Consider the following 72,089-nt stretch of genomic DNA (forward strand, 5'->3'; position numbering starts at 1 on the left):
CTCTTGCGGAGGAATCCATCAATGCACTCTTCCAGGATCTGTGATACCAAGCGCAGCTGGGCATCACATTCCTCCTCCTCACTTCGTGGCAATTGTGTCTCGTCATCATCCACCTCTTGTGACAAATTGCCATCGTCGCCTTCCTGTGGCCGTGGCTGTTCAAATATTTGTGCATCGCTACATGGGATCTCCTCTTCCACCACTTCAAGCGAAGCAGGCGAGGGGCCCAAATATGGAAATGGACCAGTGAACAGCTCTTCAGAGTGTCCAACTGTGGGATCAGTTGCTGTCTGACGACACTCGGCATGGTGGGAGGAAGGAGCAACAGGGTGAGGAGGAGTATGCGGTCGAGACTCACAGCTACTAAGACTTGACCATGTGGAAGATAGACCAGAGGTGGTGGTGCCAGGTAACTGTAAGTATTATCTGCTATCCAATTAATAACCTGTTCACACTGATCAGTTGGCAATAGTGGTGTTGTGTGGTTCCCTAGTAATTCGGTCAAGAACTGGGATCGAGAAGATGTGGCTTTTGGTTGTGGCACATTTTCACCTTGGCCACGGCCCCATCCTCTGCACGCACCATCACCAGAACGTCCAGTTCCACGTCCCTTGCCACGCGCCTTGCCCATTGTAAATGAAGTAAAATAGCTTACACTCGCACTATCAATGGCAAAAGGGTAATACAAAGGAGATTAGAACTGTGGAAGAGGAAAACCACAGTTCTAGTTCTCTGGCCTACACCAGAATCTTTTAAACAGATATATTTGTGTCTGAACAGTCAGCGAGACACTCAAACTGTTTTTTTTCATGTAAAAAGGCAAAAAGGTGGATTACACCTAGATTTGAACCGTGGAAGAGGAAAACTACAGTTCTAGTTCTCTGGCCTACACCAGAATCTTTTAAATAGATATATTTGTGTCTGAACAGTCAGCGAGACACTCAAACAGTTCTTTTTTATGGAAAAAAGGCAAACAGGTGGATAACACCCAGATTTGAACCGTGGAAGAGGAAAACCACAGTTCTAATTATCTGGCGTATACCAGACTTTTTAAAGTAGATATATTTGTGTCTGAACAGTCAGCGAGACACTCAAACTGCTTTTTTTCATGTAAAAAGGCAAAAAGGTGGATTACACCTAGATTTGAACCGTGGAAGAGGAAAACCACAGTTCTAATCTCCTGGTGTATACCAGACTTTTTAAAATAGATATATTTGTGTCTGAACAGTCAGCGAGACACTCAAACTGTTTTTTTTTTATGGAAAAAAGGCAAAAAAGTGGATAATACAGAGATTTGAAACGTGGAACCTCAAAACCACAGTTCTAGTTATCTGGCCGAAACCAGACTCTTTTAAACAGATATATTTGTGTCTGAACACTCACAGACACACTCAATTTTTTTTTGGGGGGGGGGAATACCAAAAAGAGGATTTAGATGAAAAAAAAAAGGATTTTTCCTGGCCCCTGAGAACTGGGGCTCAGTCTAACAAATTGAGCAGCAGCAGCACACAGGACTATAAGGCTGTGTGCCCACGATGCGTTTTTTAAGCGTTGGTAGAAGTCCTGCCATGTTCCCCAATGATAATCCGCATGTGCTGTGCACATGCTGCGGAAATTTCCGCTGCGGATTACCATTGCGAAAAAAAACGCAGCACTACCAATTATTTTGCGGAAGTGCTGCGTTTTCGCCGCCATTGACTTGCATTGAAACGCATGGATTCTGCATCACTGTTTATGTAGATGAGCATTCCATGCATTCCAATGTGCGGATGGTACCCAGGTCTAGAAGAGAGGAGACTCTCCTCCGGACCCGGGTACCATAGAAACTGTGAAAAAAAGAATAAAATAAAAAATAAATGTTATATTTACCTTCTGATGGCCCCCTGTGTCCTTCTCTTCACTTTCCAGCAGCTCGCGATGGACTGGAGGACTTGCACTGACGTCATAGTCATGTGACGGGTCATCGATGCTGACGTCAGCAGTAGTGTTGAGCCACCCCCGTAGTGTTCGAGTTCGGTTCGGTTCGTCGAACACCCGTGTGTTCGCCGAACTGTTCGTCGAACTGTTCGTCGAACACCTTCGAACACCGTTAAAAACAATGGCAGGCAAACAAAAACACATAGAAACACATAGAAAACACCTTCAAAGGTGTCCAAAAGCTGACAAACTGCTCAGAAGACATAACTAACACATGGAAAAGTGACAAGTACATATAGTCATGCGAAAATAAAAGAGGTGGAGGAGTAAAAGGAGGGGGAGACACAGATATAGGCATGTCATGCCCTTCTAAAATCCAAAAAGTGAGAAGCCGACACGGCCAGTCCGCTCCTGCCCGTGCCACCTCCGAGTCGCCGGGTTTGTGCCAGAGCCGTGGTGAACCCTGACGGCCAGCCCCCCTCTCCCAATACTGGTGCCTGTCCGCTGGTGGGTCGAGCGAGCCCCCCTGTGGTGGAGGCAGCTCTAAGCTTTTTAATTTAAATTGTCTCTCTAATTTGAATGAATACACTTTAAATCCATTTACAAGGATCTATTGGAGGGCAAGTCTCATGCCAGCAGCCGCGTAATTACATCTCCAGTAGCGTCCACTAAAGCTGCTGCAGTTAAAAAGCTTTTATAAGGATCGAGCTCGGCTGTCCACCGCAAGGCATCCTACTGCCAGTCCCAGCCCCTATGCCTTGGGGTGCCTCCTGATGCTCTTCACTAAGTATCCCATGGTCCCGAATCATTTCCTTTGAAAAAATTAAGTGTCTAAACTACAGGTGGTGTAGCTTGCTTAACAGCCGGGATAATCCGCTGACTAGCAGACACTGCTACTAGGCACAAAGTATTTCCTGGGCTAGATGCAGTTAAAAATTTGTAATTAGATACTCTCGTTGGATGCTGAGAAAGCATTCCATAGAGTCTCCTGGCACGCCATATATGATTCTCTTAAAAAGCTTGGGGTAGGGGTCTAGGGGACCCTTTTATAGCCAAAATCACGGCCCTGTATCACAATACGTCACCTAGGCTGAAGATAAATGGAACTGTAGCACACTGAGGGCTCGGTTGCTACAGACTTATTGCACCTCACCCAGAGGTGTGATATCTCACTCTCAGGTAGGGATAGAGTGTGGATCAGGACCCGACACCTGCATGCATTACACCACATTGCCGTGGGGCAGGGCGACCAATATGCCCCTGAGATGGGCACGACAGTCCCTGTCCCTGGCTGGAGTGGGGGGAGGGAACACTGAGGAAGGGGAACCCTGTAGTGCAGGAGCAGGGAGGAAGCAGTTCCTGGGTGCATTGAGAAGGGAGTATAAAAGGTGGGCACCATCTTAGTTCAGTGCAGAGAAGTCTGAGCAGAAGTGGCAGGGAGCAGGGGCTCTGCATGAGCTCTGCTCCGGAGGCGGGCCTAGTAACAGAGGCCCAGGCCTGGAAGAGGGAGAAGGAAGGAAGAGGAGCGGAGAAGGCTCCAGGAACGAGGAATGAAGGGATCCCAGGGGTGCGGACAGGCGAGTCGCCACCGCACGCCCGAATCCACCTGCGTGGAGGGGTCAGGCCAAAGGGGGAGACCGGTCCCCGAACTAGTGGAGGCAGGAAACGACCCTCAGCTAGAAACCGGAGGCTGTGACATTTTATGTGGCGCAGCCCCTCGCTACACCCGCTAGGAAGGCACCACATAGGGTCAGGGAAACTGGCGCCAAGTTTACCAAGAGGAGGCCCGAGGCAGCCGGACAGAAGTGTTGGTAAGAAAGGCCAGACAAAGGACACACAAAGGGGGTCCTGTGAAGTGCTCCAAAGTTATCTGGGAGTTGTCTGAGCCACTCACCTGGTGAGCACAGTACGACGTGGGCAGCCGTTACCTGCAGACGTCGTCTGGATAATAAGAACTGTGAGTAAAGGCCCTGGACTGCATCACTGACTCCGTGTCGTTACTGCTGCTGCCCTGCACCATCGCCCCCATCCTCCGCATACACTGCCCTGAGGCTATACTCCTCCCGTGGGGAGTTATGCTACGCTCTGCTGCACCCACAACACCAGCCTCAGTGGTCTGCCCTGTAGCAGCGGTTCACTCTGACCGCAATCCACGGGTGGCGTAGTCGGACATTTAAACATCAAAACCACATAAATAGTTCCGCCACTGGTTTGACCGCCCTGAGCCATGGAACCGGGTCGCCGCCACGAAGACTACAACCACCAGCATCCACCAAAAAGGGTCCGGCTCCGGGTGTCCCAAGGCCCAGGGGGTGCGTCAGAACATTTTCATCACCTTTCACAATCACCAATGGGACAAGGCAGGGATGTCCTCTGTCCCCTCTCTTATACATCCTAGTGATGGAGCACCTGCTCTCATCAATTCGCCATAACCCCAATATTAGGTGGATTGAGGTGGGAGGCACCGAGTACAAGTGCTCTCTATTTGCTGATGATGTCCTAGTATATATCACTCAATCACATATATCCATCCCTGCTGTTATGGCTGAAATAGATCACTTTGTTACATGGTCAAATTTTAAAATCAATGCAGCGAAGTCTGAGGCCCTCGATGTCTCCCTCCCCAAATCCATATAGGATTCCATCCAGTCCAACTTTCCCTTTGCCTGTCCCTCACATGGTATCAAATACTTAGGAATTCCTATTCATAGAGACCTCTCCCATCTATGTTATCTTAATTTTGGGCCCTTTATTGAACAACTCCATACAGACCACGGTTGGCAAGTTAGAACTGTAAGATTCACTACGTGAACCGCTGGTGTTTTGTGGAAAAGCACATGTACACTGCATTCCAAATTATTATGCAAAAAGTGTTTAGGAGTGATAAGGGAAGAATTTGTTTGTTTGTCAGTTAAACTCATTGATGGTGATGTGTGTCAGGGCTCTTTATATCACTGTAAGCAATTGCAGACACCTGTGCTAATTAGTTTGGCAGGTGTGTCCAATGAAAGGCAAGACTACTTAAGAAGGCTCTCTCACATTATTAAGCAGCCTACATTTTCTGCCAAAATGGGAAAGAAAAAGGATGTGTCGGCTGCTGAGAAGCAACAAATTGTGGAGTGTTTAGGTCAAGGCATGACTACAATCAACATTGTGCGATGATCAGGATGAAGTGTCTTGGCAATCAAGAAGTATGTAGCTGATTCACAGTACACACGTGTGCGTGCTGATAAGGGCAAATTGAGGACTCTTTCCTACAGGCAATTACGTCAGGTTGAAAGAGCAGCGGCCAAAAAGCCTTGTCATAGCAGCAGACAAGTTTTTGAAGCTGCTTGTGCCTCCAACGTCCCCCGAACAACAAGATGCAGGGTCCTTCAGAGGTTTGCAGCTGTGCATACGCCATCCTGTCGACCTCCTCTATCCACTTCACACAAGCAGAAACGGCTCCAGTGGGCCAAACATTACATGAAGACTGATTTCAAAACAGTTTTGTTCACGGATGAGTGCCGTGCAGCGCTCGATGGTCCAGATGGATGGAGTGGAGGATGGCTGGTTGATGGACACCCCACGCAAACACGGCTACAACGCCAACAAGGAGGAGGTGGAGTAATGTTTTGGGCTGGAATCATGGGGAGAGAGATTGTCGGCCCCTTTAGGATCCCTGAAGGCGCTAAAGATGAACTCCATAATGTATGTGGATTTTCTCAAACAGCACTTCCTGCCATGGTTCAAGAAGAAGAACCGTGTATTTCACAGCAAGATCATTTTTCTGCATGATAATGCACCATCTCATGCTGCACATAAAACATCTGCATCTCTGGCTGATATGGGCATAAAAGGGGACAAACTTATGGTGTGACCCCCATGCTCCCCTTACTTCTACCCCATTCAGAACCTTTGGAGCATCATTAAAAGGAGTGTCTATGATGGCGGGAGGCAGTTCACATCTAAGCAACAGCTCTGGGAGGGTATTCTGTCCTCATGCAAAACAATTGAAGCAGAAACCATCCAAAACCTGACAAATTCAATGGACGAGAGAGTTCAGAAGCTCCTTTCGAACAAGGGGTCCTATGTGAAAATGTAACATCACCTAGAATAAAGTTTTGAGTTGAAAACTGTTTGATTTCAGTTTCTAACAACCTACTAATGCTTATAATTTCAAAAATGACCATTTTTTTGGTCTTTATTAAAATGAAAAGGTTGATCGAAAAGTTTGGGGGATCTAAGAGTGTGGCAACCCAGTAGTCATGATTACTTCGAATTCTGACAATATGAGGGTCATGCTGCAGGTAGTGCAGCAAGAAGGCACTTATGTGTCTTGCGCATCTCGGAGCCCCAAAATTATTTTCCGGGCTAGATGCAGCTAAAAATTATTTTTAAATTTTAAATCTGGTGAAGCTTTAGTATAGATGGCCTAATAGGATCAGTGCTGCACACTGCTACAAAGCCCAAATTATTTTCCAGTCAAGATACAGATAAACATGATTAGTAATTTGAAAGCTTAAAACGGTTGGTAGGGTGATTTTAACCAATCATCAAGCTTTTACTCTCCCCAGGATGACACAGGGGTAGAAAAGTCGTTTCGGATCCATGATTTGTTCATCTTTATGAACGTGAGTCTGTCTACATTATCAGTGGAGAGCCGCGTGCGCTTATCTGTCAGCACACCACCAGCAGCGCTGAACACACGTTCAGACAGAACGCTGGCTGCGGGGCATGACAAGATCTCCAAGGCGTAAGTGGCTAGCTCCGGCCATTTATCCAGATTGGAAGCCCAAAAAGAGCAAGGGTCCAGTGACACAGTCGTGGCTTCAATGTTTACTTGGAGATACTCCTGTACCATCGTCTCTAGGCGTTGACTATGTGTCAGACTTCTTGTCTCCTGTGGCCTTGCAAAGGATGGGCTAAAAAAGTGGTGAAATGATTCCGCAAAATTGATGTTACCAGCAGATACTGTGGTTCTGTTACGGTTTGAGTGCTGAACACTTGACGGTCCCACGGTTGGCAAGTTGGAACTGTGAGATTCACTACGTGCACCACTGGTATTTTGTGGAAAAGCACATGTAAGATTCTGCAACAGTCTCTGCTGATACTCCTGCATGCGTGCATCCCTTTCTATGGCAGGAATAATTTCTGCAAATTTACTTTTGTACCGGGGATCTAACAGTGTGGCAACCCAGTAGTCAGGATTATTTCTAATTCTCACAATTCGAGGGTTATGTTGCAGGTAGTGCAGCAAGAAGGCACTCATGTGTGTTGCGCATCCAGGAGCACCAAGTCCCTGTTGTGTTGGTGGCGAGGTAACAATCATGCTTCCTTCCTCTGTCCTCTCCCCCCAACCTCGCACAACAGAAATGTGATCAAGGTCTCCCTCATCTGATGAGTCTTTCATCAGTTCGTCCTCCACTTCTTCCTGGGCTCCTGCACCTTCCTCACTAGTTTGGCTGCTACCATGCGCCCTGGTAAAACCATCTCCCCCACCCTCACATGCCTGCCGCCTTGGTGCTGCCGACCGTCTGGACCTTGCAGATGTTAGCCCTTCCGCATACAACTCCTCCTCCTCTACTTCCTCCACCTCCTCTTGTGCCACCACCTGACTCCGAATTCTGTTTAACATGTGCTCAGCATGTAAATCACCGGAATAGTCATGCTGATAATGGCATCGTCAGCACTAAACATCTTCGTCGCCATTTCAAAACTGTGCAGAAGGGTGCATAGGTCCCTGATCTGAGACCACTCCTCCAGCGTGATTTGCCCCACCTCTGAATCTCGTTGGCCCAGGCTATACGTCAGAACGTATTGCACCAGGGCTTGTCGGTGCTGCCACAGTCGCTGCAACATGTGCAGAGTTGAATTCCACCGGGTAGGCACATCGCATTTTAGCCGGTGAAGTGGCAGGCCCAACGACTTCTGTAGAGATGTAAGTCGCTGAGCTGCGGGATGCGAACGGCGGAAGTGAGCACACAGCGACCGTGCCCTCTGCAGAAGGCCATCTAGTCTGGGATAGTGGGCTAAAAATTGCTGGACAACCAGGTTCAACACGTGAGCCATACAAGGCACGTGTGTGACATTGCCCCGGCGAAGGGCCGCACCCAGGTTTGCAGCATTGTCGCACACGGCCTTCCCTGGTTTCAGGTCCAGTGGAGACAACCATTCATGAAATTGGTTCTCCAGAGCTGACCACAACTCCTCAGCTGTGTGACTCACATTTCCCAGACATTTCAATGTAAAAACCGCCTGATGACGTTGAGCCCTACTGCCAGCAAGGAGGTGTGCAGGATCCCTTCTGCGCAGTTAGAAAGCTTGTGGCATGACCAGACAGGCTTTGGGTGCAGGTGGAAGACCGAGAGGAGGTTGAGGAGGCAGAAGCAGTGGAGGAACTTTGACATAAAGAGGATTGACGCACAACTCGTGGGGACGGCAAGACTTGGACAGCAGCCCCTTGTCCTGCTGTCACCATAGTTACCCAGTGCCCAGTCAGCGACATGTAACGCCCCTGTCCATGCCTACTCGTCCAAGTGTCTGTGGTGAAATGCACCCTGTCACACACAGAGTTTCTCAAAGAAGCGGTGATGTTGTGTGCGACATGCTGGTGGAGCGCAGGCACACCTTTCTTTGAGAAGTAGTGCCGACTGGGCATCTGGTACTGGGGCACTGCGACGGACATAAGGTCTCGAAAATCCTCTGTGTCCACCAGGCGGAAAGGCAGCATTTCTGTAGCCAAGAGCTTGCAGATGGTGAAATTCAACCTCTTAGCTTTCTCATGGCTAGGAGGAAATGGTCTTTTACTTGTCCACATCTGAGGGACCGAGGGCTGGCTATTGTGCTTAGACGGGGTTGATAAGGGTGTCCCCGGCAAACTGCCGGTCTGTGAGGAAGATGCAGGCGGACATGTTAGGTTGCCTTGATCCAAAGGTGGTGCTATCGATGTCGGACAGCGCTCAACACCAGCTGGTGTTCCCACCTCCAAAGAAAATGATGACCTGCCAATCACGCTGGCTGTTGCGGGTAAAGAGGTGGCAGGTCTGCGCCCCAAAACAGGTGTGACTGCTGTCCCCCCAGTCACAGAGGATGAAGAGGCCGCGGATGCACAAGATATGGCAGACGGTGGTTGGCCCGGCCGGCTAGGCCGCATTGTAGCACACTGAGCTTCCCACTGCAACTTATGCTTCATGTCCATGTGCCGGTTCATGCATGAAGTACTCAAACTATGTATTTTTTGGCCTCTACTTAGCTTTTGCTGACAAATGTTACAGATAACACGAGTTGGGTCATCTTTATCAATCTGAAAAAATGCCCAGGCTATGCAAGGCTTAGCACCCATGCGACCTGAAGAGCCACCACGACTTGTGGTGAGAGGCAGAGTTGTGTTTGTGGATGCAGTTGTTGACGTGCTTCCAGTACTAAGTCTCTGTCCAGGAAGGCGCAACCTGACCTCGTCGTCACTAGCATCTTCCTCCACCTCCTCTGCTGACCTCATCTCTTGGCTGACTGTGGGTTGACAGTAAGTGGGATCTCCAACCTCATCATCATCACCCTGTGCGTTATCACACCCGTCGTCCTCAGAGCCAACCTGTTCCTGCCCTGACAAAAAACTAAAGTTGTCGCTCCAATCAGGTATTTGAGTCTTATCATCGTCTTCCTCATTGTCTCCACCAACAGGAGTTACAGTTTGGGAATGAGGGTCTACATTATGGTCAGAACCTTCTGCGTCTGGTCCTGGATCCGACTCATAAAGATTCTGGGCATCAGTGCAGATCATTTCCTCGTCTGGATTCACAGAAGCTCTGGAGTCGACCTCTGATTCCCAGGCTATAGTATGAGTAAACAGCTCTGCAGACTCAACCATCTGTTCTACCTCATACTCAGACGGGCAGCTGGAGATTTGGGAGCTGTGAGGAAGCAAGTGCGATTTGGGTGACACCTTTGAGGACTGGAGTATTTGTGATGTTGAAGTTGATGTGGAGGAGAGCCCACTTAAAGGAGCACTTGATATCCGTTGAAGCACCTGCTGTTTTTGTGCCTCATCTGGAATTTGTAGCGATTGGCGTGGCCGTAAGAAAGGGATCTTATCACATTGTCCGCTAAAAGAAGTAGACATTTTAGTTTGGCTGGAAGATGGTCTTTCTTCTGCAGATGTTACTGTTGCTTTAACACCTACCCCACGGACACAACCTTTTTTCCCCTTCCCAACACGCCTATTCCCCTTTCCACCAGCAGCAGGCCTTTTTCCACTCATTTTGGTGGTTAACTAATTCACAACTCTGGAGTTGTTTGCACAAAAAAACAATGGATGGTAACCGAGCAGAGCTGAGTGGCCAAACTGTGGTATTAGGCCAAAACTATTGGCTGGGTTAGATGCAGAAAAAAATTATATTCAATTTGCAACCTGATGGAGGTCAGTATAGATGGACTAATACAACAAGTCCCACACACAGCTAGAAGCCCAATATTTTTTCAGAGGTAGATGCAGAAAAAAATATATTCAGTTTGCAACCTGATGGAGGTCAGTATAGATGGACTAAAACAACAAGTCCCACACACAGCTAGAAGCCCAATATTTTTTCAGAGGTAGATGCAGAAAAAAATATATTCAGTTTGCAACCTGATGGAGGTCAGTATAGGTGGACTAATAGAACAAGTCCCACACACTGCTAGAAGGCCAAATATTTTTTCAGAGCTAGATGCAGAAAAAAATTATATTCAGTTTGCAACCTGATGGAGGTCAGTATAGATGGATTAATAGAACAAGACCCACACACAGCTAGAAGCCCAATATTTTTTCAGAGCTAGATGCAGAAAAAAATTATATTCAGTTTGCAACCTGATGGAGGTCAGTATAGATGGATTAATAGAACAAGACCCACACACAGCTAGAAGCCCAATATTTTTTCAGAGCTAGATGCAGAAAAAAATTATATTCAGTTTGCAACCTGATGGAGGTCAGTATAGATGGATTAATAGAACAAGACCCACACACAGCTAGAAGCCCAATATTTTTTCAGAGCTAGATGCAGAAAAAAATTAGATTCAGTTTGCAACCTGATGGAGGTCAGTATAAATGGACTAATAGAATGATGCTATGCCCAAAAGATTTTACTTCACTAGGTGCAGAAAAAAAATGGTATTCTATACACAGGTGGTATATCTTGCAACACAGATAGGCTACTCCACTGACTAACACACTCTGCAATAGGCCAAAAAGGATTAGCTTTGCTAGATTCAGCCAAATGCTGTGAAAAAAACTTGCACAGCACTGGCACAGACCTGCCTGGCAAAAACTGATAGGAACTGATGTAACCTAGTCCTGAAAAGGACTCCAATTACAATTAGTCTTTACTCCCACAACCTATCTATTTAAGAGCACAGACCTGCCTGATAAAAGTCGTAGGAAATGCTGTAACCTAGTCCTTAAAAGGACTGCAATCACAACTATTCCCTACTCCCAAGCTATCTGTATATTTGTGCGAAAATTGGCTTGAAATTAACAAGGTATAGCGCACACAGCAACAGCGGTGCCGTCTAACACGCAGCTGCAGCAGTGAGAAAATGGTGGCGACGGGGAAAATGGCTTGGTCTTATAGGGCAAGGACATGTGACATACACTGCCAATGACACATGCCCTTGCTTGTGTGAAAAAAAGCACTTCGCTCCGTGTGTGCGCTGCTGATAGGCTGACAGATTGCACCTCCCCACTGTAAATGCGGGAAAGAGAAAAAAAAATGGAGATCTTCATTGTTCCTGCAGAGATCCATCCCCTGACCCTCACCCCACCCCGCTGTACACTCAAACTGCGTATTAACATTAATTTTCATCATTACTGAGAAAAAATCCAGTTATGATTTTGGTGCACGAACAGTTATCGAACATAACCTCGAACAGCCGAATTTTTCTCAAATTGTTCATGTTCGCCGAACGGCTCGAACACCGCCCAAAACAGCTCGAATTTGAGATTGGCGAACAGTTCGAGTAGAACAACGCTCATCTCTAGTCAGCAGGTCCTTCAGTGTACCACGATCTGCCGGCAAGGGAGAACGGAGGGAAGCAAGACTCCGGGGGCCATCAGAAGGTAAGTATAGATTTATTTTTTATTTTTAACCATTCTTTAAGGTGACACTATATAAATCCATGCCGTTTGCATGGATTTATATAGAGTGACCAAGTTGACAAGCACCTTCCAAGTGATGCTAAAATCGCTTGGAAAGTGCTTGTCAACCCACATGTGTAAATATATGTGAAGAATGCTTCACATCCGCATGTCCCTGGCAGGAAAAACGAATGTATAATCCGCATGTGTTTTTTCTGCCAGGGGAGATGCAGAAACGCTCAGGAAAAATCCGGAGCATTTCTGCATCGTGGGCACATAACCTAATGCAGTGTTTGTTGGTATAACCACTGCGTCTCCTATACAGCCTGCCTGATATCTGGGATGGATATTAGTCCTCAGAAGGACTGTTTGTTTGATTTTGCAGGCTTTAGAGACCCTATGCTACCTATTTTGCAGTATAAATCTCTCCCTAGCTCAGCAGCACTCTCCCTACACTGTCTGATCCACAGTGACTGTGTACAAGATGGCGGCGCCCGGTTTTAAATACTCGAGGTGACGCTGTGTGGCCAGCCTATCACTGTAATGCCCACAACCAACATGGCTGCGGCATTACAGTGATTGGATGGCAATCCCTGCATGCTCATTGGCTCTGTAAAGAGCACCAAACATGAAGGGCGGAGACCCGAGCTCCCACTCAAGTAACCTGAAAATGCTTGCCGATCATTTCGAGTAGTGAGATGCTCGGGCGAGTACCGAGCAGTGTCGAGCATGCTCGCTCAACTCTAGTGATAACAAAAAACGTTTTCTCCACTCATGGTTATTGGTTGGATGAAGCCATTTATTGTCAAACTACTGTGTTTTCTCTTTTTAAATTTTAATGACAACCAAAAACATCCAAATAACCCTAATCAAAAGTTCACATACCCTGGTGATTTTGGCCTGATAACATGCACAGAATTTGACACAAATGGGTTTGAATGGCTACTAAAGGTAACATCTTCACCTGTGACCTGTTTGCTTGTAATCAGTGTGTGTGCATAAAAGCTGAGTGAGATTCTGGGATCCAAACAGACTCTTGCATCTATCATCCAGCCACTGACGTTTCTGGGCACAGGAAACTTGGTTAAAGTTGAAGGAAAGATGAATGCAGCACATTATCAGCAAATACTGGAGGCAAATTTGCACTCATCAGCCCGAAAACTGCACATGGGACGTACTTGGACGTTCCAACATGACAATGATCCAAAACACAAGGCCAAGTCGACCTGTCATTGGCTTCAGCAGAACAAAGTGAAGGTTCTGGAGCGGCCATCTCAGTCTCCAGACCACAATATCATTGAGCCACTCTGGGGAGATCTCAAGCGCGCAGTTCATGCTAGATAGCCCAGGAATTTACCAGAACTGGAGGCTTTTTGCCAAGAAGAATGAGCAGCTTTACCATCTGAGAAATTAAAGAACCTCATCCACAACAACCACAAAAGACTTCAAGCTCTAATTGATGTCAGAGGGAGCAATACACAGTATTAAGAACTGGGGTATGTGAACTTTGATCAGGGTCATTTGGATGTTTTTGTTTGTCATTAAGATTTAAAAAGAGAAAACACAGTAGTTTGAGAATAAATGGCTTCACCCAACCAATAACCATGAGTAGAGAAAAAGTTTTTTTGATATCATTCATACTCTCTGAAACAAGGTTAAAAAAGGAAAAATTCTGCCGGGGTATATAAACTTTTGACCACAACTATATATATATGTTGTGGAATACCTATACTAATAGGACGCTCAATTGACCCTCTTGCACTATATGCACTACGATCTGCCACATACACTGCCTGCCTGCCTAACTCCTGCTAACACCACTGAATATATGCAGCTGGGTTAGTACTCAGAAGGACTGTTAGTTCAGATGGATATGTATATATATGTTATGGAATACCTATACTAACTATAAACAAGCAAATCTCTAACCGACTCAGCAACACCTCTCCCTACTCTGCTTGTTTCCGGGGTAGACTGTGACGTGCATAGCGGCGCCAGGTCTTATATATACCTGATGACGCTGCGCGACCAGCCAATCATTGTAATGCCACAACCATCATGGCTACGGCATTACAGTGCGTGGCAGGCAATCCCTGCATTTTTATTGGCTCTCTAAAGGCCGCCAAACATGCAGGGTGGGGACTCGAGTTCCTCCCCGAGCAACCTGGAAATACTTGCCGAGCTTGTCGAGCACCGTGATGCTTGGGCGAGTACCGAGCAGTGGCAAGCACGTTCGCACATCACTAATAGCTATCTATTGATCTATCTATCTAACACAACTAATATTATACATAGCGTAGCAGCCAAGATATGTAGAAAATTAATTGGATTTTTAATTCTGGAGATCAGCAGTGCTTCCAGTATTATTCCAATTATTCAGAGAATTTTTAAAGATTGAAATGCCATTTTAAATCCAAACTCTGTGTTTTAGTTTTCTCTTCCATTGCTATATCATATATTTGTGGTTCATAGATTATAAATCAATGCAATTAATGTGTTTTCTTTTTAAGGAGATTATTCAGAAGATTTTTGAGAATTTCAAAAGCAGAAATTCAATAATGTTTTACTATTACTATAATCACTGTCAATACAAGTCAAGAACAAGTGTTCCTCTTGTTGAATAAGGAAATGCATTACACCAGTTTTGCAGAAATTTTCGCACAGAGGAAAAGCATTGTTAAGTACACATTAAATTATTTTTAACAAAAACTTCTTTTGGCCTCAACATTTTTAAAAAAAATAAAAGAAAAAAGTGCATAAGGCACCAATAGGAAATGAATTTTAAACTACAATTCAGTGTCTATTCATGATTAAATGGATTCATGGATTGTGTGGTTGTCTCAAACAAAAGAAGACAAAACAGATGAACTGTCAGTACAGCAAAGTGTCTGCAGAAGATATTGTAAAATGCTGGCAACAATGAGGTTGCATAATATTGCCATTGTAAAGGTAAAAAAGAAAAAGTACCAATACCCAGGAAAGAGAGATTACTTGTAAATGGAATACACAAGTCTTTTTTACCTAGAACATTTCTTTTGAAAATTCCCTAATATATTTCCACTATGATTACTAAGTGCATTACTCTACATTTATCAACATTAAACTTCATCTGCCATGTGTTTGCCCATGCTGCCATCTTTTCTAGGTCTTCCCGCAATATTATATGGTCTAGCTCAGTTTTTATCATCCTATAAAGCTTTGTGTCATCTGCAAAGACTGACACTTTACTTTCAATTCCTTCCACAAGGTCAGTAATAAAGAGAATAAAAAGAATTGAGCCTAACACAGATTAACACGTACCTATACGTCCAAGGTCATGAAGGATAGTGACTTATAGGTGACTTTTTTTTTTGAGTCGTTCACTTTTCCTGTCTTCTTCATTTGGCCCAAACCGCCATGACAACTTCATCCAGACATGACTGTTCTGTAAAGTTTGCAGCAAAGATACATTTGACTTCTCACATTTCCAACGCTGTCCCCATCCCCAAAATGCTCTTCATCTTACTGTCACCCCAATGCTGAGCCTCCTGCTGATGTATGTGTCTTTGTTACTGAACCTGCTGTGCAGCACAAAACCAATGCTCCTTTTAGTGCCTCACTTAATAATGCCACATATCTGCCCCTTACAAAGTATAAAGTCTCCTTTGTGTCCTCTAGGTGGTAAAATTGCTTCCCATAAAAAATTAATGCCGTATGCAAGTGCACTAAAAAAGTGCCCACATTTTGCCCGTTAAAAAATAATAATGCCCCCTGTACTCTTCTTTGACGGTCATAGTACCCTGAATGCTCATCTGACAAAAATGCTTCCTAAGTGCCACTTAACATTTAATAATGTCTTCTAAGCCTCTCCAAGTACAGTAATATCGTCACCTACATCCACCCAGGTACAGAAATAATGTCCCCTGAGTCCACTCTCTACAGAGCATGATACCCAGATCTCTCCTATACAAAGTGTGATTCTCTCACAGCTCTCTTATGATTGACCCACAGCCCCCTTGTACACAGTATGATGAAACAGTGTAAAGGTGGGGGCAGGCCATTGTGGTATTGTCATCGCTCTGGGGCAAACACATGACATCAAACCTGTGGCTTATTAAACAGAGAGTGGTAGTGCAGGGAGACTATGCCTCCCTGCTCTACTCTACAGTTTAATATATCTGCATAATGTACACGTGACACAGTTAAGAGTGGTGGTCACAACCAGTTTACTCCTCTCGAACCCACATAAGATCAAAACATAACAACCGCTCTATACAATTTAGACCCACAGAGGTTCAAAACATAAGAATTACAGTGGGTTCATAACACATGGGACTGAAAGACAAAATAATATGTAGATCTTTTTCCTTTTTTATCTTTTTTTCCTTTTTCTCTTTTTTCTCGCCTCCTTCTCTCCTTTCTTCCTTCCCCTTTATTCTTTTTTTCTTTTTCGATATCTGTCTTGAGTGTTAGTGCAATACATGTAAACCTAATGTGAGCGCAATAAAAAATAGTTAAAATCATATATACACATGATTTGTATCAGGATGTTACTTAGATACACAGCAAGCTGAGAATCACAAGAAAGGTACAAAACTGATTTTGATTTAATCCAGATGGATACAAGGTTTTAAGTGTCCAGATCCATCTGGATTCCATTTGTGCCAGGTGTTGTGAGACAGGACCTCCAAGTATATTTCCCTCAACATTATCGATGCTTCTAACTCTCAACAAACTCGCATCACAAGAATGGTGAAGCTTAAAATGACGCGGGATGGTCTTGAGCCTGGATGCGTCCGTGTGGTCAACCACAGCCGCAATACCCAACACATGCTCACAGAAACGTACTTGAAATTGTCGTGTAGTGAGACCAATATATATCAAGCCACACTGACATGTGGCATAATAGATCATGTTACGTGTCTGGCATGATACAAATCTCTTGATGGGAAATGTACAAGAACCGTCCGAATTTGAAAAACTGTTACAACGATCTACAGTATACTGTATATTGGGACATGCAATGCAGCGACCACACGGACTACATCCACGCCGACCCGGGATCTCGTCCAAGAAAGACGGCATTGATGTGCCCTCATAATGACTACGCACGAGGTGGTCCCTAAGATTTTTTACACGCCAAAATGTTTTTGCTGGCTTGTCAGGAATGTATCTTGCGAAGATAGGGTTCGCCTTAAGGACAGGCCATGCTTTAAAAAGGACTAGAGTATGAAATTTTGTAATAAATCTGACGACATCATTATTTTTATCTTTGTTTCTATTGTATAATAAATTGTGGCAGGATGAGTGTTTTGCCCTCTGAAAGGCTCTTTTTACCATCCTACGGCTATATCCACGTTCGTAAAAATGTTCCTTTAGATCATCGGCTTGAATATCAAGTTCCTTATCAGTGGAACAGAGGCATCGGAGTCATAAGTAGTGTTGAGCCACCCCCGTAGTGTTCGAGTTCGGTTCGGTTCGTCGAACACCCGTGTGTTCGCCGAACTGTTCGTCGAACTGTTCGAACACCTTCGAACACCGTTAAAACCAATGGCAGGCAAACAAAAACACATAGAAACACATAGAAAACACCTTCAAAGGTGTCCAAAAGCTGACAAACTGCTCAGAAGACATAACTAACACATGGAAAAGTGACAAGTACATATAGTCATGCGAAAATAAAAGAGGTGGAGGAGTAAAAGGAGGGGGAGACACAGATATAGGCATGTCATGCCCTTCTAAAATCCAAAAAGTGAGAAGCCGACACGGCCAGTCCGCTCCTGCCCGTGCCACCTCCGTGTCGCCGGGTTTGTGCCAGAGCCGCGGTGAACCCTGACGGCCAGCCCCCCTCTCCCAATACTGGTGCCTGTCCGCTGGTGGGTCGAGCGAGCCCCCCTGTGGTGGAGGCAGCTCTAAGCTTTTTAATTTAAATTGTCTCTCTAATTTGAATGAATACACTTTAAATCCATTTACAAGGATCTATTGGAGGGCAAGTCTCATGCCAGCAGCCGCAGTAATTCCAGCTCCAGTAGCGTCCACTAAAGCTGCTGCAGTTAAAAAGCTTTTATAAGGATCGAGCTCGGCTGTCCACCGCAAGGCATCCTACTGCCAGTCCCAGCCCCTATGCCTTGGGGTGCCTCCTGATGCTCTTCACTAAGTATCCCATGGTCCCGAAGCATTTCCTTTGAAAAAATTAAGTGTCCAAACTACAGGTGGTGTAGCTTGCTTAACGGCCGGGATAATCAGCTCACTAGCAGACACTGCTACTAGGCACAAAGTATTTCCTGGGCTAGATGCAGTTAAAAATTTGTAAGTAGATACTCTCGTTGGATGCTGAGAAAGCATTCCATAGAGTCTCCTGGCACGCCATATATGATTCTCTTAAAAAGCTTGGGGTAGGGGTCTAGGGGACCCTTTTATAGCCAAAATCACGGCCCTGTATCGCAATACGTCACCTAGGCTGAAGATAAATGGAACTGTAGCACCCTGAGGGCTCGGTTGCTACAGACGTATTGCACCTCACCCAGAGGTGTGATATCTCACTCTCAGGTAAGGATGGAGTGTGGATCAGGACCCGACACCTGCATGCATTACACCACATTGCCGTGGGGCAGGGCGACCAATATGCCCCTGAGATGGGCACGACAGTCCCTGTCCCTGGCTGGAGTGGGGGGAGGGAACACTGAGGAAGGGGAACCCTGTAGTGCAGGAGCAGGGAGGAAGCAGTTCCTGGGTGCATTGAGAAGGGAGTATAAAAGGTGGGCACCATCTTAGTTCAGTGCAGAGAAGTCTGAGCAGAAGTGGCAGGGAGCAGGGGCTCTGCATGAGCTCTGCTCCGGAGGCGGGCCTAGTAACAGAGGCCCAGGCCTGGAAGAGGGAGAAGGAAGGAAGAGGAGCGGAGAAGGCTCCAGGAACGAGGAATGAAGGGATCCCAGGGGTGCGGACGGGCGAGTCGCCACCGCACGCCCGAATCCACCTGCGTGGAGGGGTCAGGCCAAAGGGGGAGACCGGTCCCCGAACTAGTGGAGGCAGGAAACGACCCTCAGCTAGAAACCGGAGGCTCTGACATTTTATGTGGCGCAGCCCCTCGCTACACCCGCTAGGAAGGCACCACATAGGGTCAGGGAAACTGGCGCCAAGTTTACCAAGAGGAGGCCCGAGGCAGCCGGACAGAAGTGTTGGTAAGAAAGGCCAGACAAAGGACACACAAAGGGGGTCCTGTGAAGTGCTCCAAAGTTATCTGGGAGTTGTCTGAGCCCCTCACCTGGTGAGCACAGTACGACGTGGGCAGCCGTTACCTGCAGACGTGGTCTGGATAATAAGAACTGTGAGTAAAGGCCCTGAACTGCATCACTGACTCCGTGTCGTTACTGCTGCTGCCCTGCACCATCACCCCCATCCTCCGCATACACTGCCCTGAGGCTATACTCCTCCCGTGGGGAGTTATGCTACGCTCTGCTGCACCCACAACACCAGCCTCAGTGGTCTGCCCTGTAGCGGCGGTTCACTCTGACCGCAATCCACGGGTGGCGTAGTCGGACATTTAAACATGAAAACCACATAAATAGTTCCGCCACTGGTTTGACCGCCCTGAGCCACGGAACTGGGTCGCCGCCACAAAGACTACAACCACCAGCATCCACCAAAAAGGGTCCGGCTCCGGGTGTCCCAAGGCCCAGGGGGTGCGTCAGAACATTTTCATCACCTTTCACAATCACCAATGGGACAAGGCAGTGATGTCCTCTGTCCCCTCTCATATACATCCTAGTGACGGAGCACCTGCTCTCATCAATTCGCCATAACACCAATATTAGGTGGATTGAGGTGGGAGGCACCGAGTACAAGTGCTCTCTATTTGCTGATGATGTCCTAGTATATATCACTCAATCACATATATCCATCCATGCTGTTATGGCTGAAATAGATCACTTTGTTACATGGTAAAATTTTAAAATCAATGCAGCGAAGTCTGAGGCCCTCGATGTCTCCCTCCCCAAATCCATATAGGATTCCATCCAGTCCAACTTTCCCTTTGCCTGGCCCTCACAGGGTATCAAATACTTAGGAATTCCTATTCATAGAGACCTCTCCCATCTATGTTATCTTAATTTTGGGCCCTTTATTGAACAACTCTATACAGACCACGGTTGGCAAGTTAGAACTGTAAGATTCACTACGTGAACCACTGGTGTTTTGTGGAAAAGCACATGTACACTGCGTTCCAAATTATTATACAAAAAGTGTTTAGGAGTGATAAGGGAAGAATTTGTTTGTTTGTCAGTTAAACTCATTGATGGTGATGTGTGTCAGGGCTCTTAATATCATTGTAAGCAATTGCAGACACCTGTGCTAATTAGTTTGGCAGGTGTGTCCAATGAAAGGCAAGACTACTTAAGAAGGCTCTCTCACATTATTAAGCAGCCTACATTTTCTGCCAAAATGGGAAAGAAAAAGGATGTGTCGGCTGCTGAGAAGCAACAAATTGTGGAGTGTTTAGGTCAAGGCATGACTACAATCAACATTGTGCGATGATCAGGATGAAGTGTCTTGGCAATCAAGAAGTATGTAGCTGATTCACAGTACACACGTGTGCGTGCTGATAAGGGCAAATTGAGGACTCTTTCCTACAGGCAATTACGTCAGGTTGAAAGAGCAGCGGCAAAAAAGCCTTGTCATAGCAGCAGACAAGTTTTTGAAGCTGCTTGTGCCTCCAACGTCCCCCGAACAACAAGATGCAGGGTCCTTCAGAGGTTTGCAGCTGTGCATGCGCCATCCTGTCGACCTCCTCTATCCACTTCACACAAGCAGAAACGGCTCCAGTGGGCCAAACATTACATGAAGACTGATTTCAAAACTGTTTTGTTCACGGATGAGTGCCGTGCAGCGCTCGATGGTCCAGATGAATGGAGTGGAGGATGGCTGGTTGATGGACACCCCACGCAAACACGGCTACAGCGCCAACAAGGAGGAGGTGGAGTAATGTTTTGGGCTGGAATCATGGGGAGAGAGATTGTCGGCCCCTTTAGGATCCCTGAAGGCGCTAAAGATGAACTCCATAATGTATGTGGATTTTCTCAAACAGCACTTCCTGCCATGGTTCAAGAAGAAGAACCGTGTATTTCACAGCAAGATCATTTTTCTGCATGATAATGCACCATCTCATGCTGCACATAAAACATCTGCATCTCTGGCTGATATGGGCATAAAAGGGGACAAACTTATGGTGTGACCCCCATGCTCCCCTGACCTCTACCCCACTCAGAACCTTTGGAGCATCATTAAAAGGAGTGTCTATGATGGCGGGAGGCAGTTCACATCTAAGCAACAGCTCTGGGAGGGTATTCTGTCCTCATGCAAAACAATTGAAGCAGAAACCATCCAAAACCTGACAAATTCAATGGACGAGAGAGTTCAGAAGCTCCTTTCGAACAAGGGGTCCTATGTGAAAATGTAACATCACCTAGAATAAAGTTTTGAGTTGAAAACTGTTTGATTTCAGTTTCTAACAACCTGCTAATGCTTATAATTTCAAAAATGACCATTTTTTTGGTCTTTATTAAAATGAAAAGGTTGATCGAAAAGTTTGGGGGATCTAAGAGTGTGGCAACCCAGTAGTCATGATTACTTCGAATTCTGACAATATGAGGGTCATGCTGCAGGTAGTGCAGCAAGAAGGCACTTATGTGCCTTGCTCATCTCGGAGCCCCAAAATTATTTTCCGGGCTAGATGCAGCTAAAAATTATTTTTAATTTTAAATCTGGTGAAGCTTTAGTATAGATGGCCTAATAGGATCAGTGCTGCACACTGCTACAAAGCCCAAATTATTTTCCAGTCAAGATACAGATAAACATGATTAGTAATTTGAAAGCTTAAAACGGTTGGTAGGGTGATTTTAACCAATCATCAAGCTTTTACTCTCCCCAGGATGACACAGGGGTAGAAAAGTCGTTTCGGATCCATGATTTGTTCATCTTTATGAACGTGAGTCTGTCTACATTATCAGTGGAGAGCCGCGTGCGCTTATCTGTCAGCACACCACCAGCAGCGCTGAACACACGTTCAGACAGAACGCTGGCTGCGGGGCATGACAAGATCTCCAAGGCGTAAGTGGCTAGCTCCGGCCATTTATCCAGATTGGAAGCCCAAAAAGAGCAAGGGTCCAGTGACACAGTCGTGGCTTCAATGTTTACTTGGAGATACTCCTGTACCATCGTCTCTAGGCATTGACTATGTGTCAGACTTCTTGTCTCCTGTGGCCTTGCAAAGGATGGGCTAAAAAAGTGGTGAAATGATTCCGCAAAATTGATGTTACCAGCAGATTCTGTGGTTCTGTTACGGTTTGAGTGCTGAACACTTGACGGTCCCACGGTTGGCAAGTTGGAACTGTGAGATTCACTACGTGCACCACTGGTATTTTGTGGAAAAGCACATGTAAGATTCTGCAACAGTCTCTGCTGATACTCCTGCATGCGTGCATCCCTTTCTATGGCAGGAATAATTTCTGCAAATTTACTTTTGTACCGGGGATCTAACAGTGTGGCAACCCAGTAGTCAGGATTATTTCTAATTCTCACAATTCGAGGGTCATGTTGCAGGTAGTGCAGCAAGAAGGCACTCATGTGTGTTGCGCATCCAGGAGCACCAAGTCCCTGTTGTGTTGGTGGCGAGGTAACAATCATGCTTCCTTCCTCTGTCCTCTCCCCCCAACCTCGCACAACAGAAATGTGATCAAGGTCTCCCTCATCTGATGAGTCTTCCATCAGTTCGTCCTCCACTTCTTCCTGGGCTCCTGCACCTTCCTCACTAGTTTGGCTGCTACCATGCGCCCTGGTAAAACCATCTCCCCCACCCTCACATGCCTGCCGCCTTGGTGCTGCCGACCGTCTGGACCTTGCAGATGTTAGCCCTTCCGCATACAACTCCTCCTCCTCTACTTCCTCCACCTCCTCTTGTGCCACCACCTGACTCCGAATTCTGTTTAACATGTGCTCCAGCATGTAAATCACCGGAATAGTCATGCTGATAATGGCATCGTCAGCACTAAACATCTTCGTCGCCATTTCAAAACTGTGCAGAAGGGTGCATAGGTCCCTGATCTGAGACCACTCCTCCAGCGTGATTTGCCCCACCTCTGAATCTCGTTGGCCCAGGCTATACGTCAGAACGTATTGCACCAGGGCTTGTCGGTGCTGCCACAGTCGCTGCAACATGTGCAGAGTTGAATTCCACCGGGTAGGCACATCGCATTTTAGCCGGTGAAGTGGCAGGCCCAACGACTTCTGTAGAGATGTAAGTCGCTGAGCTGCGGGATGCGAACGGCGGAAGTGAGCACACAGCGACCGTGCCCTCTGCAGAAGGCCATCTAGTCTGGGATAGTGGGCTAAAAATTGCTGGACAACCAGGTTCAACACGTGAGCCATACAAGGCACGTGTGTGACATTGCCCCGGCGAAGGGCCGCACCCAGGTTTGCAGCATTGTCGCACACGGCCTTCCCTGGTTTCAGGTCCAGTGGAGACAACCATTCATGAAATTGGTTCTCCAGAGCTGACCACAACTCCTCAGCTGTGTGACTCACATTTCCCAGACATTTCAATGTAAAAACCGCCTGATGACGTTGAGCCCTACTGCCAGCATAGTAAGGAGGTGTGCAGGATCCCTTCTGCGCAGTTAGAAAGCTTGTGGCATGACCAGACAGGCTTTGGGTGCAGGTGGAAGACCGAGAGGAGGTTGAGGAGGCAGAAGCAGTGGAGGAACTTTGACATAAAGAGGATTGACGCACAACTCGTGGGGACGGCAAGACTTGGACAGCAGCCCCTTGTCCTGCTGTCACCATAGTTACCCAGTGCCCAGTCAGCGACATGTAACGCCCCTGTCCATGCCTACTCGTCCAAGTGTCTGTGGTGAAATGCACCCTGTCACACACAGAGTTTCTCAAAGAAGCGGTGATGTTGTGTGCGACATGCTGGTGGAGCGCAGGCACACCTTTCTTTGAGAAGTAGTGCCGACTGGGCATCTGGTACTGGGGCACTGCGACGGACATAAGGTCTCGAAAATCCTCTGTGTCCACCAGGCGGAAAGGCAGCATTTCTGTAGCCAAGAGCTTGCAGATGGTGAAATTCAACCTCTTAGCTTTCTCATGGCTAGGAGGAAATGGTCTTTTACTTGTCCACATCTGAGGGACCGAGGGCTGGCTATTGTGCTTAGACGGGGTTGATAAGGGTGTCCCCGGCAAACTGCCGGTCTGTGAGGAAGATGCAGGCGGACATGTTAGGTTGCCTTGATCCAAAGGTGGTGCTATCGATGTCGGACAGCGCTCAACACCAGCTGGTGTTACCACCTCCAAAGAAAATGATGACCTGCCAATCACGCTGGCTGTTGCGGGTAAAGAGGTGGCAGGTCTGCGCCCCAAAACAGGTGTGACTGCTGTCCCCCCAGTCACAGAGGATGAAGAGGCCGCGGATGCACAAGATATGGCAGACGGCGATTGGCCCGGCCGGCTAGGCCGCATTGTAGCACACTGAGCTTCCCACTGCAACTTATGCTTCATGTCCATGTGCCGGTTCATGCATGAAGTACTCAAACTATGTATTTTTTGGCCTCTACTTAGCTTTTGCTGACAAATGTTACAGATAACACGAGTTGGGTCATCTTTATCGATCTGAAAAAATGCCCAGGCTATGCAAGGCTTAGCACCCATGCGACCTGAAGAGCCACCACGACTTGTGGTGAGAGGCAGAGTTGTGTTTGAGGATGCAGTTGTTGACGTGCTTCCAGTACTACGTCTCTGTCCAGGAAGGCGCAACCTGACCTCGTCGTCACTAGCATCTTCCTCCACCTCCTCTGCTGACCTCATCTCTTGGCTGACTGTGGGTTGACAGTAAGTGGGATCTCCGACCTCATCATCATCACCCTGTGCGTTATCACACCCGTCGTCCTCAGAGCCAACCTGTTCCTGCCCTGACAAAAAACTAAAGTTGTCGCTCCAATCAGGTATTTGAGTCTTATCATCGTCTTCCTCATTGTCTCCACCAACAGGAGTTACAGTTTGGGAATGAGGGTCTACATTATGGTCAGAACCTTCTGCGTCTGGTCCTGGATCCGACTCATAAAGATTCTGGGCATCAGTGCAGATCATTTCCTCGTCTGGATTCACAGAAGCGCTGGAGTCGACCTCTGATTCCCAGGCTATAGTATGAGTAAACAGCTCTGCAGACTCAACCATCTGTTCTGCCTCCTACTCAGACGGGCAGCTGGAGATTTGGGAGCTGTGAGGAAGCAAGTGCGATTTGGGTGACACCTTTGAGGACTGGAGTATTTGTGATGTTGAAGTTGATGTGGAGGAGAGCCCACTTAAAGGAGCACTTGATATCTGTTGAAGCACCTGCTGTTTTTGTGCCTCATCTGGAATTTGTAGCGATTGGCGTGGCCGTAAGAAAGGGATCTTATCACATTGTCCGCTAAAAGAAGTAGACATTTTAGTTTGGCTGGAAGATGGTCTTTCTTCTGCAGATGTTACTGTTGCTTTAACACCTACCCCACGGACACAACCTTTTTCCCCTTCCAAACACGCCTATTCCCCTTTCCACCAGCAGCAGGCCTTTTTCCACTCATTTTGGTGGTTAACTAATTCACAACTCTGGAGTTGTTTGCACAAAAAAACAATGGATGGTAACCGAGCAGAGCTGAGTGGTCAAACTGTGGTATTAGGCCAAAACTATTGGCTGGGTTAGATGCAGAAAAAAATTATTTTGAATTTGCAACCTGATGGAGGTCAGTATAGATGGACTAATACAAATAGTCCCACACACTGCTAGAAGCCCAAATATTTTTTCAGAGCTAAATGAAGAAAAAAATTATTTTTAATTTGCAACCTGATGGAGGTCAGTATAGATGAACTAATAGACCAAGTCCCACACACCGCTAGAAGCCCAAATATTTTTTCAGAGCTAGATGCAGAAAAAAATTATTTTTAATTTGCAACCTGATGGAGGTCAGTATAGATGGACTAATAGACCAAGTCCCACACACTGCTAGAAGCCCAAATATTTTTTCAGAGCTAGATGCAGAAAAAAATTATTTTTAATTTGCAACCTGATGGAGGTCAGTATAGATGGACTAATAGACCAAGTCCCACACACCGCTAGAAGCCCAACTATTTTTTCAGAGCTAGATGCAGAAAAAAATTATATTCAGTTTGCAACCTGATGGAGGTCAGTATAGATGGACTAATAGAATGATGCTATGCCCAAAAGATTTTACTTCACTAGGTGCAGTAAAAAAATTGGTATTCTATACACAGGTGTTATATCTTGCAACACAGATAGGCTACTCCACTGACTAACACACTCTGCAATAGGCCAAAAAGGATTAGCTTTGCTAGATTCAGCCAAATGCTATGAAAAAAACTTGCACAGCACTGGCACAGACCTGCCTGGCAAAAACTGATAGGAACTCATGTAACCTAGTCCTGAAAAGGACTCCAATTACAATTAATCTTTACTCCCACAACCTATCTATTTAAGAGCACAGACCTGCCTGATAAAAGTCGTAGGAAATGCTGTAACCTAGTCCTTAAAAGGACTGCAATCACAACTATTCCCTACTCCCAAGCTATCTGTATATTTGTGCGAAAATTGGCTTGAAATTAACAAGGTATAGCGCACACAGCAACAGCGGTGCCGTCTAACACGCAGCTGCAGCAGTGAGAAAATGGTGGCGACGGGGAAAATGGCTTGGTCTTATAGGGCAAGGACATGTGACATACACTGCCAATGACACATGCCCTTGCTTGTGTGAAAAAAAGCACTTCGCTCCGTGTGTGCGCTGCTGATAGGCTGACAGATTGCACCTCCCCACTGCAAATGCGGGAAAGAGAAAAGAAAATGGAGATCTTCATTGTTCCTGCAGAGATCCATCCCCTGCCCCTCCCCCCACCCCGCTGTACACTCAAACTGCGTATTAACATTAATTTTCATCATTACTGAGAAAAAATCCAGTTATGATTTTGGTGCACGAACAGTTATCGAACATAACCTCGAACAGCCGAATTTTTCTCAAATTGTTCGTGTTCGCCGAACGGCTCGAACACCGCCCAAAACAGCTCGAATTTGAGATTGGCGAACAGTTCGAGTAGAACAACGCTCATCTCTAGTCATAAGAACTGCCCTATCAGTACCGATTGTAACATATGCTTCGGGTGGGAAGAGGAAGCATGTAACAATGCATTAGTAGATGTGGGTTTCCGGAATATCTTGGTCTGAATGGCATTGTCGCTATCACGTGACAAAATTACGTCCACGAACTCGGCCCTGTCGGAGATGCACTGATAGGTGATATGTATATTTACATCATTCTTATTCAAGTTTAACATAAATAGATTCAGATACATCTAGGAGCCCTGCCAGATTAGAAGAATGTCATTGATATACCGCATCCACTATAGGACGCGGCACATCGACGACTCCCAATCAGGCAGGGAGAGGTCCCTATTTCACAGCCACAGGAACAGATTGGCATAGGATGGCGCAAAGGTCGCCCCCATGGCTGTTCCCTGGAGCTGTAGGAAGAAGGACCCATTGAACAGAAAGAAATTATGTGTCATTGCAAACTCCAGCGGTTCCAGTATCAAGGACACCATATGAATAGAAAAATTTGAACTTTCGAGAAAAAATTGGATAGCTCGGAGACCTTCGGTATGTCTTATATTTGTATAAAGCGATTCGAAGTCTGCTGTTACTAAGATGGTATCAGGTTCAAGATATAAACCATCCACCTTCCTCAAAAGATCACCTGTTTCTTTTAATAAAGACGGTAGACATTCGACGAGCGGCTGGAGGTTAGAATCAATCCATTTGCTGACAGGCTCCAAGAAGTTCCCCCTCTCAGATCTTATAGGGCGTCCCGGGGGTTTATTGATGTTTTTATGAATTTTTTGTAGTAAGTACATAGTGGGAATTGTAGGTTCTGCTACAATCAGTGCCTGAGCTTCCTCACTGGTTATTGCTCCCCTACAAGTTGACCGATGTAGTATACCATGTAGTTCTTCTTTGTAGGCAGACAAGGGGTTAAAGGAGAGTTTCTTATAACACAATTTGCTATTTAATTGGCAAAAGGCCTCATGTTCATACATATCCTTTGGCCATGTTACCACATTGCCCCCCTTGTCTGCCGGTTTTAATTCTACATTTGATAACTTACTAAGGGCCTTCAGTCTTTCCCTTTCGATGTTACTCAAATTATCACCCAATATGTGCCTAGGTACTGTATATTACCAAGTTCCTTAGATACAATTTGTATGAACGTGTCAATGTTCGCACAAGATGATAGGGGAGGGAACCTCTTGGAGCCTTGCCGGATAGAAGATGGAATCTTACCACTTTCAGGTGTGTCATGCTCAACAGCCAATTCCTCCAATATCCTCAGGGCCACTTGTTCTTCCTCTAAGGGAAACAATTTGTGTACACTGTCATTATGGAAATACCTCTTTAACAATAATCTTCTCGCAAATATATGTAGATCTTTTATGGTGGTGAATTCATCAAAACCAGCGGATGATGAGAATGATAGGCACCGATTTAACAGAGACAAGTCCGCTTTAGACAAGTTGACCATTTACGTGTATAAAATTCATGTGATACAAAACTCAAGACAGATAACGAAAAATAAAAAAGAATAAAAGGGAAGGAAAAAAGGAGAGAAGGAGGCGAGAAAAAAAAGAAAAAAGATAAAAAAGGAAAAAGATCTACATGTTTTTTCGTCTTTCAGTCCTATATCTCCTGCTAACGGACTCCAAGTTATATATAATTTGTGGATGGACGGTCTTTAGTTATATAGGTCGGGTGCCTGTTGGATTTTTTCTTACATGCATCACCAATATTACAGGATGTAATAATATATCTTTTTCTTTTGTGAAGGTATAGTGCAGTAAATACAATGTCTATAATGTCTATGAATATTATCTATAACTGTGCTCCACCTATGTTGATTTATATCTTACATGGACCTTAAATACTAGTCATCTATTTAAATTATATTTGCATACATATTGATGTATACTTTGTATACATCTTTTATACTAGAATCGTCTATCTGCATCATCTGAAGTGTTTAGTTGTATTATCCCTCTTGTTTGATATGTAGGCGAACGGGACAGTTTATTATGAGGGATGTCCCTATATCTATTGTTATATCGAAGGGAATTTCTGTGTTTTTTTTTGATACTCCCATGTTTGACAGTTATTATACTGGCTATGACGTTTGCATGGGGAGTACATTGCCTCCTGTCGTGGATGTTGGGTGGGTTATAGGAAGTTTCGCCCCCAGCAATTTGCCCCCAGCAGTTCGCCCCCATCTGTTCGCCCCCAGGTACATTTCGCCCCCGCACATTTCGCCCCTATCATTTCGCCCCCGGGAAGATTCGCCCCCGCACATTTCGCCCCCGCACTTTTCGCCCCCGGACGTTTCAAACTGGGGGCGATATGTGCGGGGGTGAGATGTGCGGGGGCAAAACATCTTGGAGGCCAAATGCTGGGGATGAAATGTGCGGGGGCGAAATGTACTCTGGGGCGAATTGCTGGGGGCGAAACATCCAATTCCCATTGGGTGACCCCTTTCTCTTCCTTTCTTCTTCCTTTTATTTTTTGGTGTTTTTATCTTTCTTTCTCCCACCCTCCCCCCCTCGCTCTCCCTCCATTTCTGCTCTTTGTATAGGGTGGTCCATGGTCACCTTGAGTAGTACACCATCCATACTCACCTGTGTTGTCCGTACACAGAAGTGTCACAGTCCCTTTGTGCCTGCAGGCTCTCGGCATCTATACACTTGCTCTTGGGAGCGGTGCTGATGCCGACGCCCCCAGGTATCTTGGTAACATTGACGCGTTCTACGCTGGACATGCGCAGTATGTGGATGGCAGCCGATATGATGAGATTTGCGTCACTTCCAGTGGCGCGTAACTTATCATCCAGGGACATGTGCATTGCGTGGCCAGCAACTGGAATGACGAAATTGGCATCTCTTCCGATGATAGGAGGGATGTTGTGAATGATGCTATGACAGCGCAACCTCCGAAAATGAGTGTGGAGGGGGAGTGGTGATTTTTACACGTGTTTGAGGAGGTTTTAGGTCTCCACTTATTGCGGACATTTGCTAGTGATAGGTAGCCCTTTTGAGAAAGGCTCACGCCAAAATGCGCTTCGGGGAACGTGCGCAACGTGGTGGCTCCAGACTTTTCTCCCTCTGAGGTAACATATGGGTCTATTATCTTTATATTACTTATGTATGATGATTCAAGCTTATGACAAGACAGCTATGTGAGATACTTGGTCATACGACCCTATGGCTGGTACGCTATGCGTACGTCATATTTATTTGTATTGATTACCAACTTATAGTCTGGGTATTCACTAGCCTGTGCACTTTAGTTGTTTTTAATTATGTATTTGCTTGGTGCATCCATCCTTTTCAACCAGTATAATTGTGACTAATAAAGCATTTATTTTTGTTTAAGTGACCTTCTTTCGTTCATTGTGGCCCTAGGGCCATCCCCTTTTGTTACATTAAATACAATGACTGGATTGGCCAAGGTTATCCTAGCCAGGACTAAAAGCCTCATAGATATTGCAGTTGACTTATGGACAGTGAGAAATGGACATCTGAATTCAGTGTACATTAGGAAAGCAAGAGAATAAGGACCAGGCTTAAGCAATGAACAACAAGCCGTAATGCAGGAGTGTAACCTATTCATTTTCCATTAGTAATGTGTTTTAAGGTAAAAAAAAAAAGTAAAGGTTACATGACAAAACCTTTTTAAAAATTAATGCCTCTTATGTGGTTTACTAAAAGCAATTTCTTTTAGTTATACCATGAACATAGGCAAATGAGAACTTAGAAGGATGTACCATTCCCAAATTGTGCGCAAGACATATGGTAGGTACAATTATAAAATTCTTCATCATGGGCAAATATAAATCTATTGCTTTGGACAGGACTAAAATATTATTATTAAATAAACAAGGTCTTATTACCTCAGCCAAGAAGTAAAATGTATGACACAAATCCTTGAGAGAATTCGTTTGAAAGATCTTTCATCATGACAAAAGTTCTAAATGACTATATTAGAAGCCTAGGAGAGAGAGTTATTGCTTCTTTTTTGTCTGTCCAGGGAAATAAGGAACTCGGAGCAGTAGCTGGCATATTGAAACCTAATAACCGAGAATATTAAAAAATAAGAGGTAGAATTTTCCAGTGTCAGAGCTCGAGGGAATAAATTAAGTGCTAAACCTTGTTTACCGGGCCTTCATCATTTGAGGAGAAAAAAGTAATTTGTCTTTATTAGAGCTGAGGTCTCTGAGAGATGATAGTTAGCAAGAAGGAGAGAGAATGCACATCCTATACGCCAGCTAAGAGATATGTCACTTCTTAGAGGATTTATATGAGTGAGATTTTAGGACAGAATACTGCCTTTCATCTTTATCTGTGTCAGTACATCTAAATACTGCAATCTCATATCGTCTCTCGATAAAATTACTTCCAATGGTCGTAAAATCTTTGCAGGAAACAATCATAAAAAAGTGGTGTTGATTTTTGAGGATTTTCCTATGCAATAAAAATAACCTTTATTTTGTTAACATGTTGGTGTAAAGCAAATTTCATTTCTGCATATTTTTTGTAAAATCTATTTATTTATTCATACATATAAATAGAATATTGCTTTGATAAAGACTTCCTAATGGAGTTGCAAAGTCCGAGTCACCTCTGCCAACTATATCCGTGTTAAGCAGTGCCAAAATAATACCACCAAACAAAGCTGAAAGAAAAAGGGGCAAATATTATCTAAAACTTGAACATATATTGCACAAACTCCCCCGGAGGAAGCATATAAGAAACACGCGTTGGGGTTGGAAGGAGTACACAGGGGCATTTCAATAATAGGTAAATACTATTTTGTCGTATTATGATAGCATATGTCATACTTAGGGATCCATCTTTGGTATACATAGGAACTGAGTTATAATTGACATTTCCACTTTTGATTAATCATGAGTAAAATTTGATTTGCACTGTGACCACTATACATATCAATATTTTTTCCGGACTTACTGATGCAATTAACATGTACAGTATCGTATCCCTGTATGATGGCACTTGCTTACATAATTTGTATATGCTTATCATGATTTACAACTTTGCATGAATTGTTGCCCATGGTTACCTGTTCCAGTTTTCTGTTTTTAAATCTTCACTGTGGACTTCATTAGTTTTTATGTTTTATTTATTTATTTTTTCATGCATTTTGGGTTTTGTTGCATAGTAATTAGTGTTGATCAAGCACTAAAATGCTCGGGTGCTCGAAGCTCGGGTCAAACACATCGTGATACTCAGGTGCTCGACCCGAGCAGCGAGCCCAAAGTAAGTCTATGGGAAACTCGAGCATTTTTCTGGCGGTCCCCTTGGCGGTCTGCAGAAGGTCAAAAATTGCCCAAATCGATGGGAACAGTGCTCAATGAAACATGTCAGGCAGGCAGAATATATAGGCAGACAGTCAGGCAGGGTATATACGAGGGTGCATGAAAAACATAGCAGGGTACTCGGAACACACTAGTGGCCTCCGATTTTCACGCACCCATCTCTTTAAAAAAGCCGGCAATTCAGCAGCCGCTCTGCAGTGTCTCTGAAGGATGACAAGCTGGATGGCAGCGTTCTGCTACGATCCAGCCTGCCATCTCAATGTAGCCGAGCTGGAGCCGTCGTGGGAACCATGGAAAGGTAAGGATGAGGTTGGTTAATTATTTTACTTTTATTGCAGGAGACATGGGATTCAGCTGGATTGGGTAATATGGTAATTAGAGTTTAATCTAGAATATTAAAGAATTGTGTGTTTATTTCAATTAAAAGATTTTATTCTGGGTGTTGGTGTTTTCTTTCACTTTCACTATGGGGTTAGTAATGGGGGCGTCTTAAAGACGCCTCCCCATTACTAACCTGGGCTTGATGTCAGCTAGCATTATAAGCTGACATCAACCCCAGCCCTATTACCCACTGCCACCGCTACAGGGCAGTGGGAAGAGCAAGGCTAAGTGCCAGAATTGGCGCATCCTATGGATGCGCCATTTCTGGAGCGGTTGAGGGTTGGTGTTTCTAGCCTGGGAGGGGGTCAATATTCATGGCACCCTTCCTGAGCTATTAATATCAGCCCTCAGCTGTCTGCCTAGCCTTTTCTAGCTATTAAACTAGGGGGACCCACGTCATTTTTTTGGGGGTCAACCATTTTAATACCTATTAAAGGCTTGGTATTCAGCTGGGGACTGATATTAGTAGCCTGGGAAGCTCCATGGGTATTACCCCCTTCCCAGGCTTCAAACATCTGCCGCAGCCATCTGCTTAACCTCCGCTAGAGACTAAAATTACGGGGAACCCCACGCCAATTTTTTTTTTTAATAAATCCTCTATTTTAACACTAAATGACAAGTACAGTAACCAACACAGTCACGGTTCTTATTGTATATGTGACTGACATGTTTCTATCTATCTAATCTATGTATGATGCTCTATTCTTTCTGTTCTAAATTGTCGGGTACCGATGTATGCCGCTGATGAATTACCTACTTTTCATGTTTCACTGAACACTGTTCCCATAGATTTGGGCAATCGCTGTAATGCCACAACCAACATGGCTGCGGCACTACAGTGAGTGGCAGGCAATCCCTGCATGTTGATTGGCGGGATACATCTCATCAAGACATATGGGTGAGATTGAACCTTTTTTTATGAGCTCTGGCTAATTTGAGCACTTGTACTTTATGTGTATGTCTAGTTAGTCGACATCAATTGTCCCTTGACTCTTGGTCATTTATTATGATATTATTAAAAGCTAAGTTTTACATATCTTTATAGTTTACCTCTCTCTGCTGTTAATACATTAACCCCTTCAAGCCCCAGCCTGTTTTCCTCTTCATGACCAGGCCAATTTAAGAATTCTAATCAATGTCAATTTATGAGGTAAAAAAACAGAAACGCTTCAGCGTATTCCAGTGATTCTGAGACTTTGTTTTTGTTACATGTTATACTTTATGTTAGTGCTAAAATTTGGTTGATATGATTTGCGTTTATTTATGAAAACATTGAAAATTTGAAAAGAAAATTGAAAATGTTGCAATTTTCAAACTTTCAATTTTTATGCCCTTAGTCCAAATGGTTACCAAATAATACCTAAAAATTGAACACACATTGTACACGCTCAGCACACACATGTAGTCACTAGTGATGAGCGAGTATGTTCAGTTAACACTTTCGGCGAGTATTATCGGGGGGAGTACCGAGTATCTTCAGCGTACTCGGCGATATGTTTGAATCACTCCCGTGTGCATGATTTGCGACTGTTTGACAGCTTTAATACATGTGAGAAATGCTTAAGAAACAAACATTCCTCACATGTATTAAAGCTGTCAAACAGTCGCAAATCAGTGATTCAAATATATCATCGAGTATGCTGAAGATACTCGCTACTCGCCCGAGCATACTCGCCGAAAGGGTTAACCGAACATACTCGCTCATCACTAGTAGTCACTATATATATAGTCTCAATCAATAAGTACATGCACACAAATGCATAATCACCTACCTATACACACAAATGCATACTCTATATGGCCTCATTCAGATGTCCAATTTTTCACATATGTGTTCTTTCTGTGATTTTATCCGTCCTTGAGTGATACATCTCTGCATTTGAAAGCAGGAGACAGCTGGAGCTTTTTAAATGCAAGTAGAAAAGTTCTTTATTGAATACATTAATTATAAAAAGTTGTGTATAGTACATTAAAATGCGATGTGCTCAGAGCAGAAGCAGACACCCTGACGATTATCCAGCCCAGGGTAGTGAGGGTATTAAAGTGCAAAAAAGTGAAAAAGTTTCTAAGTGTACAAATCCACATGTCAACACATAACAGGCTGGCACAGAGAAAACCCTTTTAAATAGAGTCTGTAAAGAGGGGCAGACAGTGCTGCTATGATGCCCCACAGATGGCCAAAGCCAAGGAGCAAAAAATAGTAACTCTCATAAGGTATGGTGCCAAGGGTGTAACTAGAATTGGACTTGTGGAAAAACACTTACCCAAAGGCTGGAGACCCCCCAATGGGATGTAAAGGTGCTATTGCAGCTTCCCAACGCGCATTTCACACTGAACATTCGTTTCTTTTTCAAGGGAAGGTACTAAAATTGCCCCTCCAGGACCTTTAAGTAACCATGGCAACCGGTCACATGGGATGTCACGTGACCGCTAGCTGGCCAATGGCGCTGCTTGGGGTGGCGCAAGCGCGTCCGGCAGGCCACGCCCCCTGGCTGCACTCCTGGCAGTCAAGCCCGTGGGGTGCGTGTACCGCAGACAGACAGCATAGTCGGCTGGCGCAGTGCGCGCATGGGCATAGAGACACCGAGAGGCAGCAGGGGGACGCGACCCCAGGAGGCGCATGCACTCCACAGTGTCACCAATGGTGAATAAACAAAAACATTATCCATATAATATAGTTATACTGACGGTGCATAACCAGCCTAAACCCCATAGGTATTAAAAGTGGAACAAGTAAACAGAAAAGAATACAAAATAAAGAATAAAAAGAACATCAATTCTTAATTTGTTCCCCAGAAGGGGGAGGAGATAGATGTCAATCTTGAACATTTCATCAAGAAGAATGGTTTATGCCTCAGAACCGATAATCCCAGAGGTGATGTACATTGTAAGATGTAATACTGAGTTGCTTGTAAAGGCCATTAATCGGAGACAAAAAGGGGTCCTAAATGGAATACACATTACAAAAATTAATAAAAACCCTCATAAAGAACCAATATATAAAATGGGGCAATAACACAGACAAAGCAACCACCAAATCCACAAATAATAACAGAAAATGAGAATTAAAAGAAAGAAAAAACAAGGGTAAAATAAAACCCTAAAGGAAAATGGGAGGTAGGGAGGGGGGGGGGAGAAAAAAGTGGGGGTGGGGGAAGCAGCACTGAAGCAGAATAAAAGAAAGAGGAATTGGGGAAATAACATAAAAATGGTCAGTATTTTAAATCCATCTAGAGGAAAGAGGCAAAGCTAAGAGACTCATTCAGGCCATTAGGGGCCTTGGTGTCAAGCGTAACGATCCATCTTGCTTTGCGTTGTGCGAGGAGTTTTTTTATATTGCCACCTCTCGTCCAAAGGTGTATCAGATCGATACCCCTAATTATGAGGGATCGGGAGTCACAGTTGTGAAAGTCTTCAAAGTGACTGGGAATCGTTTTAAGTTCCGAGGTATCGGTCACATGCCTAGTCGCATTGATGACCCTAACGTGTTCGCGGACACCCACAGGTAGCATAATAGATGACATTACTACTGCTGCACGAGATCCAATGTAAGATCTTAAATTGTTGGTCACCTCAAGCATAGTCAAAGGTCTTGCAGCAAAGAACATTCGTGCAGGCCAGGCAGTAGCCACAGGGGTAGCACCCTAGGGTGGGTTTAAAAGATGACAAGAACGTACTATGTGGAAGGACATAATGGCCCCTAACTATAAGATCACTTAAATTACGAGCCCTTCAGGGTGTCATAGACGGTCGTTCACCCAAGAGGTGAGCCAGACATGGTTCCGCACTCAGGATGGGCCAGTATTTCACTAAAATTGCCTGCAAATCTCTATGCATTTGTATAGAAGAAAAGACCTGTTAGTCAAGCTAACCAAGGGAAGAGACGCTGGTGGGTACCAGCACTGATGACTAGTGTTGAGCGATACCTTCCGATATCAGGAAATATCGGATCGGATTGGATCGGGCCGATACTCAAAAAGTATCGGATATCGCCGATTCCGATACCGGAAACCAATGCAAGTCAATGGGACACAAATATCGGAAGGAAAATAAACCCTTTCTTTCCTTGTAGGTTAATTCTACATGAAGGAAAGCAACTAACAATAATGTAGAATGTATTGGGGGAGGTGGTTGCCCAAATCGATGGGATCAGTGCTCACAGTGAAACATGAAAAGCCGGCAATTCAGCAGCGGCACACACCGGTACCCGACGATTTAGAACAGAAAGAATAGAGCTTCACACATAGATTAGATAGATAGAAACATGTCAGTCACATATATAATAAGTACAGTGACAGTGTTGCTTACTGTACTTGTCATTTAGTGTAAAGGATTTATTTAAAAAAATAATAGTGTTTTCATGCACCGTCTCTTTAAAAAAGCCGGCCGGCAATTCAGCAGCGGCACCCGACAATTTAGAACAGAAAGATAGAGCATCACACATAGATTAGATAGATAGAAACATGACAGTCACATATACAGTGCCTACAAGTAGTATTCAACCCCCTGCAGATTTAGCTGGTTTGATAAGATGCAAATAAGTTAAAGCCTTCAAACTGCAAACGAGAGTGGGTTTTATGAACAGAAGCATAAATCTTACAAACCAAAAAGTTATGTTGTTCAGTTGAATTTTATTAAATTTTAAACCTAAAGTGTGGGTCAATTATTATACAACCCCTATGTTTAATATTTTGTGGAATAACCCTTGTTTGCAATTACAGTTAATAATCGTCTTTTATAAGACCTGATCAGGCCGGCACAGGTCTGTGGAGTTATCTTGGCCCACTCCTCCATGCAGATCTTCTCCAAGTTATCTAGGTTCTTTGGGTGTCTCATGTGGACTTTATTCTTGAGCTCCTTCCACAAGTTTTCAATTGGGTTAAGGTCAGGAGACTGACTAGGCCACTCCAACACCTTGACTTTTTCCCTCTTGAACCAGGCCTTGGTTTTCCTGGCTGTGTGCTTTGGGTCGTTGTCTTGTTGGAAGATGAAATTACGACCCATCTTAAGATCCTTGATGGAGGAGCGGAGGTTCTTGGCCAAAATCTCCAGGTAGGCCGTGCTATCCATCTTCCCATGGATGCAGACCAGATGGCCAGGCCCCTTGGCTGAGAAACAGCCCCACAGCATGATGCTGCCACCACCATGCTTGACTGTAGGGATGGTATTCTTGGGGTCGTATGCAGTGCCATCCAGTCTCCAAACGTCACGTGTGTGGTTGGCACCAAAGATCTCGATCTTGGTCTCATCAGACCATAGAACCTTGAACCAGTCTGTCTCAGAGTCCTCCAAGTGATCATGAGCAAACTGTAGACGAGCCTTGACATGACGCTTAAATAGTAAAGGTACCTTACGGGCTCGTCTGGAACGGAGACCATTGCGGTGGAGTGCGTTACTTATTGTATTGACTGAAACCAATGTCCCCACTGCCATGAGATCTTCCCGGAGCTCCTTCCTTGTTGTCCTTGGGTTAGCCTTGACTCTTCGGACAAGCCTGGCCTCGGCACGGGAGGACACTTTCAAAGGCTGTCCAGGCCGTGGAAGGCTAACAGTAGTTCCATAAGCCTTCCACTTACGGATGATGCTCCCAACAGTGGAGACAGGTAGGCCCAACTCCTTGGAAAGGGTTTTGTACCCCTTGCCAGCCTTGTGACCCTCCACGATCTTGTCTCTGATGGCCTTGGAATGCTCCTTTGTCTTTCCCATGTTGACCATGTCTGAGTGCTGTTCACAAGTTTGGGGAGGGTCTTAAATAGTCAGAAAAGGCTGGCAAAAGAGATCTTTAATCCACACATGTGAAGCTCATTATTCTTGGTGCCTGAACTACTTCTTAATACTTTAGGGGGACCAAACAGAATTCTTGTGGTTTGAGGGGTTGAATAATAAATGACACTCTGAATTAACTTTTAACGTTTTAAATAAAAAAAAAAAAAAAAAACAAAAACAAAATTTGCTGCAGTGCATTTCCCACTTCCAGGCTGATCTACAGTACAAATGTCACAATGCCAAGTTAATTCCGCATGTGTCAACCAGCTAAATCAGCAGGGGGTTGAATACTACTTGTAGGCACTGTATAAGAAGAACAGTGACAGTGTTAGTTACTGTACTTGTCATTTAGTGTTAAATTAAAGGATTTATTAAAAAAAAAATTGGCGTGGGGTTCCCCGTAATTTTAGTCTCTAGCGGAGGTTAAGCAGACGGCTGGGGCAGAGGTTTGAAGCCTGGGAAGGGGGTAATACCCATGGAGCTTCCGAGGCTACTAATATCAGCCCCCAGCTGAATACCTAGCCTTTACTAGCTATTAAAGAGGGGGACCCCCCCAAAAATATGACATGAGGTCCCCCCTATTTTAATAGCTAGAAAAGGCTAGGCAGACAGCTGGGGGCTGATATTAATAGCCCAGGAAGGGTGCCATGAATATTGGCCCCCTCCCAGGCTAGAAACACCAGCCGTCAGCCGCCCCAGAAATGGCGCAACCATAGGATGTGCCAATTCTGGCACTTAGCCTCGCTCTTCCCACTGCCCTGTAGCGGTGGCAGTGGGGTAATAGGGCTTGGCTTGATTTCAGCTTATAATGCCAGCTGACATCAAGCCCAGGTTAGTAATGGAGAGGCGTCTATAAGACACCCCCATTACTAACCCCATAGTCAAAGTTACAAAAAACACAAACACCCAGAATAAAGTCCTTTAATTGAAATAAACACGCAATACTTTATGGTTCTATATTAAACAATACTTACCATCACGCCCATTCCAGCTGAAGCCAACAATCTCCTGCAATAAAAGAAAAATAATAAAGCAACATCATCCTTACCTTTCGATGGTTCCCACGACGGCTTCAGCTCTGCTACATCGAGATGACAGGCTTGACCGCAGCAGAAAGCTGCCATCCAGCTTGCCATCCTGCAGACACTGAGAAGCGCAGGCTTGATTGCGCTCCTCAGTGTCTGGCTGTGACGGCATCCAGATGAGCCGACAATGAACTCAGCTCACCTCATGCACGTCACTGACAGCGTGGGAGAATTCTCCTGCGCATGAGGTGAGCGTGAGAGACTCGGCTCACCTGGATGCCGTCACAGCCTGACACTGAGGAGCGCAAGCATGCCTGCGCTTCTCAGTGTCTGCAGGATAACAGTCTGGATGGCAGCTTTCTGCTGCGATCCAGCCTGTCATCTCGATGTAGCAGAGCTGGAGCTGTCCTGGGAACCATCTAAAGGTAAATATGATGTTGGTTTATTATTTTTCTTTTATTGCAGGAGATCGTTGCTTCAGCTGGTATGGGCGTGATGGTAAGTATGGTTTAATTTAGAACAATAAAGAATTGTGTGTTTATTTCAATTAAAGGACTTTATTCTGGGTGTTTTTTTCTAAATACTTTACTAGAAATTCATGGCGGTCATGTCTAATATTGGCGTAACCTCATGAATTTCGGGCTTAGGGTCAGCTGATAATACCAAGCTGGCCCTAACCCCTTTATTACCCAGTGAGCCACCGCACCAGGGCCCTGGATGAGTTTGGTACAGCACCAGAAGATGGCGCTTCAAAGAAAGCGCCATTTTCCGGGGTGGCTGTGGACTGCAATTTGCAGCGGGGGGGGGGCAGAAAGCTTGGGCCTCCCTGCGCTGCGGATTCCAGCCCCCAGCTGCCTAGTTGTACCTGGCTGGACACAAAAATAGGGCGAAGCCCCACGTATTTTTTTTTTTTAATTATTTCATTAAATTCATTAAATAATTAGGAAAAAAAGGGCTTCCCTATATTGTTGTGTCCGGCCAGGTACAAATAGGCAGCTGGTGGTTGGGGCAGCCCGTTCCTGCCTGCTGTACCTGGCTGGACACAAATATAGTGTGAAGCCCCACGTCAATTTTTTTTTAATTATTTCATGAAATAATTAAGAAAAAAGGGCTTCCCTATATTGTTGTGTCCGGCAAGTTACGAATAGGCAGCTGGTGGTTGGGGGCAGCCCGTTCCTGCCTCCTGTGCCTGGCTGGACACAAATATAGTGCGAAGCCCCATGTCAATTTTTTTTTAATTATTTCATGAAATAATTAAGAAAAAAAGGGCTTCCCTATATTGTTGTGTCCGGCCAGGTACAAATAGGCTGCTGGTGGTTGGGGGCAGCCCGTTCCTGCCTGCTGTACCTGGCTGGACACAAATACAGTGCGAAGCCCCACGTCAATTTTTTTTAAATTATTTCATGAAATAATTAAGAAAAAAAGGGCTTCCCTATATTGTTGTGTCCGGCCAGGTACAAATAGGCAGCTGGTGGTTGGGGGCAGCCTGTTCCTGCCTGCTGTACCTGGCTGGACACAAATATAGTGCGAAGCCCCACGTCAATTTTTTTTAAATTATTTCATGAATTTCCTGAAATAACTTAAAAAAAATTGACGTGGGGCTTCACACTATATTTGTGTCCAGCTAGGTACAGCAGGCAGGAACGGGCTGCCCCCAAACACCAGCTGCCTATTTGTACCTGGTTGGACACAAAAATATAGGGAAGCCCTTTTTTTCTTAATTATTTCATGAATTTCATGAAATAATTAAAAAAAAAAATACGTGGGCTTCGCCCTATTCTTGTGTCCAGCCAGGTACAACTAGGCAGCTGGGGTCTGGAATCTGCAGCACAGGGAGGCCCAAGCTTTCTGGGCCCCCCCTGCTGCAAATTGCAATCCGCAGCCACCCCGGAAAATGGCGCATTCATAGAAGCGCCATCTTCTGGCGCTGTACCCAACTCATCCAGGGCCCTGGTGTGGTGGCTCATGGGTAATAAAGGGGTTAGGGCCAGCTTCGTATTATCAGCTGGCCCTAAGCCCGAAATTCATGGGGTCACGCCAATATTAGACATGACCGCCATGAATTTCTAGTAAAGTATTTAAAAAAAACACAAAACCCAGAATAAAGTCCTTTAATTAAAATAAACACACAATTCTTTATTGTTCTAAATTAAACCATACCTGCCATCACGCCCATTCCAGCTGAAACCAACGATCTCCTGCAATAAAAGAAAAATAATAAACCAACATCATCCTTACCTTTCGATGGTTCCCAGGACAGCTCCAGCTCTGCTACATCGAGATGACAGGCTGGATCGCAGCAGAAAGCTGCCATCCAGCATGTCTTGCCGCAGGCAGACACTGAGAAGCGCAGGCATGCTTGCGCTCCTCAGTGTCAGGCTGTGACGGCATCCAGATGAGCCAAGTCTCTCACGCTCACCGCATGCGCAGGAGAATTCTCCCACGCCGTCAGTGACGTGCATGAGGTGAGCTGAGTTCATTGTCGGCTCATCTGGATGCCGTCACAGCCTGACACTGAGGAGCGCAAGCTTGCCTGCGCTTCTCAATGTCTGTCTGCGGCATGACAGCCTGGATGGCAGCTTTCTGCTGCGATCCAGCCTGTCATGTGAATGTAGCAGAGCTGAAGGCGTCCTGGAAACCATGGAAAGGTAAGGATGATGTTGCTTTATTATTTTACTTTTATTGCAGGAGATCGTTGGCTTCAGCTGGAATGGGCGTGACGGTAAGTAAGGTTTAATTTAGAACAATAAAGAATTGTGTGTTTATTTCAATTAAAGGACTTTATTCTTGGTGTTTGTGTTTTTTTGTAACTTTGACTATGGGGTTAGTAATGGGGGTGTCTTATAGACGCCTCTCCATTACTAACCTGGGCTTGATGTCAGCTGGCATTATAAGCTGACATCAACCCCTGCCCTATTACCCCACTGCCACCACTACAAGGCAGTGGGAAGAGCGAGGCTAAGTGCCAGAATTGGCGCATCCTATGGATGCGCCTTTTCTCGGGCGGCTGACGGCTGGTGTTTCTAGCCTGGGAGGGGGCCAATATTCATGGCACCCTTCCTGGGCTATTAATATCAGCCCTCAGCTGTCTGCCTAGCCTTTGCTAGCTATTAAAATAGGGGGGACCCCACGTCATTTTTTTGGGGGTCCCCCATTTTAATAGCTAGTAAAGGCTAGGTATTCAGCTGGTTGCTGATATTAGTAGCCTGGGAAGCTCCGTGGGTATTACCCCTTCCCAGGCTTCAAACATCTGCCCCAGCCATCTGCTTAACCTCCACTAGAGACTAAAATTACGGAGAACCCCACGCCAATTTTTTTTTTAAATAAATCCTTTATTTTAACACTAAATGACAAGTACAGTAATCAACACTGTCACTGTACTTCTTATATATGTGACTGACATGTTTCTATCTATCTAATCTATGTGTGATGCTCTATCTTTCTGTTCTAAATTGTCGGGTACCGCTGCTGAATTGCCAGCCGGCTTTTTTAAAGAGACGGTGCATGAAAACACTATTATTTTTTTAAATAAATCCTTTAACACTAAATGACAAGTACAGTAACCAACACTGTCACTGTACTTCTTATATATGTGACTGACATGTTTCTATCTATCTAATCTATGTGTGATGCTCTATTCTTTCTGGTATAAATTGTCGGGTACCGGTATATGCCGCTGATGAATTGCCGGCTTTTCATGTTTCACTGTGAGCACTGTTCCCATCGATTTGGGCAACCACTGTAATGCCACAACCACCATGGCTGTGGAATTAACGTCTTAAAAAAATATTAATTCCTGCTATTCCATTTAATTGTAATGTAAGGGAGATAATGTAATGTCAGGGCTTGAGCAGGAGAATTCTCCCATGCTGGGATGGCATTCTGATGACAGGCTGGATCGCAGCTGAGCGCTGCCATCCAGCTTTTCATTCTTCAGAGACACTGCAGAGTGCAAGCATTTTGTGAATTTCCGATTCCGGTATTCGATATTGTAAAAGTATCGGAACTCAGTATCGGAACTCCGATACAGCGAATATCAGTCGATACCCGATATTTCAGTATCGGAATGCTCAACACTACTGATGACTTGTCTCCTATTTTAGCTCCTGTTTGAAACTCTGTGATTCCTTAGGCTGTATGCCCATTATGCGTTTTTTAAGCGTTTCCACAACGGCAATTCTGCTGCAGAAACGCTTAAAAAACTCTTGGTAGAAGGTCTGCCATGTTCCCCAATGATAATCCGCATGTGCTGTGCACATGCTGTGGAAATTTCCGCTGTGGATTATCATTGCGGAAAAATCTGCAGCACTACCAATTATTTTGCGGAATCGCGGCGTTTTTGCCACCATTGACTTGCACTGAATCTCATAATATCCGCATCACTACATGTGCACATGCGGATATCATGCGGTTCAATGTGGGGATGGTACCTGGGTTTGGAGAAGAGGAGACTCTCCTCCAGACCCAGGTACCATAGTACCTGTACAAAAAAAGAATAAAATAAAAAATATACATTATACTTACCTTCTGATGGCCCCCAGTCTCCTCAGCGATCCATCCTGGCTCGCCAGCAGCTCGCGATGGTCTAAAGGGACCTGCGGTGACGTCATTAATGTGACGGGTCACGTGACCTCTGACATCGGCGGTCGCGTGACCCATCACATGACTAAATGACGTCATGGCAGTCCTTTTAGACCACCGCTAGACAGCGGGGACAATGGACGGATCGGATAAGGACTCCAGGGGCCATCAGAAGGTAAGTATAATATTTATTTTTTACCATTCTTTTACGGTCACACTACATAAATCCATGCCGGTTGCATGGATTTATATAGTGTGACCAAGTTGTCAAGCACTTTCCAAGTGATGCTAAAATCGCTTGGAAAGCGCTTGTCAACCCGCATGCGGAAATGCATGTGAAGAACGCTTCACATCTGCTTGTGCCTGGCAGGAAAAACGCGTGTAAAATCCGCATGAGTTTTTTCTGCCAGGGAGATGCAGAAACGTTCAGGAAAAATCCGGAGCATATCTGCATCGTGGGCACTAAGTCTTATAGAAAACTTAGTTCAGAGTAAAACGTATGTATGCATTTAGGTAGCCTGTACTTGCTTCATTGGTCATACTGGATATGGTTCTCCCAGTAAGGCTACATTCCCACAATAAGCTTTTGGTGCGTTTTTGATGTTGTAGATTTTCTGCACCATTTCTGCACCCATTAAGTAAAATAGACTACTTGCATTTTTTCGAAAATACGCAGTATAAAAAACTCACCCAAAACTCTTTGTGGGAACGTAGCCTAAGAATCACTTGACAGGTTCAATTCAATGGCATCATGCATTGCAGGTAAATTGCAGTTTTACCTGTAAAACTATGCAGCCATTAACAGTCCTGTTGTGATTATTTAAACCCCTTAGGAGGGATGAAGATATTGTAACTTCAATCTTTTTATACAAACCTGCATATATTGTATAAAGGAAGATCTATCTCTGTAGAGAATGGTAAATAAATTAACACAAAATTTCTCTTTTGAAGTTTCTCGGACTAAATCAACACATGCATTAATTTTAGCATTGAGACGCTTAGCTGAGAAATGTGTGAATACCTTCAGAAAAGTTGAACATAAGTTCACCTTGCACTGAACACTGTTTCATTGCTGAACTCAATTTCAAATTCAAGTTGAAAGTGACATTTACTGTTAGACTGTTTGACAGGTAGTTAATTTCTACAACTCACACCAGTACATTCATAATATTTTCTAATGCCATTTTCCTTATACAGAACAGCTCTTTGAATAGCTAGTTCTACTTTGCCCTAGATGTGCATTAAACATGACCATTTTTATCAGGAGTGAACAATATGACTTAAATGACCTTTTAATTTCCTATTCAATAAGTCACGAGGAAAGAGTTTATGGCTAAATATTATAAAGGGGGTTTATATAAATTAAACGGTTATTCTCATCTCCAAGAACCTATCCCAATATGTAGTAGGTATAATAATAATAATATTAGCAAATAACTCTAATTAGAAATGTAGTATACAAGTGCTTCTCACTAAATTAGAATATCATCAAAAAGTTCATTTATTTCAGTTCTTTAATACAAAAAGTGAAACTCATATATTATATAGAGTCATTACAAACAGAGTGATCTATTTCACGTGTTTATTTCTGTTAATGTTGATGATTATGGCTTACAGCCAATGAAATCACAAAAGTCATTATCCCAGAAAATTAGAATAATTAACAAAAAACACCTGCAAAGGCTTCCTAAGCATTTTAAAAAAGGTCTGTTTCAGTAGGCTCCACAATCATGGGGAAGACTGTTGACTTGACAGATGTCCAGAAGACAATCATTGACACACTCCACAAGGAGGGTAAGCCACAAAAGGTCAATGCTAAAGAAGCTGGCTGTTCACAGAGTGCTGTATCCAAGCATATTAATGGAAAGTTGAGTGGAAGGAAAAAGTGTGGTAGAAAAAGGTGCACAAGCAATTGGAATAACCACAGCCTTGAAAGGATTGTTAAGAAAAGGCCATTCAAAAATTTGGAGATTTGGAGAAGCTTCACCAGGAATGGACTGCTGCAGAAGTTATTGCTTCCAGAGCCACCACACACATATCCAGGACATGGGGTTACAAGTGTTGCATTCCTTGTGTTAATCCACTCATGACCAATAGACAACGCCACAAGCCTCTTACCCTGGCCAAGGAGAAAAAGACCTGGACTGTTGCTCAGTGGTCCAAGGTGTTGCTTTCAGATGAAAGATGAAATTTTGCATTTCCATTGGAAATCAAGGTCCCAGAGTCTGGAGAAGAGTGGAGAGGCACACAATCCATGCTGCTTGAGGTCTAGTGTGAAGTTTCCACAATCAGTGATGGTTTGGGGAGCCATGTCATCTGCTGGTGTAGGTCCACTGTGTTTTATCAATACCAAAGTCAGCGCAGCCGTCTACCAGGAAATTTTAAAGCACTTCATGCTTCATTCTGCCGACAAGCTTTATGGAGATTGAAATTTCATTCTCCAGTAAGACTAGGCACCTGTCCACACTGCCAAAAGTGCCAATACCTGGTTTAAAAACAACTGCAAACTTGCCTGACCTTAACCCCATAGAGAATCTTTGGGGTATTGTCAAGAGGAAGATGAGAGACACCAGACCCAACAATGCAGATGAGCTGAAGGCTGCTATCAAAGCAACCTGGGCTTCCATAACACCTCAGCAGTGCCACAGGCTGATCGCCTCCATGCCACGCTGCATTAATGCAATAATTGATGTAAAAAGAGCCCCGACCAATTATTGGGTGCATTTACTGAACATACATTTCAGTAGGCCAACATTTTGGATTTTAAAATCATTTTTCAAGCTGTTGTTATAAAGTATTCTAATTTACTGAGATAATGACTTTTGTGTTTCCATTGGCTGTAAGCCATAATCATCAATATTAACAGAAATAGACTCTTGAAAAAGATCACTGTGTTTGTAATGACTCTATAAAATATATGAGTTTCACTGTTTCTATTGAAGAACTGAAATAAGTTAATTTTTGATGATATTCTAATTTAGTGAGAAGCACTTGTAGTTCTTCTAATTTGCATAGTCTCTTTCCTCATGTGCAGGTGACGCGCCCCCTGGGACATATTCCTTTTTGAGGGGAATACCCGGCACCGGATCAGATGGGGGGTTGTAGTCTCCGAGCGGCTGTGACCCGGCCCCGTGCCCAGGGCGTCAAGCTCAGTGTTATGTGGCAGTCCTACAGATGTTGTTAAGAGTTCTTTTGTGTCGACTACGCCACCCGTTGTGATGCGGTCACTGTGGCCGCCGCTGCAGCAGGGTCCGCTGAGGCTGATGGTGGGTGTGCAGCTTGGTGGGATAACCCCCAACGGGAGGGGTATAGCCTCAGAGGGGACAGGCGCAGAGGATGGGGGTTGTGGTGGTGTAGTGCAGACGGCAGTGAAGACAGAGTCGGGTTGTGCAGTTAAGGGTGTTTACTTACTGCAGATGTTGTACTGGTCACTCCAGCTGCTAGTGACCACCCGAGCCGTGCTGCGTCCACCAGGTCCTGGATCCAGCCAACCCCCAAACAAGTCCGGAGCGTGGCCCTGAGCTCTCTTTCTGTCCCGTTCTCTGGCCGTCCCCACCAGTGATCCACCTAGGTCCAGCTCCCTCGGGCCTTCTGTTGGGACACCCTTGGCCCTGGGTTCCCTGACCCTTCATGTGGTGTGCCTTCGGGGTGGATGTGATGGGTGGCCGTGGCAGATGCTGCCCACGGCCTCCGGTCTCTGGCTAGGGTGTGTTTTCTGCCCCCACCAGCTTGGGTTCCGGTACCCTGTGCCGACTCCTCACCCGGTGCTTTAATTTGGGTTCTTGGGTCCTCTCTGTTCTCCCCTCTGGGTACTCCTTCTCTGCTCCTCTCTCACTCAGGGTCTCTCTCTTGCTGCAGGCTGACTTCCTCTCTGCTTGCTGTCTGCTCCTCTGCAGCTGTCTTGCTGTCTCCAACTGACTGCATCTGACCCTGATCTTAGTTGGTGCCCACCTTATATACACCCTCTATGTGTGAGCTCAGGTGACCAGCACCCAATGAGCTCCTAACTTTACCCAGGCTGCTCCCCCTATCTGCCCCTACACTACATGGGATGTACCACCCCCCTCCCACTCCAGCCAGGAACAGACTCGGTCGTACCTGCACATTTCTAAGTGGGAGTACCGTCGGCCTGTTCCTCGGAAATGGGATGTGTGTAGTGCATGCAGCCTACCGAGCTCAGTTCCACACTCCATCCTTGCCCGGGAGTGGAATATCACACCTCTGGGTTGAGGTGCAATACCCCTGTAGCAGCCGAATCCTCAGGGTGCTACACAGGCATTGCAGGGCCTTAGCTATCCATGGTTATTATGACCACTAGGAACTAGCTAACTAACTGTCACTATATCAGTGGTCATAACCATGGATACCTAAGGTCCTGCAATGCCTGCCCCTGAGGAAAGAGACATAGCAAATCAGAAAAACTATACTAGATTTCTAATTGGCAGTATTTGCTAATATTATAATTATTACACCTTCTTCATATTGGGATAGGATCTTGGAGATGGGAATACCCCTTTAAGCTAAAAAAACAGACCACCTGTAGTTGTAATACTTGCCCAAATTTATAATATAACCGGAGATGCGTCCCTCTGAAGCCTTTATAGACTGTGCATGCGCAGTCTGGCTCCAGTCAGAAAAACGCATAGAGCCATTACAGGTAAGAGGAGTGTATGGCGCTGGAGATCGTGGTATGCGTAGACATTGAGCGATCTCCTGCGCCATACTTACATATTTAACTGACCGGGAGGAGCATTGCCGCAGTGCCACTCTTCTCGCTGGAGACCGGGGCAGGAGTGAGGCGTCGGAATCAGCGCATGTGCATAGCGCTATCCGGCGCCATTTTACTGAAGACACATTTTGCAGTGCGTCTTTGGCAAAATGGCGCCGGAAAGCGTGGTATGGGCACACGCTTACTTCGGTGCCACACTCCTCCCCTGGCCTCCGGCAGAACGGGACACAGCGCTGGAGCACAGGGAAGAAAGGTGAGTATAAGTGTTTATTTTTTGTATGTGTGCAGCGTGATAGGAATGAGGGGTGCCACGCATACCAGGATTTGGGGATGAGGGGGCCATACATACAAGGATTGGGGGATTAGGGGCCATGCATACTAGGATAAGGGGATGAGGGGTGCCATGCATACCAGGATTAGGGGATGAAAGTGCCATGCATACCAGGATTGGGGGGTGAGGGGTGCCATGCATACCAGCATTGGGGATGAAGGGGTACCATGCATACCAGGATTGGGAATGAGGGATGCCATGAATACCAGGATTGGGGGTTGAGGGGGTACCATGCATACCAGGATTAGGGGATGAGGGGTGCCAAGCATACCAGCATTGGGGATGAGGGGGTACCATGCATACCACGATTGGGGAATGAGGGGTGCTATGCATACCAGGATTGGGGGGTGAGAGGACCATGCATACCAGGATTGAGGGGTGAGAGGTGCCATGCATAACAGGATTGGGGAATGAAGGGGTACCATGCATACCAGGATTGGGAATGAGGGGTGCCATGTATACCAGCAATGGGAATGAGGGGGTACCATGTATACCAGGATTGGGGGATGAGGGGTGCTATGCATACCAGGATTAGGGGGTGAGGGGTGCCATGTATACCAGGATTGGGGGTGAGGGGTACCATGCATACCAGGATTGGGGAAGAGGGTGTACCATGCATACCAGGATTGGGGGGTGAGGGGACCATGCATACCAGGATTGGAGGATGAGGGGTGCAATGCATACCAGCATTGGGGATGAGGGGGCACCATGCATAGCAGGATTGGGGTATGAGGGGTGCAATGCATATCAGGATTGGGAGGTGAGGGGCCCATACATACCAGAATATGGGGGTGAGGGGTGCCATGCTGCATACCAGGATTGGGGGATGAGGAGGTACCATGCATACCAGGATAGGGGGATGAGGGGGGACCATGCATACCAGGATTGGGGGGTGATGTCGTACCATGCATACCAGGAATGGGGGATGAGGGGTGCCATGCATACAAACATTGTGGATGAGGGGGTACCATGCATACCAGGATTGGGGGATGAGGGGTGCTATGCATATCAGGATTGCTGGGTGAGGGGCCCATACATACCAGAATTGGGGGGTGAGGGGAGCCATGAATACCAGCATTGCGGATGAGGGGTGCCATGTATACCAGGATTGTGGGGTGAGGGGGTGCCATGCATACCAGGATTGGGGGGGTGAGGGGGTACCATGCATACCAGGATTTGGGGGTGAGGGGTCCATGCATGCCAGGAATGAGGGGGTGGGGGGTGCTATGCATACCCACATTGGGGATGAGAGGTATGATACATAACAGGATTGGGAGGTGAAGGGGTATCATGCATAACAAGATTTGGGTGTAAGGGTACCATGCATACCAGCATTGGGGGGTTAGACAGGGACCATGCATACCAGTATTGGGGGGTGAGGGGACCATGCATACCAGGAAGAGGAATGGGGTGCCATGCATACCAGGATGAGGGGTACCACACATACCAGGATTGGAGGGTGAGGGGACCATGCATACCAGGATAGGGATGAGGAGGGACCATGCATACCAGAATTGGGGGTGAGGGTACCATGCATACCAGGATTGGGGGGTGAGGGGTGCCATGCATACCAGCATTGGGGATGAGGGGTTCCATGCATACCATAATAGGGATGAGGGGTACCATGCATACCAGGATAGGAAACGGGGTACCATGCATACCAGGATGAGGGATGGGGTGCAATGCATACCAGGATGAGGGGTGCCATGCATACCAGAATAGGGATAAGGGGTACAATGCATACCAGGATGAGGGATGGGGTGCCATGCATCCCAGGATAAGGGATGTGGTGCCATGCATACCAGGATAGGGATGAGGGGGCCATACATACCAGGATAGGGAATGAGGGAGCGATGCATACCAGGATGAGGGATTGGGTGCCATGCATACCAGGATTGGGGGATGAGGGGTGCCATGTATACCAGGATGAGGGGAACCATATATACCAGAATAGGGATGCGGGGTACCATGCATACCAGGATGAGGGATGGGGTGCCATGCATAACAGGATGAGGTGTACCATACATATCAGAATAGGGATGAGGGGTACCATACATACCAGGATGAGGGATGGGGTGCCTTGCATACCAGGATTGGGGATGAGGAAGCCATGCATACCAGGCTGAGGGATTGGGTGCCATGCATACCAGGATTGGGGGATGATATAGCCATGCATACCAGTATTGGGGGATGATATAGCAATGCATACCAGAATGAGGGATTGGGTACAATACATACCAGGATTGGGGGATGAGGGGTGCCATACATACCAGGATTCGGATGAGGGGTGCCATGTATACCAAATTTGGGATGAGGGGGCCATGCATTCCAGGATGAGAGATGGGGTGCCATGCATACCAGAATTGGGATGAGGGGTGCAATGTATACCAGATTTGTAATGAGGTGGCCATGCATACAAGGATGAGAGATGGGTGCCATGCATCCCGGGAATGGGAATGAGAAGTGCCATGCATACCAGGATTGGGGATGAGGAGTGTCATGCATACCAAGATTGGGGATGAGCAGTGCCGTGCATACCCGGATTGATGGATGAGGGGTGCCGTGCATACCAGGATTGGGGATGAGGGGGCCATGCATACCAGATTTGGAATGAGATGTGCCATGCGTATCAGGATTGGGGATGAGGTATGCCATGAGTACCAGGATTGGGGATGAGGTATACCATGCGTACCAGGATTGGGGATGAGGGGTGCCTTGCATACCAGGATTGGGGATGAGGGATGCCATGCATACCAGGATTGAGGATGAGGGGTGCCATGCATACCAGGATTTGGATGAGAGGCCATGCAGTCCAGGATGGAGATGAGGGGTACCATGTACACTAGGATAGGCATGAGGCATACCATGCATATCAGGATAGGGATGAGGAGTACCATCCATACCAGGATGAGGGGTACCATACATACCAGAATAGGGATGAGGGATGGGGTACCATTCATACCAGGATTGGGGATGAGGAGTGCCATGCATACCAGGATGGGGGTGAGGGGCCCATGCATACCAGGATAAGGCTGAGGGGGCCATGCATACCAGGATTGGAGGTGAGGGGTGCCATGCAAACCAGGAATAGGGGTGAGGGGTGCCATGCATACCAGGATAGGGATGAGGGGTGCCATGCATACCAGGATATGGATGAGGGGTACCATGCATGCCAGGATGAGGGTTGGGGTGCCATTCAAACCAGGATAGGGATGAGGGGTTTCATCTATTCCAGGATGAGCGGTACCATACATACCAGGAAAGGGATGAGGGATGGGGTACCATGCATACCAGGATAGGGATGAGGAGTTCCATGCATACCAGGATGGGTGTGGGACCCATGCATACCAAGATAAGGCTGAGGGGGCCATGTATACCAGGATTGGGTATGAGGCAGCCATGCATACCAGGATGAGGGGCTCCATGCATGCCAGGATTGGGATGAGGCGTGCCATGCATACCAGGATTGGGGGTGAGGGGTACCATGCATACCAGGATAGAAATTAGGGGGTACCATGCATACCAAGATAAGGCTGAGGGGGCCATGCATACCAGGATTGGGAATGAGGGAGCGATGCATACCAGGATGAGGGATTGGGTGCCATGCATACCAGGATTGGGGGATGAGGGGTGCCATGTATACCAGGATGAGGGGAACCATATATACCAGAATAGGGATGCGGGGTACCATGCATACCAGGATGAGGGATGGGGTGCCATGCATAACAGGATGAGGTGTACCATACATATCAGAATAGGATAGGGATGAGGGGTACCATACATACCAGGATGAGGGATGGGGTGCCTTGCAAACCAGGATTGGGGGATGAGGAGTGCTATGCATACCAGGATTGGGGATGAGGAAGCCATGCATACCAGGCTGAGGGATTGGGTGCCATGCATACCAGGATTGGGGGATGATATAGCCATGCATACCAGTATTGGGGGATGATATAGCAATGCATACAAGGATGAGGGATTGGGTACAATGCATACCAGGATTGGGGGATGAGGGGTGCCATACATACCAGGATTCGGATGAGGGGTGCCATCTATACCAAATTTGGGATGAGGGGGCCATGCATTCCAGGATAGGGATGAGGGGTACCATGCCTGCCAGGATGAGGGTTGGGATGCAATTCAAACCAGGATAGGGATGAGGGGTTTCATCTATTCCAGCATGAGGGGTACCATACATACCAGGAAAGGGATGAGGGATGGGGTACCATGCATACCAGGATAGGGATGAGGAGTTCCATGCATACCAGGATGGGGGTGAGGGACCCATGCATACCAAGATAAGGCTGACGGGGCCATGCATACCAGGATTGGGTATGAGGCAGCCATGCATACCAGGATGAGAGGCTCCATGCATGCCAGGATTGGGATGAGGCGTGCCATGCATACCAGGATTGGGAGTGAGGGGTGCCATGCATACCAGGATAGAAATTAGGGGGTACCATGCATACCAAGATAAGGCTGAGGGGACTTGCATACCAGGATTGGGAATGAGGGAGCGATGCATACCAGGATGAGGGATTGGGTGCCATGCATACCACGATTGGGGGATGAGGGGTGCCATGTATACCAGGATGAGGGGAACCATATAAACCAGAATAGGGATGCGGGGTACCATGCATACCAGGATGAGGGATGGGGTGCCATGCATAACAGGAAGAGGTGTACCATACATATCAGAATAGGGATGAGGGGTACCATACATACCAGGATGAGGGATGGGGTGCCATGCATACCAGGATGGGGGTGAGGGGTCCATGCATACCAGGATAAGGCTGAGGGGGCCATGCATACCAGAATTGGAGGTGAGGGGTGCCATGCAAACCAGGAAAAGGGGTGAGGGGTGCCATGCATACCAGGATAGGGATGAGGGGTGCCATGCATACCAGGATAGGGATGAGGGGTACCATGCATGCCAGGATGAGGGTTGGGGTGCCATTCAAACCAGGATAGGGATGAGGGGTTTCATCTATTCCAGGATGAGGGGTACCATACATACCAGGAAAGGGATGAGGGATGGGGTACCATGCATACCAGGACAGGGATGAGGAGTTCCATGCATACCAGGATGGAGGTGAGGGACCCATGCATACCAAGATAAGGCGGAGGGGTCCATGCATACCAGGATTGGGTATGAGGCAGCCATGCATACCAGGATGAGGGGCTCCATGCATGCCAGGATTGGGATGAGGCGTGCCATGCATACCAGGATTGGGGGTGAGGGGTGCCATGCATACCAGGATAGAAATTAGGGGGTACCATGCATACCAGGATTGGAGGTGAGGGGTGCCATGCATAACAGGATTAGGGTTGAGGGTTCCATGCATACCAGGATTGGGGGTGAAGGTTGCCATGCATACCAGGATTGGGGGTGAGGGTGCCATGCATACCAGGATTGGGAGTGAGGGGTGCCATGCATACCAGGATTGGGGGTGAGAGTTGCCATGCATACCAGGATGAAGATGAGCGGTGCCATGCATACCAGGATAGGGGTTGAGGGGTGCCATGCATACCAGGATAGGGATGAGGGGTACCATGCATATCAGGATAGGGATGTGGGGGAGGCATGCATACCAGGATTTGGATGAGAGGCCATGCATTCCAGGATTGGGATGAGGGGTACAATGTATACTAGGATAGGCATGAGGGATACCATGCATACCAGGATAGGAATGAGGGTTACCATCCATACCAGAATGAGGGGTACCACACATACCAGAATAGGGATGAGGGATGGGGTACCATGCATACCATGATTGGGTATGAGGAGTGCCATGCATACCAGGATGGGGGTGAGGGGCCCATGCATACCAGGAAAAGGCTGAGGGGGCCATGCATACCAGGATTGGAGGTGTGGGGTGCCATGCATACCAAGAATAGGGGTGAGGGGTGCAATGCATACCAGGATGGGGATGAGGGGTGCCATGCATACCAGGATAGGGATGAGGGGTGCCATGCATACCACGATAGGGATGAGGGGTACCATGCATGCCAGGATGAGGGTTGGGGTGCCATTCATACCAGGATAGGGATGGGGGGTTCCATCTATTCCAGGATGAGGGGTACCATACATACCAGGATAGGGATGAGGGATGGGGTACCATGCATACCAGGATAGGGATGAGGAGTTCCATGCATACCAGGATGGGGGTGAGGGACCCATGCATACCATGATAAGGCTGAGGGGGCCATGCATACCAGGATTGGGTATGAGGGAGCCATGCATAGCAGGATGAGGGGCACCATGCATGCCAGTATTGGTATGAGGCGTGCCATGCATACCAGGATTGAAGGTGAGGGGTGCCATGCATACCAGGATAGGGATTAGGGGGTACCATGCACACCAGGATTGGAGGTGAGGGGTGCCATGCATAACAGGATTAGGGTTGAGGGTTCCATGCATACCAGGATTGGGGGTGAAGGGTGCCATGCATACCAGGATTGGGGGTGAGGGTGCGATGCATACCAGGATTGGGGGTAAGGGGTGCGATGCATACCAGGATTGGGGGTAAGGGGTGCTATGCATACCAGGATTGGGAGTGAGGGGTGCCATGCATACCAGGATTGGGGGTGAGCGTTGCCATGCATACCAGGATGAGGATGAGGGGTGCCATGCATACCAGGATAGGAATGAGGAGTGCCATGCATACCCGGATGGGGGTGAGGGACCCATGCATACCAGGATAAGGCTGAGGGGGCCATACATACCAGGATTGAATATGAGGGAGCTATGCACACCAGGATGAGGAGTGCCATGCATACCTGGATTGGGGGTGAGGAGTGCCATGCATACCAGGATTGGGGGTGAGGGATGCCATGCATACCAGGATTGGGGATGAGGGGTGACTTGCATACCAGGATTGGGGGTGAGGGGTGCCATGCAAAGCAGGATTGGGGGTGAAGGGTGCCATGCATACCAGGATGGGGATTAGGGGTGCCATGCATACCAGGATGGGTGTGAGGGATGCCATGCATACCAGGATTGGGGGTGAGGGGTGCCATGCATACCAGGATTGGAGGTGAGGGGTGCCATGCATACCAGGATTGGGGGTTTAGGGTGCCATGCATACCAGGATGTCGATAAGGGTGCAATTCATAACAGGATGGGGATGAGGGGTGCCATGCATAACAGGATAGGGATGAGGAGTGCCATGCATACCAGGATGGGGGTGAGGGACCCATGTGTACCTGGATAAGGCTGAGGGGGCCATACATACCAGAATTAAATATGAGGTAGCTATGCACAACAGAATGAGGGGTGCCATGCATGCCCGGATTGGGATGAGGGGTGCCATGCATACCAGGATTGGGGGTGAGGAGTGCCATGCATACGAGGATAGGGGGTGAGGGATGCCATGCATACCAGGATTGGGGATGAGGGGTGCCTTGCATGCCAGGATTGGGGGTGAGGGGTGCCATGCAAACCAGGATTGGGGGTGAAGGGTGCCATGCTTACCAGGATGGGAATGTGGGGTGCCATGCATACCAGGATGGGTGTGAGGGGTGCCATGCATACCAGGATTGGGGATGAGGGGTGCCATACATACCAGGATTGGAGGTGAGGGGTGCCATGCATACCAGGATTGGGGGTTTAGGGTGCCATGCATACCAGGATGTCGATGAGGGTGCAATGCATACCAGGATGGGGATGAGGGGTGTCATGCATACCAGGATGGGGATGAGGGGTGCCATGCATACCAGGATAGGGATGAGGGGTGCCATGCATACCTGGATTGGGGGTGAAGGGTGCCATGCATGCCAGGATTGGGATGAGAGGTGCCATGCATACCAGAATTGTGAGTGAGGAGTGCCATGCTTACCAGGATTGGGGGTGAGAGGTGCCATGCAAACCAGAATTGGGGGTGAGGGCTGCCATGCATACCTGAATTGGGGGTGAGGGGTGCCTGGCATACCAGGATAGGGATGAGGGGGTACCATGCATACCAGGATTGGGGGTGAAGGGTGCATTGCATACCAGGATTGGGGGTGAGGGGTGCCATGCATACCAGGATTGGGGGTAAGGGATGTCATGCATACCAGGATTAGGGGTGAGGGGTGCCATGCATACCAGGATTAGGGGAGAGGGGTGCCATGCATACCAGGATTGTGGGTGAGGGGTGCTTTGCATACCAGGATTGGGGGTGAGGGGTGCCATGCATACCAGGATTGGGGGTGAAGGGTGCCATGCATACCAAGATGGGGATATGGGGTGCCATGCATACCAGGATGGGTGTGAGGGGTGCCATTCATACCAGGATAGGGGGTGAGGGGTGCCATGTATACCAGGATTGGGGTTTAGGGTGCCATGCATACCAGGATAGGGATGAGGGGTGCCATGCATACCAGTAAAGGGATGGGGAGCTCCATGCATATCAGGATGGGCGTGAGGGACCCATGCATACCATGAGAAGGCTGATGGGGCCATGCATACCAGGATTGGGTATGAGGGAGCCATGCATACCAGGATAAGGGGCGCCATGCATGTCAGTATTGGGATGAGGCGTGCCATGCATACCAGCATTGAAGGTGAGGGGTACCATGCATACCAGGATAGGGATTAGGGGGTACCAGGCATATCAGGATTGGAGGTGAGGGGTGCCATGCATAACAGGATTAGGGTTGAGGGTTCCATGCTTTCCATGCATACCAGGATTGGGGGTGAAGGGTGCCATGCATACCAGGATTGGGGGTGAGGTTGCCATGCATACCAGGATTTGGGGTAAGGGGTGCCATGCATTCCAGGATTGGGAGTGAGGGGTGCCATACATACCAGGATTGGGGGTGAGCATTGCCATGCATACCAGGATGAGGATGAGGAGTGCCATGCATACCAGGATAGGGATGAGGAGTGCCATACATACCAGGATAAGACTGAGGGGGCCATACATACCAGGACTGAATATGAGGGAGCTATGCACACCAGGATGAGGGGTGCCATGCTTGCCAGGATAGGGATGAGGGGTGCCATGCATACCAGGATTGGGGTGTGAGGAGTGCCATGCATACCAGGATTGGTTGTTAGGGATGCCATGCATACCCGGATTGGGGATGAGGGGTGCCTTGCATACCAGGATTGGGGGTGAGGGGTGCCATGCAAACCAGGATTGGGGGTGAAGGGTGCCATGCATACCAGGATGGGGATGAGGGGTGCCATGCATACCAGGATGGATGTGAGGGGTGCCATGCATACCAGGATTGGTGGTGAGGGGTGCCATACATACCAGGATTGGAGGTGAGGGGTGCCATGCATACCAGGATTGGGGGTTTAGGGTGCCATGCATACCAGGATGTCGATGAGGGTGCAATGCATACCTGGATGGGGGTGAACGGTGCCATGCATACCAGGATAGGGATGAGGGGTGCCATGCATACCAGGATAGGGATGGGGGTGCCATGCATACCAGGATTGGGAGTGAGGAGTACCATGCATACCAGGATTGGGGGTGAGAGGTGCCATGCATACCAGAATTGGGGGTGAGGGGTACCATGCATACCAGAATTGGGGGTGAGGGGTGCCATGCATACCAGGATTGTGGGGTGAGGGGGTGCCATGCATACCAAGATTGGGGGGGTGAGGGGGTACCATGCATACCAGGATTTGGGGGTGAGGGGTCCATGCATGCCAGGAATGAGGGGGTGGGGGGTGCTATGCATACCCACATTGGGGATGAGAGGTATGATACATAACAGGATTGGGAGGTGAAGGGGTATCATGCATAACAAGATTTGGGTGTAAGGGTACCATGCATACCAGCATTGGGGGGTTAGACAGGGACCATGCATACCAGGATTGGGGGGTGAGGGGACCATGCATACCAGGAAGAGGAATGGGGTGCCATGCATACCAGGATGAGGGGTACCACACATACCAGGATTGGAGGGTGAGGGGACCATGCATACCAGGATAGGGATGAGGAGGGACCATGCATACCAGAATTGGGGGTGAGGGTACCATGCATACCAGGATTGGGGGGTGAGGGGTGCCATGCATACCAGCATTGGGGATGAGGGGTTCCATGCATACCATAATAGGGATGAGGGGTACCATGCATACCAGGATAGGAAACGGGGTACCATGCATACCAGGATGAGGGATGGGGTGCAATGCATACCAGGATGAGGGGTGCCATGCATACCAGAATAGGGATAAGGGGTACAATGCATACCAGGATGAGGGATGGGGTGCCATGCATCCCAGGATAAGGGATGTGGTGCCATGCATACCAGGATAGGGATGAGGGGGCCATACATACCAGGATAGGGAATGAGGGAGCGATGCATACCAGGATGAGGGATTGGGTGCCATGCATACCAGGATTGGGGGATGAGGGGTGCCATGTATACCAGGATGAGGGGAACCATATATACCAGAATAGGGATGCGGGGTACCATGCATACCAGGATGAGGGATGGGGTGCCATGCATAACAGGATGAGGTGTACCATACATATCAGAATAGGGATGAGGGGTACCATACATACCAGGATGAGGGATGGGGTGCCTTGCATACCAGGATTGGGGATGAGGAAGCCATGCATACCAGGCTGAGGGATTGGGTGCCATGCATACCAGGATTGGGGGATGATATAGCCATGCATACCAGTATTGGGGGATGATATAGCAATGCATACCAGAATGAGGGATTGGGTACAATACATACCAGGATTGGGGGATGAGGGGTGCCATACATACCAGGATTCGGATGAGGGGTGCCATGTATACCAAATTTGGGATGAGGGGGCCATGCATTCCAGGATGAGAGATGGGGTGCCATGCATACCAGAATTGGGATGAGGGGTGCAATGTATACCAGATTTGTAATGAGGTGGCCATGCATACAAGGATGAGAGATGGGTGCCATGCATCCCGGGAATGGGAATGAGAAGTGCCATGCATACCAGGATTGGGGATGAGGAGTGTCATGCATACCAAGATTGGGGATGAGCAGTGCCGTGCATACCCGGATTGATGGATGAGGGGTGCCGTGCATACCAGGATTGGGGATGAGGGGGCCATGCATACCAGATTTGGAATGAGATGTGCCATGCGTATCAGGATTGGGGATGAGGTATGCCATGAGTACCAGGATTGGGGATGAGGTATACCATGCGTACCAGGATTGGGGATGAGGGGTGCCTTGCATACCAGGATTGGGGATGAGGGATGCCATGCATACCAGGATTGAGGATGAGGGGTGCCATGCATACCAGGATTTGGATGAGAGGCCATGCAGTCCAGGATGGAGATGAGGGGTACCATGTACACTAGGATAGGCATGAGGCATACCATGCATATCAGGATAGGGATGAGGAGTACCATCCATACCAGGATGAGGGGTACCATACATACCAGAATAGGGATGAGGGATGGGGTACCATTCATACCAGGATTGGGGATGAGGAGTGCCATGCATACCAGGATGGGGGTGAGGGGCCCATGCATACCAGGATAAGGCTGAGGGGGCCATGCATACCAGGATTGGAGGTGAGGGGTGCCATGCAAACCAGGAATAGGGGTGAGGGGTGCCATGCATACCAGGATAGGGATGAGGGGTGCCATGCATACCAGGATATGGATGAGGGGTACCATGCATGCCAGGATGAGGGTTGGGGTGCCATTCAAACCAGGATAGGGATGAGGGGTTTCATCTATTCCAGGATGAGCGGTACCATACATACCAGGAAAGGGATGAGGGATGGGGTACCATGCATACCAGGATAGGGATGAGGAGTTCCATGCATACCAGGATGGGTGTGGGACCCATGCATACCAAGATAAGGCTGAGGGGGCCATGTATACCAGGATTGGGTATGAGGCAGCCATGCATACCAGGATGAGGGGCTCCATGCATGCCAGGATTGGGATGAGGCGTGCCATGCATACCAGGATTGGGGGTGAGGGGTACCATGCATACCAGGATAGAAATTAGGGGGTACCATGCATACCAAGATAAGGCTGAGGGGGCCATGCATACCAGGATTGGGAATGAGGGAGCGATGCATACCAGGATGAGGGATTGGGTGCCATGCATACCAGGATTGGGGGATGAGGGGTGCCATGTATACCAGGATGAGGGGAACCATATATACCAGAATAGGGATGCGGGGTACCATGCATACCAGGATGAGGGATGGGGTGCCATGCATAACAGGATGAGGTGTACCATACATATCAGAATAGGATAGGGATGAGGGGTACCATACATACCAGGATGAGGGATGGGGTGCCTTGCAAACCAGGATTGGGGGATGAGGAGTGCTATGCATACCAGGATTGGGGATGAGGAAGCCATGCATACCAGGCTGAGGGATTGGGTGCCATGCATACCAGGATTGGGGGATGATATAGCCATGCATACCAGTATTGGGGGATGATATAGCAATGCATACAAGGATGAGGGATTGGGTACAATGCATACCAGGATTGGGGGATGAGGGGTGCCATACATACCAGGATTCGGATGAGGGGTGCCATGTATACCAAATTTGGGATGAGGGGGCCATGCATTCCAGGATAGGGATGAGGGGTACCATGCCTGCCAGGATGAGGGTTGGGATGCAATTCAAACCAGGATAGGGATGAGGGGTTTCATCTATTCCAGCATGAGGGGTACCATACATACCAGGAAAGGGATGAGGGATGGGGTACCATGCATACCAGGATAGGGATGAGGAGTTCCATGCATACCAGGATGGGGGTGAGGGACCCATGCATACCAAGATAAGGCTGACGGGGCCATGCATACCAGGATTGGGTATGAGGCAGCCATGCATACCAGGATGAGAGGCTCCATGCATGCCAGGATTGGGATGAGGCGTGCCATGCATACCAGGATTGGGAGTGAGGGGTGCCATGCATACCAGGATAGAAATTAGGGGGTACCATGCATACCAAGATAAGGCTGAGGGGACTTGCATACCAGGATTGGGAATGAGGGAGCGATGCATACCAGGATGAGGGATTGGGTGCCATGCATACCACGATTGGGGGATGAGGGGTGCCATGTATACCAGGATGAGGGGAACCATATAAACCAGAATAGGGATGCGGGGTACCATGCATACCAGGATGAGGGATGGGGTTCCATGCATAACAGGAAGAGGTGTACCATACATATCAGAATAGGGATGAGGGGTACCATACATACCAGGATGAGGGATGGGGTGCCATGCATACCAGGATGGGGGTGAGGGGTCCATGCATACCAGGATAAGGCTGAGGGGGCCATGCATACCAGAATTGGAGGTGAGGGGTGCCATGCAAACCAGGAAAAGGGGTGAGGGGTGCCATGCATACCAGGATAGGGATGAGGGGTGCCATGCATACCAGGATAGGGATGAGGGGTACCATGCATGCCAGGATGAGGGTTGGGGTGCCATTCAAACCAGGATAGGGATGAGGGGTTTCATCTATTCCAGGATGAGGGGTACCATACATACCAGGAAAGGGATGAGGGATGGGGTACCATGCATACCAGGACAGGGATGAGGAGTTCCATGCATACCAGGATGGAGGTGAGGGACCCATGCATACCAAGATAAGGCGGAGGGGTCCATGCATACCAGGATTGGGTATGAGGCAGCCATGCATACCAGGATGAGGGGCTCCATGCATGCCAGGATTGGGATGAGGCGTGCCATGCATACCAGGATTGGGGGTGAGGGGTGCTATGCATACCAGGATAGAAATTAGGGGGTACCATGCATACCAGGATTGGAGGTGAGGGGTGCCATGCATAACAGGATTAGGGTTGAGGGTTCCATGCATACCAGGATTGGGGGTGAAGGTTGCCATGCATACCAGGATTGGGGGTGAGGGTGCCATGCATACCAGGATTGGGAGTGAGGGGTGCCATGCATACCAGGATTGGGGGTGAGAGTTGCCATGCATACCAGGATGAAGATGAGCGGTGCCATGCATACCAGGATAGGGGTTGAGGGGTGCCATGCATACCAGGATAGGGATGAGGGGTACCATGCATATCAGGATAGGGATGTGGGGGAGGCATGCATACCAGGATTTGGATGAGAGGCCATGCATTCCAGGATTGGGATGAGGGGTACAATGTATACTAGGATAGGCATGAGGGATACCATGCATACCAGGATAGGAATGAGGGTTACCATCCATACCAGAATGAGGGGTACCACACATACCAGAATAGGGATGAGGGATGGGGTACCATGCATACCATGATTGGGTATGAGGAGTGCCATGCATACCAGGATCGGGGTGAGGGGCCCATGCATACCAGGAAAAGGCTGAGGGGGCCATGCATACCAGGATTGGAGGTGTGGGGTGCCATGCATACCAAGAATAGGGGTGAGGGGTGCAATGCATACCAGGATGGGGATGAGGGGTGCCATGCATACCAGGATAGGGATGAGGGGTGCCATGCATACCACGATAGGGATGAGGGGTACCATGCATGCCAGGATGAGGGTTGGGGTGCCATTCATACCAGGATAGGGATGGGGGGTTCCATCTATTCCAGGATGAGGGGTACCATACATACCAGGATAGGGATGAGGGATGGGGTACCATGCATACCAGGATAGGGATGAGGAGTTCCATGCATACCAGGATGGGGGTGAGGGACCCATGCATACCATGATAAGGCTGAGGGGGCCATGCATACCAGGATTGGGTATGAGGGAGCCATGCATAGCAGGATGAGGGGCACCATGCATGCCAGTATTGGTATGAGGCGTGCCATGCATACCAGGATTGAAGGTGAGGGGTGCCATGCATACCAGGATAGGGATTATTGGGTACCATGCACACCAGGATTGGAGGTGAGGGGTGCCATGCATAACAGGATTAGGGTTGAGGGTTCCATGCATACCAGGATTGGGGGTGAAGGGTGCCATGCATACCAGGATTGGGGGTGAGGGTGCGATGCATACCAGGATTGGGGGTAAGGGGTGCGATGCATACCAGGATTGGGGGTAAGGGGTGCGATGCATACCAGGATTGGGAGTGAGGGGTGCCATGCATACGAGGATTGGGGGTGAGCGTTGCCATGCATACCAGGATGAGGATGAGGGGTGCCATGCATACCAGGATAGGAATGAGGAGTGCCATGCATACCCGGATGGGGGTGAGGGACCCATGCATACCAGGATAAGGCTGAGGGGGCCATACATACCAGGATTGAATATGAGGGAGCTATGCACACCAGGATGAGGAGTGCCATGCATACCTGGATTGGGGGTGAGGAGTGCCATGCATACCAGGATTGGGGGTGAGGGATGCCATGCATACCAGGATTGGGGATGAGGGGTGACTTGCATACCAGGATTGGGGGTGAGGGGTGCCATGCAAAGCAGGATTGGGGGTGAAGGGTGCCATGCATACCAGGATGGGGATTAGGGGTGCCATGCATACCAGGATGGGTGTGAGGGATGCCATGCATACCAGGATTGGGGGTGAGGGGTGCCATGCATACCAGGATTGGAGGTGAGGGGTGCCATGCATACCAGGATTGGGGGTTTAGGGTGCCATGCATACCAGGATGTCGATAAGGGTGCAATTCATAACAGGATGGGGATGAGGGGTGCCATGCATAACAGGATAGGGATGAGGAGTGCCATGCATACCAGGATGGGGGTGAGGGACCCATGTGTACCTGGATAAGGCTGAGGGGGCCATACATACCAGAATTAAATATGAGGTAGCTATGCACAACAGAATGAGGGGTGCCATGCATGCCCGGATTGGGATGAGGGGTGCCATGCATACCAGGATTGGGGGTGAGGAGTGCCATGCATACCAGGATAGGGGGTGAGGGATGCCATGCATACCAGGATTGGGGATGAGGGGTGCCTTGCATGCCAGGATTGGGGGTGAGGGGTGCCATGCAAACCAGGATTGGGGGTGAAGGGTGCCATGCTTACCAGGATGGGAATGTGGGGTGCCATGCATACCAGGATGGGTGTGAGGGGTGCCATGCATACCAGGATTGGGGATGAGGGGTGCCATACATACCAGGATTGGAGGTGAGGGGTGCCATGCATACCAGGATTGGGGGTTTAGGGTGCCATGCATACCAGGATGTCGATGAGGGTGCAATGCATACCAGGATGGGGATGAGGGGTGTCATGCATACCAGGATGGGGATGAGGGGTGCCATGCATACCAGGATAGGGATGAGGGGTGCCATGCATACCTGGATTGGGGGTGAAGGGTGCCATGCATGCCAGGATTGGGATGAGAGGTGCCATGCATACCAGAATTGTGAGTGAGGAGTGCCATGCTTACCAGGATTGGGGGTGAGAGGTGCCATGCAAACCAGAATTGGGGGTGAGGGCTGCCATGCATACCTGAATTGGGGGTGAGGGGTGCCTGGCATACCAGGATAGGGATGAGGGGGTACCATGCATACCAGGATTGGGGGTGAAGGGTGCATTGCATACCAGGATTGGGGGTGAGGGGTGCCATGCATACCAGGATTGGGGGTAAGGGATGTCATGCATACCAGGATTAGGGGTGAGGGGTGCCATGCATACCAGGATTAGGGGAGAGGGGTGCCATGCATACCAGGATTGTGGGTGAGGGGTGCTTTGCATACCAGGATTGGGGGTGAGGGGTGCCATGCATACCAGGATTGGGGGTGAAGGGTGCCATGCATACCAAGATGGGGATATGGGGTGCCATGCATACCAGGATGGGTGTGAGGGGTGCCATTCATACCAGGATAGGGGGTGAGGGGTGCCATGTATACCAGGATTGGGGTTTAGGGTGCCATGCATACCAGGATAGGGATGAGGGGTGCCATGCATACCAGTAAAGGGATGGGGAGCTCCATGCATATCAGGATGGGCGTGAGGGACCCATGCATACCATGAGAAGGCTGATGGGGCCATGCATACCAGGATTGGGTATGAGGGAGCCATGCATACCAGGATAAGGGGCGCCATGCATGTCAGTATTGGGATGAGGCGTGCCATGCATACCAGCATTGAAGGTGAGGGGTACCATGCATACCAGGATAGGGATTAGGGGGTACCAGGCATATCAGGATTGGAGGTGAGGGGTGCCATGCATAACAGGATTAGGGTTGAGGGTTCCATGCTTTCCATGCATACCAGGATTGGGGGTGAAGGGTGCCATGCATACCAGGATTGGGGGTGAGGTTGCCATGCATACCAGGATTTGGGGTAAGGGGTGCCATGCATTCCAGGATTGGGAGTGAGGGGTGCCATACATACCAGGATTGGGGGTGAGCATTGCCATGCATACCAGGATGAGGATGAGGAGTGCCATGCATACCAGGATAGGGATGAGGAGTGCCATACATACCAGGATAAGACTGAGGGGGCCATACATACCAGGACTGAATATGAGGGAGCTATGCACACCAGGATGAGGGGTGCCATGCTTGCCAGGATAGGGATGAGGGGTGCCATGCATACCAGGATTGGGGTGTGAGGAGTGCCATGCATACCAGGATTGGTTGTTAGGGATGCCATGCATACCCGGATTGGGGATGAGGGGTGCCTTGCATACCAGGATTGGGGGTGAGGGGTGCCATGCAAACCAGGATTGGGGGTGAAGGGTGCCATGCATACCAGGATGGGGATGAGGGGTGCCATGCATACCAGGATGGATGTGAGGGGTGCCATGCATACCAGGATTGGTGGTGAGGGGTGCCATACATACCAGGATTGGAGGTGAGGGGTGCCATGCATACCAGGATTGGGGGTTTAGGGTGCCATGCATACCAGGATGTCGATGAGGGTGCAATGCATACCTGGATGGGGGTGAGCGGTGCCATGCATACCAGGATAGGGATGAGGGGTGCCATGCATACCAGGATAGGGATGGGGGTGCCATGCATACCAGGATTGGGAGTGAGGAGTACCATGCATACCAGGATTGGGGGTGAGAGGTGCCATGCATACCAGAATTGGGGGTGAGGGGTACCATGCATACCAGAATTGGGGGTGAGGGGTGCCTTGCATACCAGGATAGGGATGAGGGGGTACCATGCATGCCAGGATTGGGGTTGAAGGGTGCCATGCATACCAGGATTGGGGGTGAGGGGTGCCATGCATACCAGGATTGGGGGTGAGGGATGTCATGCATACCAGGATTAGGGAAGAGGGGTGCCATGCATACCAGGATTGGGGGTAAGGGATGTCATGCATACCAGGATTAGGGGTGAGGGGTGCCATGCATAAAAGGATTGGGGGAGAGGGGTGCCATGCATACCAGGATTGGGGGTGAGGGGTGCTTTGCATACCAGGATTGTTTGTGAGGGGTGCCGTGAATACCAGGATTGGGGGTGAAGGGTACCATGCATACCAATATGGGGATATGGGGTGCCATGCATACCAGGATGGGTGTGAGGGGTACCATTCATACCAGGATAGGGGGTGAGGGGTGCCATGCATACCAGGATTGAGGGTGAGGGGTGCCATGCATACCAGGATTGGGGTTTAGGGTGCCATGCATACCAGGATGTCGATGAGGGTGCCATAAATACCAGGATTGGGGTGAAGGGTGCCATGCATACCAAGATGGGGATATGGGGTGCCATGCATACCAGGATGGGGGTGAGGGACCCATGCATACCATGATAAGGCTGAGGGGGCCATGCATACCAGGATTGGGTGTGAGAGAGCCATGCATACCAGGATAAGGGGCGTCATGCATGCCAGTATTGGGATGAGGCGTGCCATGCATACCAGCATTGAAGGTGAGGGGTACCATGCATACCAGGATAGGGATTAGGGGGTACCATGCATATCAGGATTGGAGGTGAGGGGTGCCATGCATAACAGGATTAGGGTTGAGGGTTCCATGCATACCAGGATTGGGGGTGAAGGGTGCCATGCATACCTTGATTGGGGGTGAGGGTGCCATGCATACCAGGATTTGGGGTAAGGGGTGCCATGCATTCCAGGATTGGGAGTGAGGGGTGCCATACATACCAGGATTGGGGGTGAGCATTGCTATGCATACCAGGATGAGGATGAGGGGTGCCATGCATACCAGGATAGGGATAAGGAGTGCCATACATACCAGGATAAGGCTGAGGGGGCCATACATACCAGGACTGAATATGAGGGAGCTATGCACACCAGGATGAGGGGTGCCATGCATGACAGAATTGGGATGAGGAGTGCCATGCATACCAGGATTGGGGGTGAGGGATGCCATGCATACCCGGATTGGGGATGAGGGGTGCCTTGCATACCAGGATTGGGGGTGAGGGGTGCCATGCAAACCAGGATTGGGGTGAAGGGTGCCATGCATACCAGGATGGGGATGAGGGGTGCCATGCATACCAGAATGGATGTGAGGGGTGCCATGCATACCAGGATTGGGGGTGAGGGGTGCCATGCATACCATGATTGGAGGTAAGGGGTGCCATGCATACCAGGATTGGGGTTTAGGGTGCCATGCATACCAGGATGTCGATGAGGGTGCATTGCTTTCCTGGATGGGGATGAGCGGTGCCATGCATACCAGGATAGGGATGAGGGGTGCCATGCATACCAGGATTGAGGGTGAGGGGTCCACACATACTAGGATTGAGGGTGAAGGGTGCCATGCATGCCAGGATTGGGATGAGGGGTGCCATACATTCCAGAATTGGGAGTGAGGAGTACCATGCATACCAGGATTGGGGGTGAGGGGTGCCCTGCATACCAGGATTGGGGGATAGGGGTGCCATGCATACCGGGATTGGAGGTGAGGGGTGCTTTGCATACCAGGATTGGGGGTGAGGGGTGCCATGCATACCAGGATTGGGGGTGAGGGGTGCCATGCTTACCAGAATTGGGGGTGAGGGGTGCCTTGCATACCAGGATAGGGATGAGGGGGTACCATGCATACCAGGATTGTGGTTGAAGGGTGCCATGCATACCAGGATTGGGGGTGAGGGGTGCCATGCATACCAGGATTGGGGGTGAGGGATGTCATGCATACCAGGATTAGGGGTGAGGGGTGCCCTGCATACCAGGATTGGGGGATAGGGGTGCCATGCATACCAGGATTGGAGGTGAGGGGTGCTTTGCATACCAGGATTGGGGGTGAAGGGTGCCATGCATACCAGGATGGGGATATGGGGAGTCATGCATACCAGGATGGGTGTGAGGGGTGCCATTCATACCAGGATTGGGGGTGAGGGGTGCCATGCATACCAGGATTGGGGTGAGGGGTGCCATGCATACCAGTATTGGGGGTTTAGGGTGCAATGCATACCATTATGTCGATGAGGGTGCAATGCATACGAGGATGGGGATGAGGGGTGCCATGCATACCAGAATTGGGATTGAGGAGTGCCATGCATTCCAGGATTGGGGGTGAGAGGTGCCATGCATACCAGAATTGGTGGTGAGGGGTTCCATGCATACCTGAATTGGGGGTGAGGGGTGCCTGGCTTACCAGTATAGGGATGAGGGGTTACCATGCATACCAGGACAGGGAGTGAAGGGTGCCTTGCATACCAGGATTGGGGTTGATGGGTGCCATGCATACCAGGATTGGGGGTAAGCGATGTCATGCATACCAGAATTGGTGGTGAGGGGTTCCATGCATGCCTGAATTGGGGGTGAGGGGTGCCTGGCTTACCAGTATAGGGATGAGGGGGTACCATGCATACCAGGACTGGGAGTGAAGGGTGCCTTGCATACCAGGATTAGGGGTGAGGGGTGCCATGCATACCAGGATTGGGGGAGAGGGGTGCCATGCATACCAGGATTGGGGGTGAGGGGTGCTTTGCATATCAGGATTGGGGGTGAGGGGTGCCATGCATACAGGATTGGGGGTGAAGGGTGCCATGCATACCAAGATGGGGATATGGGGTGCCATGCATACCAGGATGAGTGTGAGGGTTGCCATTCATACCAGGATTGGGGGTGAGGGGTGCCATGCATACCAGGATTGGGGGTGAGGGGTGCCATACATACCAGGATTGGGGTTTAGGGTGCCATGCATATCAGGATGTCGATGAGGGTGCAATGCATAACAGGATGGGGATGAGGGGTGCCATTCATACCAGGATGGGGATAAGGGGTGCCATGCATACCAGTATATGGATGAGGAGTTCCATGCATACCAGGATGGGGGTGAGGGACCCATGCATACCATGAGAAGGCTGAGGGGGCCATGCATACCAGGATTGGGTATGAGGGAGCCATGCATACCAGGATAAGTGGCGCCATGCATGCCAGTATTGGGATGAGGCGAGCCATGCATACCAGCATTGAAGGTGAGGGGTGCCATGCATACCAGGATAGGGATTAGGGGGTTCCATGCATATCAGAATTGGGGGTGAAGGGTGCCATGCATACCAGGATTGGGGATGAGGGTTCCATGCATACCAGAATTGGGGGTGAAGGGTGGCATGCATACCAGGATTTGGGGTAAGGGGTGCCATGCATTCCAGGATTGGGAGTGAGGGGTGCCATACATACCAGGATTGGGGGTGAGCATTGCCATGCATACCAGGATGAGGATGAGGGGTGCCATGCATACCAGGATAGGGATGAGGAGTGCCATGCATACCAGGATAAGGCTGAGGGGGCCATACATACCAGGACTGAATATGAGGGAGCTTTGCACACCAGGATGAGGGGTGCCATGCATGCCAGGATTGGGATGAGGGGTGCCATGCATACCAGGATTGGGGTGTGAGGAGTGCCATGCATACCAGGATTGGGGGTGAGGGATGCCATGCATACCAGGATTGGGGATGAGGGGTGCCTTGCATACCAGTATTGGGGGTGAGGGGTGCCATGCAAACCAGGATTGGGGGTGAAGGGTGCCATGCATACCAGGATGGGGATGAGGGGTACCATGCATACCAGGATGGGTGTGAGGGGTGCCATGCATACCAGGATTGGGGTTGAGGGGTGCCATGCATACCAGGATTGGAGGTGAGTGGTGCCATGCATACCAGGATTGGGGTTTTAGGGTGCCATGCATACCAGGATGTCGATGAGGGTGCAATGCATACCAGGATGGGGATGAGCGGTGCCATGCATACCAGGATAGGGATGAGGGGTGCCATGCATACCAGGATAGGGATGAGGGGTGCCATGCATACCAGGATTGGGTGTGAGGGGGTCCACACATACTAGGATTGAGGGTGAAGGGTGCCATGCATGCCAGGATTGGGATGAGGAGTGCCATGCATACCAGAATTGTGAGTGAGGAGTGCCATGCATACCAGGATTGGGGGTGAGAGGTGCCATGCATACCAGAATTGGGGGTGAGGGGTGCCATGCATACCAGAATTGGGGGTGAGGGGTGCCTTGCATACCAGGATAGGGATGAGGGGGTACCATGCATACCAGGATTGGGGTTGAAGGGTGCCATGCATACCAGGATTGGGGGTGAGGGGTGCCATGCATACCAGGATTGGGGGTGAGGGATGTCATGCATACCAGGATTAGGGGTGAGGGGTGCCATGCATACCAGGATTGGGGGAGAGGGGTGCCATGCATACCAGGATTGGAGGTGAGGGGTGCTTTGCATTCCAGGATGGGGATATGGGGAGTCATGCATACCAGGATGGGTGTGAGGGGTGCGGTTCATATCAGGATTGGGGGTGAGGGGTGCCATGCATACCGGGATTGGGAGTGAGGGGTGCCATGTATACCAGGATTGGGGGTTTAGGGTGCCATGCATACCAGGATGTCGATGAGGGTGCAATGCATACCAGGATGGGGATGAGGGGTGCCATGCATACCAGGATAGGGATGAGGAGTTCCATGCATACCAGGATGGGGGTGAGGGACCCATGCATACCATGATAAGGCTGAGGGGGCCATGCATACCATGATTGGGTATGAGT

The 72,089-nt window shown here is 48.1% G+C and overlaps 1 long non-coding RNA gene across 1 annotated transcript; it reads right to left on the bottom strand.

Annotated features, from left to right (window-relative positions):
- Positions 1-15,437: 15,437 nt before the first annotated feature.
- Positions 15,438-35,262, bottom strand: LOC141223884 (uncharacterized). The gene is made up of 4 exons (XR_012291411.1): positions 35,097-35,262; positions 34,605-34,734; positions 28,359-28,424; positions 15,438-16,472 (listed from the first exon to the last, which is right to left on the bottom strand). It is a non-coding gene; the product is annotated as an uncharacterized lncRNA (long non-coding RNA).
- Positions 35,263-72,089: the final 36,827 nt, after the last annotated feature.

The sequence above is a fragment of the Phyllobates terribilis genome, unplaced genomic scaffold, assembly GCF_046119375.1.
Source record: "Phyllobates terribilis strain yellow unplaced genomic scaffold, ASM4611937v1 Scaffold_2__4_contigs__length_985480577, whole genome shotgun sequence".
Classification (NCBI taxonomy): Eukaryota; Metazoa; Chordata; class Amphibia; order Anura; family Dendrobatidae; genus Phyllobates; species Phyllobates terribilis.